We start from the raw sequence: 72,089 nt of genomic DNA, 5'->3' as shown, positions 1-72,089 counted from the left end.
TGCAACCTCACCAACTCTTGAATATACAACTTAGCATAGTCTTCAGCACTATAGGAAGTTTTAATCGGTAGGAAGTGAGTTGACTTAGTCATTCTATCAACAATTACCCAAATCGAGTCATGACGCTTCCAGGTATGAGGCAAACCCACTACAAAATCCATATTCACATCTTCCCACTTCCAAGTAGGGATTTCAATATCTTGAGCTAGTCCACCCGGCCTTTGATGTTCGGCCTTCACTTGTTGGCAATTTGTACATTCGGACACAAACCTTGCTATGTCCTTCTTCATGCCACTCCACCAATACAACTCCTTTAAGTCTCGGTACATTTTCGTTGAACCGGGATGAATGGAGTATGTAGAATTATGAGCCTCCATCATGATCAAACTCCTTAGGCCATCAATATTTGGAACACATATTCGACCTTGATAGTATAGAACCCCATCTCCCCCTTGGGAAAAGACCTCTATCTTCTTTTCCTTTACCAACTTCTTTAACTCAATAAACTTTGGGTCAAGATCTTGCTTTGTTTTAACATCCACCACCAAAGAGGATTCAAACCTATTTTGAACAACCATATCCCCATCATTAGTACTACCCAACTTCACCCCTAATCTAGCCAATCGGTGAACATCTTTCACCAACTCCCTCTTACTTTCATCCACATGGGCCACACTCCCCATAGACACTCTACTAAGTGCATCAGCAACCACATTAGCTTTACCTGGATGATAGTGCACACTCATGTCATAGTCCTTAAGGAGTTCTATCCACCTCCTTTGCCTTAGATTAAGGTCCTTTTGGGTGAACACATACTGAATACTCTTATGATCAGTATACACATCTACATGTACCCCATAGAGGTAATGCCTCCAAATCTTTAGAGCAAAAACAATGACCGCCAATTCAAGGTCATGGGTAGGGTAGTTACGCTTATGCACCTTTAATTGCCTAGAAGCATAGGCTATGACCTTGCCGTTTTGCATTAAGACACAACCTAAACCAATCTTTGAAGCATCAAAATAAACTACAAACCCCTCTAATCCTTCTGGGAGAGTCAAAATAGGAGCAGAGGTAAGTCGATCTTTTAAGGTCTGGAAACTCTTCTCACACTCATCTGTCCATATGAATTTGGATTTCTTTTGGGTCAATTTTGTCATAGGAGATGAGATGGAAGAAAAGCCTTTGATGAACTTTCTATAGTACCCAGCTAGACCTAAGAAGCTCCTAATGTCTGAAGGAGATAATGGTCTAGGCCAATTTTTGACTGCCTCTATTTTCTTAGGATCAACCTTGATCCCATCACCGGACACTATGTGACCAAGAAATGCTACCTCCTTTAACCAAAATTCACACTTACTAAATTTTGCAAATAATTGTCTATCCCTCAAAGTTTGAAGCACAACTCTTAAGTGATTTTTATGTTCTTCCTCACCTCGAGAGTAAATTAAAATATCATCAATGAAGACTACTATAAAGGTATCAAGGTAAGGTTTGAACACCCTATTCATCAAGTCCATAAATACCACCGGTGCATTCGTCAACCCAAAACTCATTACCACAAACTCATAGTGACCATACCTTGTTAGGAAGGCTGTTTTGGGAATGTCACACTGCCTTACCCGTAGTTGGTGGTAGCCGGACCAAAGGTCGATCTTGGAGAAGTGACTTGCCCCTTGTAATTGATCAAACAAGTCATCTATTCTAGGGAGTGGGTACTTGTTCTTAATGGTCATCTTATTTAATTGCCGGTAGTCTATGCACATTCGAAGTAACCCATCCTTCTTTCTTACAAATAGAACGGGAGCACCCCATGGTGAAATACTTGGTCTTATAAACCCCTTCTCTAACAAGTCCTTTAATTATTCCTTCAGCTCTTTCAATTCTGCTGGGGCCATGCGGTAAGGAAGAATAGAGATAGGTTGGGTATCGGGGAGGAGATCGATACCAAAATAAACCTCCCTTTCGGGAGGGACACCGGGAAGGTCTTCAGGAAAGACATCGGGGAATTCATTGACTATAGGAACTGACTCAAGAGAAGGACTTGTGGAGTTGACATCCCTAACCCTCACAATATAGTAAATACATCCCTTAGAAATCATTTTGCGAGCCTTAAGATAAGAAATAAACTGACCCTTCACCACTGAATCACGACCCTGCCATTCAATAATAGGCTCATTTGGAAATTGGAACTTGACTCAAAGATTCCTACAATCTATGGAAGCATAAGATGCATGTAACCAATCCATCCCAAGAATGACATCGAAATCTATCATGTCAAGCTCAATGAGATCACAAGGAATAACTTTATACAAGATAGACACAAGGCAACCCCTATAGACCTTTCTAGCAATAACTGACTTACCAACAAGGGTAGACACCAAATAAGGCTCTAATAACATTTCAGGTAAAACATCAAATCTATTAGCAAGGAATGGAGTAACAAAAGATAAATTTGCACCCGGATCTAATAGTGTATACACATCAAAAGAAAAGACCTTTAACATATTGGTAATGACATTGGGTGCATCCTCAACCTCTTGTCTCCCATGCAAGGCGTAAAAGCAGTTGGTGCGTTGGACACCTCCTTGGACTTGTTGACCATGAGCAATTTGGCCTTGAGTCCTACCACCACCATCTCTACAATCCTTAGCATGGTGGCCCAGCTTGCCACACTTAAAGCATGCATTGGAGCCAGCTAAGCATTCCCCTTTGTGAGTCCTTCCACACTTCTTGCAAGTGGGGAAAGTTTGAGTAGCAATATTCTCTCTTGGAATCATTAGTTTACCACTCTTGTCCTTGTTGAACTTTGGAGGAGGAGTATTGGTGGAACCTTGTCCCACAAATCATTGCCCACCTTGGCCTTTGTCATTGTTACCATGATCAGACCTTTGAGGGTTAAACCCTCCACCATCCATTCTAGCCTTTTTGAACCCCCTTGATCTCTCTCTAAGCTTTTCTTCTTCGATTTGTTCTGTGTAAGTCATTAACCGAGAGATGTCCATCTCCTTGACCAACATGGCTGTTTTTCACTCCTTGGACACCAAGTTTGAGACACCAGAAATAAACTTGCTCATCCTAGCTCTTGGGTCGGAGACCATGAAGGGAGCATACTTTGACAACTTAATGAATTTGAGAGCATACTCCCTCACGCTCATACTTCCTTGACGGAGGTTGATGAACTCTTGAATTTTGGCCTCCCTTAGCTCCAATGGGAAGAAGCGGTCTAAGAAGGCACCTTTGAACTCTTTCCATCCTATCGACCCTATTTCTTCATCCCTCTCAACAATCCATTATTCGTACCACACTCGAGCCACACCTTTGAGTTGATAGGCCACTAGCTCAGCCTTCTCATTTGGTGGCACACCCATGATAGCCACAATTCGGTACACCTCATTAATGAACTCCATAGGGTCCTCATCTAGTTTAAAACCATCAAACTCGGGCGGATTCATCCTTTGGAAATGCTGAATCCTAGAGGCTAGATTTTGCATTTAGGGAGGTGGAACACCTAAATTCCCTTGGTTAGCTACGACTTAGGCTAACAAAGTAATAACACTGTGAAACTCGGCATGGGTTACCTTGTCCTCATGATGTTGGGCATTAGGAATCGGAGGTGTTTGGTCCTCATCGTCAACCCTTGCTCTTCGAGGTGGTCTTCCACGAGTCATTATCTAGAGAACACAAAATGGGTCATTAGTTAAAGGAAAGCTTAGGACACTCTAAGGCACGACATGAATTTGAAAGAAGTGAAAATTTTCCTAAACGCCTCACAGTCTCTTATTCATAATTATGGCGCACTTCACAACCATGAACAAGAACCTATTCGACGCGGTATGTTGGACTTCCAAGGATCATTCAAAACCTCGGGCTCTGATACCAAGTTTGTCACGACCAAAGCCTAGGGCCTAGATGTGACATGGCGAATGAGGAACCCAAAAGTACCTCAATCAAGCCTCTTAGCATTCTTTTAGCCTTTCATAGGTAATGATGATAAATAAACAAGCGGAAATCATAATAGTAAATCTTCAACTTATATATGTCCAACAATACCTCTAACTATTAGATTTAACGGGGTTAAGACAAGTCCCTAGCTCACCCTCAATCATAATAAAAGAAATGCCATAGTAAAATATCTTAACATATCATAAGCTAGAAAGATAAAGGAGTATTGTTCCCGAAATATGGGAACTCACCAAAAGTAGTCTTCAATAGAATATCAACTAGCCACGTGGAGGAGAACGAGGAGGAGCACTGATCCCTACATGGTGATATCATATAAGCAAAAGAGTATGCGTTAGTACTCTGAATGTACTAAGTATGTAAGGATGCATGAACATTGATGAAACATTAAAAGTTTATATAATATGGAACATAATTTAATGTATGCATAATAAATCATATATATATCCTTTAAAACATTTTTGTGGGAAATTAACCATAATCGATATTTAAGACCATGCGAGCTATTTCATGGAATCCAACATAACCACCTACGTTGGCCGGAGAGACTACTTGCCAGGTAGAACTCCGTCAACTTCATTCATTTCTTTAACTTTAACTTTAAGGGCTTTCATGGATCCATTAGCCTAAGCCTACAAGGGCTCCTATGTTGGCACATAGTTAATGAGACAAGGGGTTGCTACTAGAATTCCCTTACCGAATCCCACCTCAATGTCTCATTCGGTGCTAAGTCAATCCCACAGAATAGTTTAATACTTCAAAATATTCATAGCATATAACTTGAGAATTCAAACATCATATTCGGTAGAATAGCTTATTAAAACATTTGATAATTCAAATATGCAAGAATTGTCCTTATTGCATAAAGAATCCATGATTCATATCATTTCATCATTCTTTCATTTCATAAGACTCCCTTTTGATCATAGATATTGCTTTTATAAACATTCATTTGGAGTCAAAGCTTTCAAGTCAAATTTTATTTAAAACATAGTAAAACTAGATGGGTTCAAATCACTTCAACTTGCAAATATGTATGTAAATAAATATATATAAATACTTTGAAATCCATTAATTAAAAATCATTCTTTAAACAACCTACCATGAATTTCAAGAATCTTTAAATAGATAAATAAAAGAATTACTTGTAAACCATCAATTCGTACATATGAAATTATGTTGCATCAAAATAGAGCAATAATCATTAGTTTAACCATGATTCATACAATTAAGTAAAATTAAGAATTAACATAAGAAAATATTACTTGAAATTAAGATATTTAATTGAAAGAGTTTTTGGACTACATGGGTGAAAGAACCCATGGATAAACACCCACATAACTTATAGTAAAGCTTAAAGAAAATAAACATAATTTATTATATAATCAAAATAATTTAGACATGAGAGCGGAAGGAATACTCTCATTGAAACCTTACATACCTGGAGACCGAAGATTTAGTTGGTACCGAAAGACTTAATGAACACTCTTGAGTCCTAGCTTATCTCCTCGCCGGAACGTTTTGTGTACTATCCGGAGTATATGAATCACCGGAATAGTATTTTTTCACTACTAAAAACTAAAACTATATTTAAGAATGTGTAAAGAAGTGTATAGAGAGAAGATTTGCTTGAGAAAGCTTGATGAATAAAATGAGGAAATAAGGTGGGTATTTATAGGTAGAAAAGAGGACCTAACAATACATAAAATAATTATAAAGAAAAATCTGAAAATTTAGTGGAATATATTGATGTCATGGATAATGTTAAATGGAGGACAATTTATGTCATGAGTGATGTCAAATGTATCTAGATCTTTCTATGGTAGGTGAAATGAGTTATCTTTGACAGAATACTCTTTTTGGGAGCTGCGTTTAAATAAGATAAATTCCTTATTAGGATTTGGTGTCTTCATAAGAATTGTAGATATAGAAGTCTAGTTTCAAATCTTTCAAGAATCAACCAATTTGGATAAACCTACAGTGAGATATGATTTTTCTTCTATAAATACTCATTTCAATCACAGCATCCTACTTTACAAAAATTAATTTATTTGACCTACTTAACCTCCGAAACTTAAAATATGGTCTTCATAAAAGTTGTAGGTAATGATCTTGTGGTTACTCAGAAATTTGAACCACTCAATTTGGATATTCCTATGAAAAGTTATGCCCAAAATACAGAGGTTGTATCATGTTTAGGCGAAAATTGAAACATCGTATACAACGTTTTTAGAAGATGTTACACCATCTGTCAGAAGGGACACGCAAAAATTCAGTACCAACACAACACGCATGATACAAAGTGAAAGAACAAAGGGAAAAATTCCTTAAAGTCCTCACAGCCTCTCGAAGATAAGTACAGACGTCTCCGTACCGATCCTAAAAACTCTACTTAGACTCGGCTTGTATACACGTGAGATCTATGAATCTAGGGATCTGATACTATTTTTTTGTCACGACCTAAATCCGGATGTGATGGCACTCATCTCAACACACCGAGATAAGTCAACCTAATACCCAATGGAAAGTAGATGCGGAAGAAAAGGAACTGAATTAAAATTTAACTTAAGCAAAAACACATAAAATAAACTCAAAATCCCCCAAGATTGGTTGTCATATGTACAAGCCACTAATACATTACCGAATATGAAAGAAAATACAATCACAATGTCTTTATCTCTAGAATAGGACTAAAACATAATAAAAGAGTAAGAGGTGTCCGCTAGATGGATGTAATAGCTACCTCAACACTCGAGATGATAGCCTCAAAATTGGTAGGAAGCACTAGGAGATCAAGAAGGTCCGGGCTCACAACCTACACAAATGTAGAAGCAAGGGGTGAGTACCAAACAACATGGTACTCAGCAAGTGGATAACTAAAACAATGCAAAGCTCGATAGATACAAGTAATCCTGTCATCCCAACCGAACCTCCTCAACTACAACCTACGTAAAACCAGCCCAACTCTACACTTGTACAGTAATAACAATAATAAAGTCCACGAATAATCATTAATAGTCTCATCAATGAATCATATCAAGTCAAGTTCAGCATATACAGAGCAATAAAGGGGTAAACACGAATTCACAAATATCAACAAAATGCGATGCAATGAAATGAGATGATGCATGTCTGTCCTATCGATACACATCCGCTGAATTACAGTCCGGAACCCATGGGGGACATTTCTGTCCATGTAACCTACCACAGAGTGTGTGGCCTGACCCCTCAATATATATTTCCTGTCATGGAGCATGTGGCCCGACCCCTTTATTTCCATAATACCTTCCACGGAGCGTGTGGCTCAACCCCTTTATTTCATAATATCTGCCATAGAGCGCGTGGCCTGACCCTTTTTGTTTCATATCATTTTCACTCTCAATACAATATGTCAGAACCAATGCAATCAATTCATGTTCATATAATTCACGATAATAACATGACAACAACAATAATTTTTCCTATCTCACATCAACAAGTCATTTCACTTATCCAAAATAAACCCATAATCACAACATATCAATCCCACCAATACTCACAAACGTTTTAGTTATTATTCATAGTGAAGATGTTTGTACAAAGAAAAAAGAGGCTGATGATTTCTCAATGCCCTCTTCGTTTATAGACTGTCTCCTTTTATAGACGAAGGAGAGGGATTTCAACTACGGCCTTCAAACTTACATTTACATATACTTAATAGTTACTTGACAATTACATTTTGTCTACTAGTAAAAGGAAAAAGAAGAAACGACTCTTCTTCCTCAATTTTTCAAAGTAGACAAACTAATTGTCAAACTAGTAGGACACCCTATACTATCACTATTTACAAAATGACAAAAGGGTCTTTATCCTACCAAATGCATCCTTATCTTTTTTGAATCCTTATCTTCTATCTTACAAAATGACAAAATTAGCTATCAGTCGCTTTCATCTCCTTATCTTCTACATATCTTTTCAAGAAGACAAAATGTTAGCTATCAGTAGCTATCATCCTTTTCTTTCTTCTTTTGCCTTATCTTCTCATCCTTCGTCCATTTGTCTCATTCCTATTCGGAGGATGTTGACATGTCATCTTCCATTATCTTCTTTTTTGGAGAGCAAAATTCGCACGTGCCTTTGGCTTGCTTCCTCATTTCGCACAATCGTTGCTGAGCCTGAGGGTTGAACTTAATAATACCTTTATTAATTAAATTTATCTTTGTTTTCATATATCTTTTAGCTGTCGGCGGAGTGTTCTTTGTCAGGGCAATCAAAATAGAGGAATGTATTTTTGTTCCTCCATAAGTTCTAAATCCTTTTTTGAAACTGTGTTCCATATTTTATAACATAATTCTTAATCCAATAGCACGTCTATAATGGACATCTTTGTTGGTGAATCTTTGAAATATCTTTTCTTGAAAATTATTTATAATATCAAAATCGTCGCCCTTTCCAATTTGCATAAAATGGTAGGCAGGATATCTTTCTTCTTTGTAGAAATCTGGTTCGGCAGAAATAAACTTAAGGACCAAAATATCTTTTACGGTAATCATTGGGTTATTGATATAACAATCTTTTCCTTCGTCTTGTACCCATGACGGTAATCTACTAATTTATGGAAAATTTGGAGAAGTAAGATAAATAGAATTTATCGCTCCAAAATCATACCAGTATCTAATTTCTTAGGGGGATAAATCTTGCAAGTAATTGATTCGAGGATATATCCCCGTAAAATCATGTCACGATCCAAAATGGGCCATGAGTGGCACCTACACTTAACCGACTAGGTGGAAGAACCAACGATACAAACTCCAACTAATAACAATAACATGGAAGCTCAAATAAATACGTTTTTCCCAAAATCTGAAAGTCATCACATGAAGGACATCTAAATTCTAAAACTAAGTCTCGAATTATCAAACACCATATAAATAAATAACATAACATATCTGAAAACTAAGGACACCATGTCATCACAAGAGATTCCATCGCCAGCTAGAAGGATAACTCACCCTGAAATCTTATGAACTGGATATTGACTAGAGCTGAGGTGGAGTCAAAGTCGGTGGAATACTCGCTGCACCCCACAAAATAAAACAAGAAAAGATACAAGTAGGGGTCAGTAAAGGACAACATGTACTGAGTAGGTATTATCGACCGACTCAAAATAGGAATCAATATGCAATAAGTAATAGCGGGAAATCAACCGTAGCACTTAATAGGTGGCAACCAGCAAGATCAAGATCAAGTGACAACACAATGAACAATTTAATAACCAATCAACAATATTAAGATCACACATGAGGACTCAAGCCTCCATATCACACTCTTTTGAAAATGAGTTATTGGAGATTGGGCAGTATTAAGTCATTTTAATTTATTTTTCTTTAATATTACAGTGTCGGAACATGACACCCGATCCAAATATACCTTATCGGAGTATAATACCCGATCTAAATATACCATGTCGAAATATGACATTTGATCTAAATATACCATGTCGGAACGTGACACCCGATCCAAATATACCGTGTCGGAATGTGACACCCGATCCAAATATATCATGTCAGAACGTGACACCCGATCCAAATATAATTAATTTATCATTCTTTATGATTACATTTCACTTCATTAACAATATTTCATCAAGCCTTCTTTATTCAAGGCACCATTTTTGATAGGGCAAGTTCAAGATTATGAATTTCATGGCCTCGGGATTTCAGACCAATCACAACAACATATCAATCATTCAAACCACAATAATTAAATGCATAGTAAACTTCACGGATTACTCAATGACTATCAATCACTATTAAGAGTCTATCTATGATATAAAATAAAACCATAACCTACCTCAACCGAAGAACCGAAGTAAAGCCAGCTAATCCACCAATGTCTTTCCTTTCTTCAATGCCTCAGACCAATTTCAATCTATCAAATATATAATATTTATAAGTATACTAATCCGTAAACACCAATATTATATATATATTTAACCTAGACCCAATAACTCATCCAATTTTATAATCACGTTCCTAATCTTGATGTCACTTAACATGTAAACTCTCATATTTTCTGAATTTTAAAACTAGGGTTAAACCTCAATTAAATTAAATAATCTTTAAACCTTGAGCCTTTTGTAATGCTTTCGAACGATTAAAATCTGTTCAAATACATAATCTTCATAAGAATACGAATTCAATGACACCCATATTGCTATATTTATTTTCCAATAAAAAATTGGGTCAAAAAATCATCTCGAGTCATTGAAGTCAAATCTGTAATTTTCTTTCTAATTATATTCGCTCATGATAAAATAAACTCACATGTTAAATTTCAGCTAAAACGGATCATTATTCGACCCCCAAATCAAGATTTTATGTGAAGAACCCTAGGATCATATTTTCTTATTTCAGCATTATTTCTCCACCAATATACCCTAAAAATATGTTCATAATCACATAAAAATTTAATGGAAAGGATGAAAATAATTACCTTAACGCTTTGGAATGAAAATTCCTATTTTTCTCTTCTCCTTTATTTTTCTTTTCCCCTTTGTTTTCTTTCTTCCTCCATATTTTTTTTCCTAGATTCTGCTTTTGTTCGTCGTCGCTGTTCTCCTCTTTTTTGTTTTTTTCTTTTTTTTCTCAAACTAATTATGTATAAAAATTTATAAACCCTATCATTTTCCTTTAATAATTGGTATAGAGTATTAATTAAATTAACACTTTAACCCACTAATTAAATAAATTATCGAAGTTTTCCCCTCAACTAAATAACAATAATTATCGAAAAGTCCAAAATACCTAATTAAAAATTTATGGGATAATTTTTTTATGAACTAAAAATTCCTAATACTCAAAAAGACCTAGTGGGTCGTTACAACAAATACTAATTTATCCACCGTTCGTCCCCGATTGGTCAAATGAAGAGCGAGGGTTCAAAAGGGTACCTGACTCGACGAACAGATGTGGATATCTTTTATGTATATCAGTATTAATCTCCCAAGTGGACTCCTCAACAGGGCGATTCCTCCACTGGACCTTCAAAGACGCAATCTCCATTGACCTCAACTTGCGGACCTCCCTATCAAGAATAGCTACAGGCTCCTTCTCGTAAGAGAAGTTCTCATCAAGTAAGACCAAATCTCAGCGAATAATATAGTTTTCATCACCATGATATTTCTTTACCATAGACACACGAAACACTGGGTGCACTCCAGACAACCCTGGAGGTAAAGTCAATTCATAGGCCACCTCTCCAACACGCTTAAGAACTTCAAACGGCCCAATATACCTCGGACTGAGCTTACCTGGCTTACCAAATCTCACCGCACCCTTCACGGGTGAAACCTTCAACAACACTTGCTCTTCCTCCATAAACTCCATGTCCTTGACCTTTTGATCTACATACTCCTCCTGTCTGCTCTGAGCTGCTAGAACCTTCTCCTGAATGAATTTCACCTTCTCTAATAATTCCCTCAAAAGATCAGTTCCCCAAGGTCTCACCTCAAACGCATCAAACCAGCCAATAGGAGACCTACATCTCCTCCCATACAATCCCTCAAATGGAGCCATATCAATACTCGAGTGATAACTATTATTATACAAAAACTCTGCTAAGGGTAGGAACTGATCCCAATGACCACCAAAATCTATCACGCATGCATGAAGCATATCCTCTAGCACTTGAATTGTCCTCTCAGACTGCCCATCGGTCTGAGGGTGAAATGTATTACTAAGGTCCAATCTAGTACCTAACTCAGCATGCAAGGTCCTCCAAAAGTTAAAAGTAAATTGCGTACCTCTATCTAATATGATAGAAATTGGAACTTCATGTAATCGAACAATCTCGTGGATATCGAGTTTGGCTAACTTCTTTGCATCATAAGTCACCTTGACTGAAATGAAGTGAGCAGACTTAGTTAGCCTATCAACAATTACCCATACCGAATCAAACTTACCCAATATCTTTGGAAGACCAACCACAAAATTCATTGCAATCATTTCCCACTTCCATTCCGGAATGGACATTCTTTGAAGTGTCCCTCCAGGCCTTTGTTGCTCATATTTTACCTGCTAACAATTTGGACAATGGACAACAAAATCAACAATGTCACGCTTCATTCTACTCCACCAGTAATGTTATCTCAAATCATGATACATCTTAGTTGCACCAGGATGTATAGAATACCTCAAATTGTGAGCCTCTGTAAGAATAGTCTGAATTAAATTATCAATATGGGGAACACATACCCGCCCCTTAATCCTCAAGATGCCTTCCTCATTGATCACGGCCTCTTTGGCCTCTCCCTACAAGACTATATCACGAATCTGGCTCAGCTTCTCATCCTCAAATTGCTTTTCTTTAATCTTGTCAAAAAAGAAGATCTTGCCTTCACACAGGCCAAGAATCCTCCTTTCTCGGTTACTTCCAGCCTCATAAAGTCATTAGCCAGAGTTTGAACCTCTCTAGCCAATGGACGTTTAGAAACCTGCAAATCAGCTAAACTTTTCATGCTCCCTGCTTTTTTGCTCAAGGCATCGACCACTACATTAACTTTTCTCAGGTGATAAAGAATAGTGATATCATAGTCCTTTAGCAATTTCATCCACCTCCTCTGCCTCAAATTCAAGTCTCTTTGAGTGAACACATGTTGTAAGCTGCGATGATCTGTATACATAACACACTTTACCCCATATAGATAATGTCTCTACTGCTTTAATACAAATACGACCGCAGCCAACTCCAAATTGTGAGTAGGGTAATTACGTTCATGCACCTTCAATTGGCTTGAAGCATAGGTAATTACATTCTTCGCCTGCATTAGCACTGCGCCTAAACCAGAATATGATGCATGACAATAAACAATAAAATTCTTACCTTCTACTGGCAAGGCAAGAATTGATGCAGTAGTCAATAAAGTCTTGAGTTTCAGAAACTCTCTTCACAATTGTCCGACCACACAAATGGAACTTTTTTCTTGGTCAGATTGGTTAGCTGGGAAGCAAATCCCTTGACGAACTGGCGGTAGTAGCTAGCCAAACCAATAATGTCACGACCCAAGCCTAGGTCCTAGACGTGACACGGCGAATGAGACCCCCGAAGGTGCCTCACCTAAGCCTCTTAGCAATCATTAAGCATTTCATTGGTAACGGTAAATAATAATAAGTAGAAATAAAAACATTTCCTTTCCATTTGTGTCCAAACATACCTCTACTAATAGACTTGGCGGGGGCTAAGACATATCCCTAGCTCACCCTCAATATAAGTGTCAAGAAATACCTTAATAAAAGTCTTACTATTCTACATAACACAAGCTTAGAGTAAAAAGAATGTCATTCCCGAAACATGGGAACTCACCATAAGAAATCTTCAACTAACTTGAGCTAGCCACGAGGAGGAGGTCGAGGAGTGACGTCAGTTCCTACATGGTGATATCATGTAGGCAAAAGTATGCGTTAGTACTTTGAATGTACTAAGTATGTGAGTATGCAATGCAATATATCATTATACAATAAGGTGAAATAATGGACCATATTAGAACCTTGTATTCATTCAAAATACCATTTGGAGTTATGAAGCTTAGTCAATAAAATATAGAAACCATCATGATTCATAAAAGAAACTTAAATATTTTAGAGGTAGTCATGAGTCATTATAAGAAACCATATACTTGCAAAATACCATGAATAGTAAATAAGTAATCCATAAACCTTTTGAAAGAAATCATTAGTTTTGTGAGAGCACATACTTTACCTTGTGATAGACATAATAGATATCATATGATATATCTTAAACATTGGAAGAGGGACTTTGTACCTTTGTGAGAGAGACCATCAACCGACATAAACCATGTGAGCCATAACATGGAGTCCCGATGTTAACCCTACACCGGAAGAAAAGGGAAGACTACTTGCCAAGGTAGACTCCGTCATGCCTAAGTGGATCCACTAGGCTATTATGTGAACCGGGTACTCACCTCTAGTTCTTAGACTTGGGTACTCACCACTAAGCCTTGATATTTTGGGTACTCGCCTCTTAGAGATTGGGTATTCGCCTCTATCTCCTTTATACCTACGGTGGCACGTAGTTCTGGGACGTGGGTATTCTCCTCTTGTCCAGCTCGGTGCTAGGTAAGCTCTCAGTAGAATAACATTTAAGTATCATAATAACATAAGCATTTATATAACTTTAGACATCAAATCATCATCGGTGGAATAGCTCATTAAATCTTTGGTTTATAATATCATCATGACTACCATGCTCTATTTACCGTTCTACTAATGAACCTTGGTTTATAAGAAAATTAGGTCTACAATCAGTGATGGCATTCCGGGTACCATGCTAATCGGACCTTCCATTTTGGGAAAATGTTCAAAAGCATTGACGGCTTATAGGGAGGTCAAACATGCCATATCATAACCTTAAACATTTCATTTGATTCAATGTGAGAATTGTCCTTTCACATTGAAACCTTAATTTGGCTAAGAAGCCCTTTTATCAATCAAACATTTCATAAAGACATTTCATTTGATTCAATGGGAGAATTGTTCTTTCACATTGAAACCTTAATTTGGCTAAGAAGCCCTTTTATCAATCAATCATTCAATCATTTCACAAGACTCCCTTAAATATAGGGATTTGCTTCATAAACTTTCATTTAGAGTCAAACTTTCAATCCAACTTCATTTCAACATAAGAGAATTAGGTGGGTTCATTTCATATAATTTTCAAATACATTTAAAGAATACTTGTATGCATGAGAGTGATATGAATGCATCTAATCAAACATCTTAAAATAACCCACCATATGCACTTTAAAACTACTTTCAAACCTTCATATAAGTACCTTGATAAACTATCCATTTCATGTAAATATGAATCAACATAAGTCAATATAGGTAATAAACTTCAAATATTCAAGAATCTATACATTTGAAATCGTAGTATGAAAATCCCTAAAAACTCATCACTTGAAATTAAGAGTCAACATATCCATTTAAATATAATAAGCTTCAAGTATACCATAATATATGCATTTTGAATCATCATGTAAAATACCATATGATTTCATCATTTAGAATTTATATACAAAGTTGAGAAAAACATTTGGGCTCCATGGGTGGAAGAACCCATGGATGAAAACCCACATACCTTAAGGAGTCAACTCTTGAATGAAAAACTTGAAAAGAAATGGAGGCTTGAATCCTTGATTTTTTTTTGAGGGCAAATCTTGTTGAAGATGAATTGAGAGAGAAGAGGGTGAAAGTTAGGGTTCTTTGGAGGTGAAAATGTGCAGAAATTGACCCCAAAAATGTTCCAAGTCCGTATATATTGTTTAGGGAATTGTCCAACTTGCCCTTCCTCAAAGAAAATCTGGAAAATGGGCCAAAAACCCTGCTGGCGCTCCGCGCCAGCACCCAAACTACTGAGGCTAGTTTCGGGCGCTATAGTGGCGCATCGCGCCAAGCCCCACTGCAGCAATAGTCTGTGGAAAAAGGATCATAACTTTTGATTGCGACCTCGGAATGAGGCAAACTCGGTGGCGTTGGAAAGAAGACTCAAAGACCTTTAATTTGATAGGTCATGATCCACCCAATTATTTATATTCAAAGAGATATGGTCATTGGAAGTTGACCCTTATACGAACTCATTCAGAAACTTAGCCGAAACGAATTCTTTGGACTTGGCTTGGTTGTAGGGATCCCTTATGACCCTAAATCACATATAATACCCTTGAATTACTTAGGAATATCCTAACTCATGAATTCCCTTTAAATTCATCAAGTACGATCCTATATGTACATGAAAAATGCTACGGGCCTTGGCGTAGAAATATTTAGGGTGTTACAAATAAGGATCCTTACCTCTAAGACATTAGTGGGTCTTGCCCAACTCTTCACTGCTTCAATCTTCTGGGGATCCACCATCACTCCATCCTTATAAACCACGTGCCATAAGAAAGATACTAAATCAAGCCAGAACTCGCACTTGGAGAATTTGGCATATAGCCTTTTCTCCCTTAACAATCCCAAAACAATCCTCAGATTCTCTTCATGTTCTTTTCTGATCTTTGAGTAGATCAATATATCATCAATAAAAACAATAACAAAGAGATCTAAATATGGCTTAAAGATTCTATTTATCAGACTCATGAAAGTAGCGGTTGCATGTGTAAGCCCAAAAGACATTACCAAGAATTCATAGTGTCCATACCTGGTTTGAAATGCAGTTTTCGATACATCTGCTACCCATATTTTTAGATGATGGTAACCGGACCTCAAATTAATTTTTGAGAAAATACAAGCACCCTCCAACTGATCGAATAAGTCATCAATGTGAGGAAGGGGATACCTATTTTTAATAGTCACCTTGTTCAGCTACTTGTAATCTATGAACATACGAAGGCTACCATCCTACTTCTTTACAAATAAAATTGGAGCAACCCAAGGAGAGGCACTCGGTCTAATAAAACCTTTACCCAACAACTCCTGAAGTTGGGCCTTCAACTCCCTCAACTCAGCTAGGGCCATTCTATAAGGTGGAATGGAAATAGGCCGAGTGCCGGGATCTAGGTCAAAATAAAAATCTATATCCCTATCAGGTGGCATACCAGGTAAGTCTGCGGGGAAAACATCCATAAACTCACGCACTATCGAAATAGACTTAATCGATGGCACTTTAGAACTATTATCCCTGAGATGTGCTAGGAAGGCTAAACAATACTCACTTACCAACCTCTTAGCACAAAGAAAAAAAACATAATCCGAACTGGAGCGGGAAGATAGTCACCCTTCCATACCAATTGATCCATCCCAGGCTTGGCTAATGTCACAGTCTTAGCATTGCAATCTAAGATAGAAAAATTTGGAGAGAGCCAAGTCATACCCAAGATTACATCAAAGTCAACCATCTCCAGAATAATCAAATATACATAAGTTCTGCTCTCCACAAAAGTCACAAGGCAAGACCTATACACTTTCTCAACTAGCACAGACTTACCAATAGTAGTAGAAACACGAATAGGCATGTTAAGTAAGTCACAATGTAAATTGAGTCCATCAGCAAATGCAGAAGATACATAAGAAAATGTTGATCCAGGATCAAATAATACGAAAGCCAAGCTATCGCAGATCAGAAGAATACATGTGATAATAGCATCGAATGTCTCTGCCTCTGACCTCTCGGGGAAAGCATAACAATGGGCTCTATAGCGAAGCTATCTAGCTTTACCCCCTCCACCTCTATCACAAAATCAACTACTTTTAAAGGTCTAACCTAATTTTATATGCACGTTCTTACTAAAATCTTTGATTGCCTTTACCCAAGTTTACTTGTTGGGTCTTTCTGTACCCATAATCTTTTCGTTCCTATATGATCCACTCTCTTAGAGCTTACAATGAAGTCACCAATCCTTATTTAGAATCTTTGGAATATACTCAACAACCTAAATGCATTAATCGTATCTAAGATCTACCACTAGAACACATTATACCTATCGAGAAGACCGTACCCCAAATGACCTGCACCTTCCTACCCATTGAATAACTACAAAACATTACCAAATTTGACCCATTTTGTCTTTATCCCAAGCGATATACATTCTTCGTAGGTCAGGTCACTAACAGAAGTAACACAATCCATAATCTAACTAAGTAAGCATCGATACCATTGTAGTAGTCATATCCTGACCCTCTTTGATATGCATTCAATCTATAAAAATGCAATAGAGATTCTGACCACAATCCTTTCAGAAAGTGGAAAAATCCGCTCTTTTAGACTGAAGCAAAGTTGTGTAGCATATTTGGATAAGGCACGAAACTTGGTCTCACATGCTACAATGATATCTTCCCTTGCTCTATATTTTGGAACTCATGTCCCTTCTTGCCCCTCTAGGTCCGGGGGATATACTTCTCTATGAAGAAGTCAGAAGACGTTGCCTAGCTACCTGATCTCTACCTCTTATGGGGTTTTTCCTGCGACCTCTACCATGATCTCTCATCACTAACCCCTTTAGCTACAACCCTAATAGCTGGCTCAGGCGATGCTATTGTTTGAGTTCAGAACATTTGCAAAAATAGAGTGAAGAAGGTCAGATACCAATTTTTATCACATAGATACCAATTGTATTTAAGCAATAGCACAAAAGAAAGAAAGAATGGAGATTTTCTAAAGTCCCGTAGCCTCTCAAAGAAAAGTAAAGGTGTCCCCGTATTGTTCCGCAAGACTCTACTAGACCTGTCCTTGTGTGATGAGATCACCGAACCTAAAGCTCTGATACCAACTTTGTCATGGCCCAAAATGGGCCATGAGTGGCACCCATACTTAACCGACTAGGTGGGAGAACCAACGATACAAACCCCAACTAATAACAATAACGTGGAAGCTCAAATAAATATGTTTTTCCCAAAATCTGAAAGTCATCACATGAAGGACATCTAAATTCTAAAACTAAGTCTCGAATTATCAAATACCAAATAAATAAATAACATAACGTATCCAAAAATTAAGGACACCATGTCATCACAAGAGATTCCATCACCAACTAGAAGGATAACTCACCCTGAAATCTTATGAACTGGATATTGACTAGAGCTGAGGTGGAGTCGAAGTCGGTGGAACACTCGCTGCACCCCACAAAATAAAACAAGAAAAGATACAAGTAGAGGTCAGTACAGGACAACATGTACTGAGTAGGTATCATCGACCGACTCAAAATAGGAATCAATATGCAATAAGTAATAGCAAGAAATCAACTATAGCACTTAACAGGTGGCAACTAGCAAGATCAAGATCAAGTGACAACAAAATGAACAATTTTATAACCAATCAACAATATTAAGATCACACATGAGGACTCAAGCCTCCATATCATACTCTTTTGAAAAATGAGTTATTGGAGATTGGGCAGTATTAAGTCATTTTAATTTATTTTCCTTTAATATTACCGTGTCGAAATGTGATACTCGATCCAAATATATCGTGTCGAAGTGTGACACCCGATCCAAATATGGCGTGTCGGAATGTGATATCCGATCCAAATATACTGTGTCGGAACGTGACACCCGATCCAACTATACCGTGTCAGAACTTGACACCTGATCCAAATATACCATGTCGGAATGTGACACCCGATACAAATATAATTAATTTATCATTCTTCATGATTACATTCCACTTCATTAACAATATTTCATCAAGCCTTCTTTATTCAAGACACCATTTTTGATAGGGCAAGTTCAAGATTATGAATTTCATGGCCTCGAGATTTCAGACCAATCACAACAACATATCAATCATCCAAACCACAATAATTAAATGCATAGTAAACTTCACGGATTACTCAATGACTATCAATCACTATTAAGAGTCTATCTATGATATAAAATAAAACCATAACCTACCTCAACCGAAAAACCAAAGTAAAGCAAGCTAATCCACCAATGTCTTTCCTTTCTTCAATGCCTCAGACCAATTTTAATCTATCAAATATATAATATTAATAAGTAAACTAATCCGTAAACACCAATATTATATATATGTTTAACCTAGACCCAATAACTCATCCAATTCTATAATCACGTTCCTAATCTTGATGCCACTTAACATGTAAACTCCCATATTTTCTGAATTTTAAAACTAGGGTTAAACCTCAATTAAATTAAATAATCACTTTAAAACTTGAGCCTTTCGTAATGCTTCCGAACGATCAAAATCTGTTCAAATACATAATCTTCATAAGAATACGAATTCAATGACACCCATATTGCTATATTTATTTTCGAATAAAAAATTGGGTCAAAAAATCATCCTGAGTCATTGAAGTCAAATCTGTAATTTTCTTTCCGATTATGTTCGCTCATGATAAAATAAACTCACATGTCAAATTTCAGCTAAAATGGATCATTATTCGACCTCCAAATCAAGATTTTATGTGAAGAACCCTAGGATCATATTTTCTTATTTCAGCATTATTTCTCCACCAATATACCCTAAAAATATGTTCATAATCACATAAAAATTTAATGGAAAGGATGAAAATAATTACCTTGACGCTTTGGAATGAAAATTCCTATTTTTCTCTTCTCCTTTATTTTGCTTTTCCCCTTTCTTTTCTTTCTTCCTCCGTATTTTTGTCCCAACTTCTGCTTTTGTTCGTCATCGCTGTTCTCCTCTTCTTTGTTTTTTTATTTTTTTTCTCAAACTAATTATGTATAAAAATTTATAAACTCTATCCTTTTCCTTTAATAATTGGTATAGAGTATTAATTAAATTAACACTTTAACCCACTAATTAAATAAATTATCGAAGTTTTCCCTCAACTAAATAACCATAATTATCGAAAAGTCCAAAATACCTAATTAAAAATTTACGGGATGATTGTTTTATGAACTAAAAATTCCTAATACTTAAAACGACCTAATGGGTCGTTACAAATCGATGTTCCTGTTAGGAGTAATTTTCAGAGAAAATAAATTTCTCATTATCTGTTCTTGCTCTTCAATGGCTTGAAGTAACTTATTGATTTTTTGTTCATATTCCATAATTCCTTTTGAAGGCAATTGGGGTCTAAAAGATATTTTTTCATACTTATCTTTTTCCTCCATATTTGTCGAGGTATTATCATCTTTTTGCGCTTTTATCAAGCTATTAACAATATCATAAGAATCGTTGTACTATCCAAGTTTGGACGTTATCTGGGCACATACGTTGATTAATTTGCCAGCAATCAGTTGTTCACAATCGAAATTAGCAATTTCGATAATATCCAAAACTGCTGTTTGAATATCTTTAAATCCTTTATCAATATCTTGAAGATGGTCTTTCATTCTTTCCATCTCTGCTGAGAAAATCTGCTGCAATATTTTTGTCAGTTTGAATTATTTCAATATCAAAAGAGTATTCAGACAAAAGCATTTGCTATCTGATAAATCATTTGTATTTCGGTTTTGACGAAAGATTATCATGAACAAAATCTTTTACTTGAGTATTATCAGTTCTAAGAGTAAATCGTTTTGATAGTAAGAAGTAATATAATTTTTTATAACTTTTTACTCGGCTAACAAATCTTTTTCATTAATATGATATCTAGTTTGTGTATCTGAAAAGGTTCTGGAATAATATCTACATAGACTTTCTCCTATCTTATTTTTATTAAGATCATAATCTATCTTTTTTAATACTCCGCTCCAGCACTGTTCCAAATCATCTGTTTATAAAAATAAATCATCACTATCTTTTGGTAATTGTAATTTTGGTAAGTTTTTACAAATAGATTTAATATCTTTTACTTTTTTATTAAGACTTCATTAAATTCAAAGCTCTTATCCTTTTTTAATAATTTCTAAAATGGCCTTCTTAGTTCAGCCAAATTCTGGATATAATCCGAAGCATAGTTAATTATTTCTAAAAAGTTTTGTACTTGCTTTTTATCGACTAATTTATCTGTGAAAATAGATATCTTTTCGACGATATGGCTTTATAATTTTATGTCATTTTCATCAATTATCATTCCTAAAAAATTTATCTCATTTTTAATAAGCTTGCTTTCTTTTTAGAAAGTGCTAATCCATTTTCTAAGCATAAGTTAGTAAATTTATTTAAGTGTATTAAGTGTTCTTTGAGACTATCGGATAAAACTAAAATATCATCAACGTAAATAAATATATAGTCATAATCTTTAAAGATATTATCCATTTTTCTTTGAAATATCTGTGGGCGTTTTTAATCCAAATGGCATGACTAACCATTCATATTGCCCTTGAGGGGTAGAAAATGCAGTATAATGAATACTATCTTTATTCATTTTTATCTGCCAAAATACGCTTTTACAATCAAATTTAGAAAATATCTTTTTGTTAATAGTTTTATTAATTAGACTTTCTTTATGAGGTAAGAAATATCCATTAAATATAGTATTATCATTTAATTTTTTATAATTAATAATCATTCTTGGTTTATTTCGTACTATCTCTGATTGGTTTCTAACCATGAAGGTTGGTGAATTGTGAGGGCAGTTACTAGGTCTTATTATTCTAAGACTTAATAATTCCTTAATTTGTTTTTGTAATTCTTCTTGGTCATCGGGGTTGTATCTCATTGGTTTTACTCTAATAACTTTATCTTTATCTTTCATTTCTAATTTTGCTTCTATCTTATTCTTTATCCCAAAATTCTAAAGAATTTTCTGAAAAATATTGTTCTAGCTTTTGTTTAATCATGTCTAAACTTTCTTCTAATTTATGAAAAGTTATTTGATATTCTAACAAGTTATTAGATTATTTATTTATTTATTGTTTGAGGGTTATCCCAATCCGTATCGTATTGAAGTAAAGGAGTACTTTTTGGAAAAACGGTTTATCTTGATATCCTATATCACCACGCTGGGCTGTGTGGGGTTTAAAGTGAATATGTAATCTTTTAGAGTAAGCAGTTTTAAATCATTTTACCACAATAATATGTTGGCAAGGTATTTTGAATTTTATTTGAAATAAAACTCTATCATATAAAACAGTATGAAATATTTCTAAAAAGTTGTTTCCTAATAGAACATCTTTTCCGGTATTATAAAAATAAAATGGAGGATATTTTATTAGAAAATATCCTAGTAGAATAATCGGTTGAGCAATGCCTTTAGACATTGTTACGATATTATTAGATATATCTTTTTCCTTAGTAATGGGTAATTTTTGATGGTATTCTTTGGGGAATACTTATGGTCTACAGCAATATATTTTCGATCTGTTATCTATATAGGCAACAAAATATTCTGCTTTGTAATCTTTATAAGTTATTCCTATAGGTATATAGATACTATATGGACTTATCATTTTGATATGAAAATTATATTATCGTCGTAAGTAATCTTGATACCATGATTAAGTATATCATATGGTTTTACACTATCTTGGAAGGTGGTTCCTAGCAGTATTTCTAACATATTATTATTTTCTTCTGGTTCAACCAATAGTCTTATAGGTATAGTGTTATCTTTGAATTTTAAAATGGTTTCTATCATGTTTGTTATTTCATATCTTTTTCCATTAAAATCAGTATAAAGATGATTATCTTTTAGTTTATATTATTGGAGATGGTTACATAGCCTAAGGCTAATGTAATTTCCACTAGCTCCTGTATATAATAGGATGTTGATGGGAATAAATTGTATACCATTAAAATATTCTTCTTTTATCTTATAATTTTTTATTTCATTATTTTTTGCTTCTAATATATGTTGTCTAACTCTTCGTGATTGTGTTCTTCTTATTATCACTGTAGGGTTTATGACTCGAGTTTTCTCAAAGGATAATCGAGATGTGGAATCTTGTTGATTGTACAATGGTTTAGATTGTAAATCTAAATCTAACGGCATATCTTTTATTTCTTGTATCTGTGTAATATTAGGCATTTGTATCTGACTAACTTCCTCAAATATATGGGGATAATCTATTATCTCTTTTATGGCAAAGCAATCAGAATGATGTGTATTAAAAATAGCATATGAGATTACATATGTTAACGAATAGGGTCTATTGTATTTATGAAAGAAATCTTTTCTTTTGAAATCTTGTATTAAGCTTAAAGTTTTATCAAAGTCTTTATCTAGAAGATGGTATGAAATTTTAGGATAAACATTAAATTAAATCTTTCCATATTGTAAATTTCCTCGTAGTATTCCTAAGCAGGCTTCTTTTCTGTTTATTATCATATTATCTATAATGGCAAAATCTATTGGGGTATCTAATCCTTCTCTAAATGTGGATTTTATTATTATCTCGATTCCTCCTATATGCATCCATCCTAGAGTATTTTAAATTTTTGTTTTTATTTTTTGTAATTTATCTTGAATATCTTTTTTGGATAATAAAGGAATCATTATTTTATTAGAAGTAATAGAAACTTCTAACACTCTTTCTTGGATATTTAATCCATAAAATAAATGATGTTGTCTTTTTCTTAATCCAAATCTATCAAGTATATTTACATCAATTCCTGAATAGCTAGTTAAAGAATTTTTTTTTTGTATTTATTTTAATTTTCTTTTATTAATAAAAATATCTTATTTATATTCTCCAATTTGTTCTATCAGTTTTTATTTCATTATTCATTTTGACTGTCTTCTTCTGACGAAGAATAATATTCCGTATCAGTTAATATAAATATTGTATCGTCTGATTCAACTTCTTCAAAATTATTTAGTTGTATAAATTCTTCTAAATTTATCATTTCTTCGATATCTTCATCGATTTCTATTTTCTTGTTATTATTAACAAATTTCTTTGAGCATCTATTGGCATAGTATCCTATCTCTTTGCAATAGTAACATTTGCATTCTTTTGGATTTTTTCTTTTATTATTCCTTTTGTAAAAAGGTTTTTGATATTGTGTATATCCTTTCTTTTTGTAATATCTAACCTTTCTCTTTTTAAAATATTTTTTTTAAAGAGTTTCTTTTTCTTATATTTTCTTTTAATCTTTTTGTAATAATAGGAACTTTCACATCCAATCATTATAGGCATTTTAGAATTATCACAACATAGACTTACTTTCTTTCTTAATCCTTTTGTTGCTTTAGCTAATATGGCATCTGCACACCATGTACTAAGCTTATCTTTTAAATGAGTTATTTTTTTTCCTAAAGTATCGGCTATTCTGGAATTATAAGTATCTATTAACTTTTTACCCCAAGGGTCTGATATCTTAGTGAAAAACATCGGTAAATACATTTTTGTATTTTTAACTCTGTTATAAACATAGTAATAATAATCTTGAAAGACACAAATATATTTATCTATTTCACACATATCACATAATTATAATCGTAATAAAGCAATTTCGTATATCTTAATCCTTGCAGGCTCTTTTAAAATATTACCTTCTCCGGCAAATTCTAATCTTATAGCTTTAGTAGCTCTTGTAATTAAATTAACAATATTATCATCGGTACCAAAAATATCATTTCTAGTGATATCATTGAAGTTTTGCCAAAATCTTAGCACACTATTTAATAGACTTCGTTCTATAAAATATTTAGTGGTGTCATAATCCATTTTATTTACTGTTACTGCTATCCTTAAAGAAGTTTCCCATTTATCTATAGTTTCCTCTGTATTATTAATACAATCTAAATCTAGATATATTCCAAACGGATTAATCGCTTCACTTTTCATAGATCCTGCTGATGTGTGACTATCTTTTGTTCTTAATGCAACATTTATACCTGCATAAGTCCTAGTGGGTCTATTAAAACTTGTTCGGCTGGTTTAAGCCTGAGTAGGGAGCTCAATAATATTAGGATTAAAATCTACTTCTTCTAGTTTGACTGTATTCATTTTTAAGTTTATCATATCACCTTCATTTTTTAACTGGGTTTTTTTATATTTATTATAAGATTATCTAGTTCAGAATTTTCCGAGTCGGAACTTACCATTTTAAATTATTTTCTTCGTATCCTTCAGGTATTTTTATTTTTGAAATATGGGATCCTATGATATCTAAGGTTTTATTTATAGGTTCTTTATCAATATTTATTTCTTTTTGATTTAGTATATCTTTTAAAGTTTGAATTTCTTTAACTATTAAATTTCCAAAGTAAATTATCATTTTTTGTATTTCGTACAAATCTTGTTCTATTTTTAGAGGATCTTCTTTATTAAGTAATTTATAATTGGATTTATTTTCCATTCTATCCTAAACAAGCTGGATGCTTTTTGAAATAATAGCTTTGAAGCAATTTTATATTATCTCGTTCTCCTATTATATCATCTTCATTAGTGTGTATTATATTTTGTACTCTTCTTACCTATTCAATTTTATCAGGGTCTAATCTTTTTAAATATTTTTTGTAAGATTCGTCTTTTATATTAGCAACTTTTAAGTTTTTCTGAAAGGTCCACTATAGATGGTTATCTAATCTTAGTTTTGTAAAAGAGGGTAATCTATTCATTATCCTATGCTAGAAGGATGAGTTTTAATTTCCAGTTGAATGAGTTTTATGTTATCAGTTAGTTCTTCTATGACTGTATCATAGTCATCTAATATTTGTTTTGTTCTAATAATAGAATCTTTCAAGTTTTCGTTGTTATCATTCAAAAGTAAACAATTGTAACAATATTTTGCATTTTTCTTTACCGTCATGGGTATCCTTTAAATATTTTCTAAACTCCCATAGATAGTTATTATCTATTTTCATATCTCAAAAAGAGAAATGCCTTTTCATTCTATATCTATGTTATTAAAATTTTTATCACATCTTAAAGAGTTAGTTATTTTATTAAATTTATCTTCACTGTTTTCTTGTCTAATATTAATATCTAATGAGGACATGGACATATTTTGGGTAATATCGACTTCTACGTCTTTAACATCTATCATGGCATTGATAGATTATTATTATTATTATTATTACTATTATTACTACTACTACTATTATTATTATTACTATAATAATAATAATAATTATTATTATTATTATTATTATTATTAGTAGTAGTAGTAGTAGTAGTAGTAGTAGTATTACTATTATTATTATTATTATTATTATTATTATTATTATTATTATTATTATTATTATTATTATTATTATTATTATCATCATCATATGCAATCCATCAATAAATTTTGAGTTTCAATGTTCATGACTACAATCATGCAATTCCATAACTCTATTAAGAAAAACATCTTTATATCATCTAAAATCATATAATTGTCTACAGCGTAAATTCTGTAAAGTAGTCCTGATAGTTTCATCTTCATCAGTCCAACGACCACAAAAATGTTCAACCATTATAGTAACTAAAGTATAAACTACATTAGACTGTGTTTGGGAAGTACTAACATCATCAGTTTCATAAGCTAATTGACCAGCTATAGAATGGATACTAGTGGTTTTCATAATCGTAGTACGTTGTTCTTGATTTAAAAAACTATCCGACCAGCCTTTTAATTTACCAGTAAAACCAGCAATAATCATAGAAGCAATTTCTTGTTTGATAAAATCTATTTGTTAATCTTTTAAAACTAATTTATCAATAATCTGATTAATAGTCTTAGTAAAAGGACGAGTGATAAAATTTAATTAAAAATCCTTATTTTTATAAGTACCAATTAATTTACTATTATTCCAATATTGTAAAGGAAAAGTAGCATTCATAAAAGGCACACCTAAAATAATAGGACAAGCAATTCTTTAACAATCATAAAACTTTGTGGTACACAAACACCATTATTACACAAAAATGTTTCAGATAATTTATAACATAATTTCATTTTACTACCATTAGCAGATCGTAAACAATGAGTAGTTTTATAAAAATATCTAGAAGGAATAATATCAACAGATTTTTCTTCTATTTTACTACTACTAGAACCTTCATCAAAAACAGTGTCAAAAATCTTGTTTCTTAAATCCTTATCTTTAATAATTTTTAAAATATCAAATATTTTATCATCATTTGTCACAGAAACAGTCAGATCTTGAAAATTGGAAAGCAAATTACACAAATTATTATTTTTTTCACAAGGCAAACCCTTTTGGTAGGGTACACATTCATTATCAGAAAAAAATCTATCAGAATCTGAATATAAATCTTCATTTTATAAAACCCGTACATGATTGTCAATAGAAGTAAAAGAAGATGAAGAATCATAACTAGGTTTAGCATTATCAGAAGAAGAATCATCCTATTCAAAATTTAAAAGAATTTTGCATAAAGAATCTTTCAATTTATCATCCAAATCCAATCGTTTAATCTTTTCCTGAGTTTTACACTCATTTTCATAATGACCAAATCTACCACATTTATGACACTTAATATGCTTCTTATAATCCTTTTTTCCAACTTTTCTTTTATACATTTTCCTATATTTTTTCGGAAATTCTTTAAGGTCTAATTTAGATAAATCTCGATGCTTAATTTTGTGAGGTTTTCTGTAAAATTTTGTAATAGAAGGATTTCTTTTTTCTTGATGTAATAGGCATATCAATAGCAAGTTGGTCACAAAATTCACCCAAATGTTGTTTTTCATTTAATCTATTTTTCTTAATGTTATAATTCATTTTAATACCATTACAAACATTTAAACCTTCTTGAGTACAAACACTAATAATCTTACCATAAGTAAGTTTTTCATAAGGAATCTTAGTTTCATTACCACGAAGAGTTTTTTTAATTCGTTCAGCAAAAATATAAGGTAATCCATCAATAAATTTGGACTTCCAATGTTCCTGACTACAATCATGCAATTTCATAACTCTACTCAAAAAAACATATTTATACCATCTAAAATCAGATAATTGTATACAACGTAAATTCTGTTAAGTAGTTCTAATCGTTTCAGCTTCATCAGTCCATCTACCACAAAAATATTCTACCATAGTAGTGACTAAAGTATAAACAACATTAGACCATAGTTGGCCTTCAGAAGTACTAACATCCGTAGTCTCATAAGCTAACTGACCAGCTAGAATATGCATAGTCATGGTATTCATAATCGTATCTCTGTGATCTTAATTTAAAAAATTGTCCCACCAGCTTTTTAATTGACCAGTAAAACCATCAATAATCATAGAAGCAATATCTTTATCAATATGTTTATTTACTTTGCAAATCGTGCTATACATTAACATTCTATGCACAGTAGTAAAAATCTGTTTGTCATTAAAACCATCAATATTCCTTTCATAAATTTCACGACTATTATAACTATTGTTAAAAACATGTTCACGTTCTTCATTTAAAACATCAACAGGAGTTGGTCTATTATAATAATACATACGTTAAATAGGCTTATCAGCTTATTTAGTATTAATTCTACTCACAGAAAAATCATGTCTTGCTTGTTGATTAATAAAATCTTTTTCTTTTGCAGATAAAATAGGTTGAGGCTGCAAATCTAAATTCGTAGCATGAGACGATAAATCTAGACTTTTCAATTTATCACTTAACATTTGTTCAATATCATCAGAAGAATCAGTTTTAAAATTCTATACTTCAGGAGGAAGTTGTAAAGTATTCTTAACAATTTTTTGTTAAACTTTTTCCTTACTCTTTTTTGTAAAAAAATCAATTTTCTCATGTAAAATCTTAATTTGTTTTAAAACATTATCAAGATGCTTATGTAAAGACATAACATGTTCACCCAAAATGCTTAAATAATAATTAGCATAATTTTGTTATTTTAAAATTAAATTAACATGCTCACAATTTAATAGAGTACCTTTATTTTCAAATAATTTGGCAAAAGCAGTAAAATTTATTGTTTTAGCATCTTTATAAATTTCAAAACATTGCATAGGAGGCAAAGAAAAAATCACTATATCACCAGAAGATAAACGATACTCATGTTTAATAACAGATAAATATTGGCCTACATATTTAATCATAAATCAAGGCACAAATGATAATATAACATTTTCTTTTGCTAAATCAGCATAAAAATCCTCTTGAAAATATTTCTTTTCTTTTGGGAAAATGATGAAAAAAAACATGTCCTGAAAGGTTCCCATTGGGGGCAAAACAGTTCAGCAGATATTTGTTTTCTTGTCGGTGAACCCGGACTAAAATTAATAGTTGTACTATCCATCTAAACCATTTGGAAAATTTATTTCAGAATCTGTAGGATCACTTAAATGATCTTCTCCCCTAGCAATTTTTTTATTATCAATAATAATATGATCAAATCTCTGGGAATAGTTTCTCTAATCTGAGAAGTAGATGCTCTAGAAAGCATGTCTAACAAATAATTAGCAGGAGAAATATATGAAGAAATAGATCTAGTTAATCTAGACGAAGAACTAGTAATTCTAGGAATATTAGCATTCTTAAATCGAAGTTTAACAGTTCTATCAGAAGTCTGTGAAATTTTAGAAATTTCTTCACAAGTAATATTTTAAGGGACAACAACCTCCTCAATAATCCATTCCTCAAGAAAATTAATTTCTTCCCATTTTATTAGTCTACGGGTGATAATTTTAGATTTAGAAAAATTATTTTCAAATAAAACAGTGTCATTATTTTGGTCAGCAATTCAACATTTAGGAGATAAAGTATATAAAGGTCTGTAAACAATTCTTGTATAAATACAAATAACTTAAGTACCAGGTAAATAATTATAACCATTAATTTTTACATTTAAAATTAAAGACTATAAAACATTCACATCACTTAATGTAATATTTAAATTCGGATAAGCATTAAAATATACGGCACCATAGGCTAAACTTGACTAAATTGTACCAATTTAAATTTCTACCATCTCTTAAAGCAGCAATAAAAGATTCAGGTAAACCTTTTAAAGTCAAAGGTTTAAAAGCAACTTGCACTAAATCAATGTGCAAATAATTAAAATTTTTATGTTTATAGTAATCAATATCATCCTTAGTAAATAAATGAAAAATATCACTTTCTTTTTCTATTGTAAAACTTAATTCGGTAGTTTTAAGAGTAGTTCTACCAGCATATTTCTCAAAAGTACCAAATTTGTAAATCGTCTGCACATCTACTTTTGGAATCGTCCAATTGTTAAATAAATGTTGATTTACGGGTTAATTAATCTGTTTCTTTAACATATTTTTAATTATTTTTGGTTTTTTAAACCAATCCATAATAAACAGTTAAAACAAAAAGTGTTAAATAATAATTTTACATAAATTATTAGAACATGTCATTGCTCTGATACCAAGTGTTGAGATAGGACCTTTTGGGGTTTTTGTACATGACATTGTTACACCAGACCTATGAGTCATCCGAAAGACTCTTTCGGTTGACAGTTCTGGTTTCCAGCCAATATACTTTAGAAACAATCCTTTAGGGGTTATTGGTATATTTTTACTCAGTCTGGAAATTTTACAGAGTTAAATATATTTTATGTAAACCACGAATTAATTGTCCAAAACCCAATCGGAAATATCCCTAGGCGATATCATCAGCCATACAGGACTTACCAATGAAATTATAAAGTTTTTAACCCGATTAATTCATCACTAACCATGTCAGGAATACCCCTTTTAGGGCTTACCAATGTCATGGTTTAAGCTTAGTTTACTATAAAATTCTTTTAAGTCAAACTTGACTAAAATCTTAACCCATTAAAGAAAAGTTTCTTAACCCATTAAAAGAAAAGCTCTAATTTTAGAGTCATAACCATAGTATATTCTAACAATGTATATTAGTTATTATTTAACACTTAAATACTTAGCCCATCATGGGTCTAAGTTATACAAAATTAAATAAACAAAAGAAAGAAGAAAAGTACCTGGACACCACTAGTCTCCTGGGTTGTTCTTCAAACTTCACTTCTTTATTTATTATATATCAGTATTATAAACTATGTTACAATAGTGAGGAGTAGAGAGAGAAAGTAGAGAGAAGGAAGAGGAACAAGGGTTGGAAAAACTTGGAAATGAATTTTGAATTCATTCCTTTTATAAACCAAAAGTGCACAATGAAAACCAAAAAGTCAAAAAGGCTACAGTGCTTAAACAGTGATTGCACAGTGCCAAATAGTAAAATTTGTACAGTAATGCCATTTTTTCAACATTTCAACAATAAAATTACTGTTGATACAGTAAAATCTATTGGGTTGGCCATCAAAATCTGTTGTTGGTCGGCCTGTCGCTTTCTGTGTAGTCTGATTAAATCTTCTTTTTTGCTTTGAATTGCAAAATTTCTTCCGCAGCCTTTTTTATCATTTCAGGAATCTCACTTGAGGCTATTGTAATGACCTTGAGGGTCATTTTTAAAAATTTATGTGAAATTATCATTTTACCCCTATTTTTTAGTGCCCCCATGTGTTATTTGATCAATTTGCACTATCGGTTCATACTTATACAGTTACGAATGAGTTTTGAGGGTCAAAAACATGTTTTGAAGGGTGGTGGTATAAGTTGACCATGTCAACATGCGTGAAAAGTAACATGTGTGAATAGTAACACGCGTGAATAGTAACTTTTTGGGCAGAAAATGCCCCTTTCTTCTCATTTCAATATTTTATTCACCATTTTCCTTAAATTCGAATTAGGGAAGAAACAAAGATTTTTAGGGTTTGAGACTAAAATTTAAGAGTTAAAATCATCAGATACTTAATGAAAAAGGAAGTTTTTAGGTCAAAAATCACTTACCTAACACTTTTCCTCAAAAATCTCTTCTCAAATTGCTTCCATGCCATGCGTATTTTGATGCATTCATCCTCATTCATCATATCATGAAACATGGGAAGTTGAGAAATATGGAAATTCTTTTTGAGAAAGAAAATGAAACATATTTAAACCTTTGTATCTTGAGTCCCTAACCGAGGCAGTTTTTCGGCAGGGTAGTGGATACATTGTGATCCCAACCTTTGTATCTTGAGTACCTGATCGAAGCAGTTTTCGCAGGGTAGTGGATGCATTGTGATCCTTTGACCATGAGAAGGTGGCAAGGATAATGAGATATTGTGATTGGGGTATATGGTCTGCGAGACCCCCATGGTTCCTCTTTGGTAGCACAGCTCGGCAAGTGTATACGACAGGCTGTGTGACAGTTTTGATTCCATCGTACCACCACATCATTGCATTATCATATTGCATTGCATTGATATTTGTGCTGCTTATATTATCTGATTAATTATGATTATGAGCTGTTATTATAGGTTTACTTTACTCACGCCACTATATATATATAAACTGGCGGCACCGATGCCAAAGTGAGACTTTTTTGTATACAGGTGGAAGCGTTTCTTAGTTTATTTCATAGGTTTGATTAATTCCTTATACTGAGTCAGCTAAAACCTATTGAGTACATATGAATTGTGCTCACTCCGATTTCTGTATCCCTTTTTGATGCAACTACTAGTCGAGGTACCTCATGTGGCAGTTGATATTCTAGTGGATTGTGTATTCTCAGATTTGTGGTGAGGTCCCGAAATTCGGATTATCACTAGTCTATCTTTATTTTTTAGTCTTTTGTATCATTCAGAGACTTATGTTGTATCTTTAGATTCGAACCTTGTATTAGATGCTCTTTATACTTATGACACCAGGTTTTGCAATAATTTTTTTTATTATTTTTCTTTTTATTTAAATTGTGGCATCACTTTCCCCTTTGGGAGTCTTGTATGATTTTTATTTTTAGGGTTACATATCAAATTGGGTTTTGAGATGTGTGTCATCATGACCTCAATTTTTGGGTTGTAACAGCTGTGTTGTGTATGCTCTAGGCATCATTAAAAATATTGTCTTCGTCAGAATTATCTGACATAGAATCATCATCGCTACTACCAAATTGGGTCTGAATGTCCCTTTTTACTTGTTTCATATATGCTGCAATAAGTTCTTCTTGGGTTAATAAACCACCCTTTTTAATCTGTAATTTTCTGGTAACCTTAGCAAAATGACTCTCTTCTTCTGGAATTTTAATTTTTTCAAATCGTCCGTATTTAATAATGGCTTCTCCAATTTGTTTTAATAAATCTTGTCCATAAATCTTGCCAGTTTGGTCTTTTGGATCAATTTAAACCAGAATTTTGTATGAAATAATCTGCAAAGGCAAGGTACACCATCGGAATCAGAAGTAACTTCAATAGTCCATTTGAAGATCCAAGGGATAGACAATTCCATGAAAAAATTTATCAAAGGGGTTCCTGGACATAATGTATCTTCTTTTTCTAATTCCAAAATCTTGGGAGTGGATTCAAGCCAAAGGGTAAATTGGTCTAAAAATAATAAAGGTAGAATTGTGTTAGAGGGTCCAAAAAAAGACCACCATTTTACAAACCAGGTAGGTATAGTAGTACTTCTGAAAATCTGGGGATAAATTTTGATGAACCATAAGTGTTTATGGTCATCATTCTCATAGTAAAGAGTTTTAGCAAATGCTTCCACATAATCTCAATAATTAAAATTAACACTTGTTTTTGTTATGGGATGTGAGTATTGGGAATCTTTAAGGGTACTTAAACCCCATTCTTCTGGTAAAATCAGTCTTTTGATAATAATCTTGGAGTAAGTAAAATAAGATTTATTAGGGCCTACAGTATTATTGTGGATAATTTCCACTGACCCTATATATGTTAAAATCATCTCAAAATGTAATCTAGTTTTATACGTTTGCATTGGAAATAATACGTTACTTAAATATCTTTTCATAACAACCCATGGATTGGTTTTCCATAGCAAATCTTTGGGTTCTATGTATAAAATCATTTCCTTTTTGGAGTTTGTATCAAAAATCTCTTTGTTTGGTTTGCCAATAATTGAGGCAAAGGAATCTTCTTCAGTAACATCCTCAACAAAGGTGGGTTGAATGGTAACATTGTTACCCCAGTAGTTCCAGCATTGCTAGCATTGATAAAATTCAGATAATTTTTATAATCTTCATAAGAGGGTCGAATATTAGCATTACCAGCTGTTGATAACGACGCTCCTAGAGTGGAAATTGCTCTGATTAATCTATTTGGGCTTGGAATTTGGCCCAAAGATTGAAATTTGTTTTGGTTACCTCAGGCTCTTCCTCTATTAGAGGATCCAGACCAATTTGGGTGCATCCTGAATATGAAAATAGTTAGTTTAGATATTCCCTGGTAAGAAAATGTCACGACCCGAATTCGGGTATGATGATACTCATCTCAGCCCACCGAGACAAGTCAGCCTAATACCCAATGGAAAATAGATGCAGAAGAAAAAGAAATAAATCCACATTTAACTTAACCAAAAATAAGTAAAACAAACTCAAACTCTCCCAAGATTGGTTGTCATGTGTACAAGCCACTAATACATTTCCAAAATATGAAACAAAATACAGTCATAATGTCTTTGTCTCTAGAATAGGACCAAAACATATTAAAAAAGTAAGAGGTGTCCGCTATATGGATGTAACAGCTACCTCAATACTCGGAATGATAGCCTCGGAAATGGTAGAAAATGCTAGAAGATCAAGCAGGTCCAGGCTCACAACCTACCCAAGTGTGGAAGCAAGGGGTGAGTACCAAATAACACGATACTCAGCAAGTGGATAACTAAAACTAAGTCAAACTTAATAGATACAAGTACTCCTGTCCTCCCAACCAAACATCCTTAACTACAACCTGCATAAAACCAGCCCAACTCTACACTTGTACAATAACAACAGTAATATAGTCCACGAATACTCATCAATAATCTCATCAATGAATCATATCAAGTTTAAGTCAACATATACATAGCAATATAGGGGTAAACACAAATTCAAAAATATCAGAAAGGTGCAATGCAATGAAATGAAATGATGTATGTCTGTCCTATCGGTACACATCCACTGAATTACAGTCCGGAACCCATATGGGACATTTCTGTCCATGTAACCTACTACGGAACATGTGTCCCATCCCCTCAACATATATATCTTGCCATGGAGCATGTGGCCTGACCCCTTTTATTTCATAATACTTGCCACGGAGCGTGTGGTCTGACCCCTTTTGTTTTATATCATTTTCAGTCTCAACACAATATGTGAGAACTAATGCAATCATTTCATATTCATATAATTTACGATAATAACATGACAACAATAATAATTTTTCCTATCTCGCATCAACATAATAATTTCGCATGTCCAAAATAAACCCATAATGACAACATATCAATTCCACCAATATATGTCATTAAATTATCATTTTATACCCCTCATCTCCATCTTTAAGGCCAATCAAACAGTCAATAACCCAATCTAATTCTCATTACTCCCCAGTACATATAACATGAAAATACAAGCATCTATAAGCTTAAACTGAGGTTTAGAAATTCACTTGCCTTAATTAATCAAGCAATCACTCCGAGACTTGAGCCTTTCCTTTTTGTTGGGCCTCCAAATCAATGTAATCTAGTCAAATAAATAATCACAATAAGATTATCGAAACTAACAACACCCATATTACCCTATGTCCATTCTAGACCCAAAAATTCACGCAAATCTATAAACACTTCCTAATCTTGATGCCACTTAACATGTCAACTCCCATATTTTCTGAATTTCAAGACTAGGGTTAGGTTTCAATTTCTCAAATTATAATAAATCTAATGATATTCATATAATACAATACACCTGAAATTTGATTTCATATGCTACCGTGTTAACTCCAATCATAATCTCATAATCATAAGGAGAATAAAACTGAAATAGAAGCAAAAGGAATGACCAGCAACTTTAACTATGGAAGAAGAAAAAAAAAGAAAAAAAAGAATAATAAAAAAAGGTATAAACTTTTAAGAACCTAGCAGTATAGAAAATTATAGGTCAACAATGTTTTATTTTTTTCCTATTCAATAATGTCTAATCATTATGCCATCATTACCTCTAAATTTCTTAGACAATTTGGTGCCAATTTGGCCTAATTCTTGACCATCGAAAACAATATTAATACTCAAGGTTTGCAAATCCCAATGTCCTTCCAAAACACACAATTTAATACTATAAAACAATTATCTTCTTCCCTTTCTTTCACAACCCTTCACTGATACATAATTAAAGGTATATACCTGAAGCAATTGATGGTCTTCGTGATTCCGTGCGGGTACGGATATCGCCTATTCTCCCTTTTCTTTCTTTTCTTAATTAATTAAGAATCAAAAGTGACCAACTCTATTAACTTATTTTTAATAGTTATGGAACAAGTGGTATAATATGTTAACTAAATTATCATTTTAGCACACAAATTAAATTAATTCTCTAAAATTATTCCTAAAATAATTAACCAAAGTTACCGAAAGGTCCAAAATTTTCAACTTAAATATATGAAAAGGATCTTATATGAAAGGAGGAGGACTCGTTCTCAAAATTACCTAACGGGTCATTACATTATCCACCACTAAAAACCATGTTCGTCCTCGAACATAAAGTAAAAGAAAGTACCTGAAGCTTTGAAAATCTGGGGATATCTAGCACGTATATCAGCCTCTGTCTTCCAAGTCACCTCTCCGATTGAATGGTGCTTCCATTATACTTTCACTGAAGCTATCTTCTTGGTTCTAAGCTTACAAACCTGCCTATCTAGAATAGCTATAGGCTCCTCCTCAAATGTTAAGTCTGGACCCAACGCCACTGAATCGAGTGACAACACATGAGACTCATCCGGAACATACTTTCGAAGCATGAAAACATGAAACACATTATGCACAACCGATAAGCTAGGTGGAAAGGCCAATATATAAATGTAACACCCTCTAAATTTTTTTGATTCATGGATCCTTTCTTTCATGAAGTCCAAATGAATTATCAAAGTTTTCTATTTATTTCAAGCATGAAACTTTATGAGTTTTTCATATCATGATTCTAAATACATAGATTATTAAATATTTGAAGTTTAATTACCTATTTTATATTAACTTATATTGGCTTTTAAATGCATTAAATTGTTGATTTATCAAAGGTCCTTATATGAAGGCATGAAAAGATTTTGATCATGTTCTTGTAATGACCCTCAAGGTCATTTTTAGAATTTTTGTAAAATGACCATTTTACCCCTCCCTTTAGATGCCCCGAGTCATTTCTAATTGTTATCGGGTGTTGATTTTTAGAAAATCCTATGAAAAGTTAAGTCCTTGGAAATTTTGAGTTTCATAAGCTTTAAGTGTTAAAAAGTGGTATTTGGGGTCAATCGGAGCTACAAATCTCGGAACGTAATTCCGTCGATTCCAGCAGCTCTGAAATGTCAAAATTGGGTTAGGAGACTTTACGGAATCAGTTTTGGAGCTGTAACGAAGATTTGAGGCCTTGAGTTGAGAATTTGAGGAATTTTAAGTCAAGGTTTGACTTTGGTCAACTTTTGGAGTTTCGATGCTCGGAATGGAATTCCGACAACTCCGTTGGATTCAGGAGATGGTTTTTGGTCTAGAAGAAGTGTTGGTTGAATTTTTAGAGGTCCCGAGTCTATTTTGGTATTTTAAAGGCCTAAATTAGTTTAGTTGCGACTTTTTGAGTTTTGGGCTAACGAAATCTCGAATTCAAATTCTGATGGTTCCATCAGCTCCGGAATGACCAAATTAGGCTAGTAGCATTGTTGGAATAACTATCGAGTCAATCGATACGAGTTTGGGGCTATTTGGCGCTTTTGACTTTGAAACTTAGCCTATAGTTGACTTTGGTCAACATTCTTAGAAAATGCGCTCGAATAAAAATTCTGACAGCGCGGTTAGTTCCGTAATGTTGATTTTAGTCTATAATGACCCTTCGTTCTCTTTTTGAGACTTCCGAACTAATATCGAGGCCCGCTGTGAAATATGACTTAAAATGACTCTTGGATGTGGGACCCACTTTTTATTATAATAACCTCGTATGAGAATTCTGAATGCGCCATTGAGTCCGAAATATCGAATTTAGTAGGGTAGCATATCTGGTTTATTTTTATCGGATTCCGAACGAATTCCGAGGGTCCATTCGGAGACTTTAAATAATGGAAAACCAGAAAAATCTGGTGCAATAGTGCAGATTTTGCACCAGATTTTCAGATTTTTCTCCTCAACTTTCAACCCTCATTTCTTGAGTTCTAGAGCTCCAAATTGGGTGATTCAAAAGGCAAAATTGTGAGGTTTTTCGTGGAGAAGGCATTGGAGAGATTGAAAACTGATTTGGAGCATTCTATTCAGGTAAATATCGTGATATTATTTGCAGCAGTGTCCATTTTCGGAATGGATTTTTGAAGAACTTTGACAAGTTATTTCTTGACCAATATAAATCCGATTTGGGTGATTCCAGAGGCTATCTTGCGTGGAAATTTAAGGAGAACATCGTGGAAGTTTCAGAATCTGTTTTTGGCACGTCGTTCGAGGTAATAAATTGATTTTTAGCTGCAGATTTAGTGATTTTCGGAATGAAATTTTATTGAATTTTGAAAGAGTGTATCTTGGTCAATATAACTTCGCTTTGAGTGATTCTTGAGGCTAGATTGTGGGGGTTTTCGCAAGGATCATCATAGTGCAATTTGTTTGGGTTGAAACAGTCTCGTATTTCCAGAATCTACTGATTTTGATGCTGCCATTTTTGGTCCTTTAGTCCGAATTTATGAGTTTTGGTTGTTTGATTGTCTTGCGTAATTTCCCACCCCGAATTGTATTATAAATCTGATTTTTGAGCTTGGGGTGACGTTTAGAACCTGTTTTGGGGGTCAAATCCGAAATTTCGTATGTGGGTCCCACAATTCCCATTTTCGACCCAAAAATTGGTTCATTTCCAAAAATTATGAAATTAGTGTCTAAACGACCGTATCGACGTTGTGGTTCTATTTTTGACAGTTTGGCAGCGTTCCGAGGTCGTCCGAAAGGGAAAAGCTCCAGCACAGTGATTTGACGCTCGCGTGTTTGTCCTACAGGTAGGCTACGGTTTACCTTTCTTTAGATTGAGCCGAAATGTGTGAAAGCATGTTGAAATAGTTGGAATTTGGGTTGGGTAGTTTGATTGTATATCTTAGGTGTTAGAAATCATGCTTTAGGCTTATTATCGGGTTTTCGGATATTTAGAAGCATGTGTATCTTGTCGTTATTTGTTAGTATTATAAGTAGAGTTGAATGAGCATGTTGTTGATACGGTGGGGTATGTTGGCCTTAGTATAGGATGTAAACTTGCTTTAGATGTCCCGGCGTCGCTCCGGTAGACTTAGATCCTTGTAGAATGGTGTAGCGGGCTAGTGCCTGACAGTTTGGCCTTAGCTAGGCGTTACTCTTGCTCTTAAAAATACCATCATCCATAACTCGATATAATTATGAATTTCGTGATGCGTCGGCAACACTAGATTTCGTGATCATTGACTTGGTCTCCGGTTTCAGTTTTGGCGGCATATGGGTTGACTCATCGGGATGGAGATTCTCGGTACTATTATTGTTTAGTTGGAAAGGAGAATATTCGGCACCATAGGATAAAATATCTGTGAGCATCCGGGTACCCAGTCTCGGCCTCTATTTTGAATTATTGGGGAGCATCCGGGTACCCGGCCTTCGCCGACTTGCTAGTATGACGAGCATCTTGGTATCCAGTCCTGGCCTCGATCATATCGATGTGTTATGGCGAGCATCTGGGTACCCAGTCCCGGCCTCCATACTGAATTATCGGGGAGCATCCGGGTACCCAGCCCCGGCCTTCGCCGACTTGCTAGTATGACGAGCATCTTGGTATCCAGTCCTGGCCTCGATCATATCGATGTGTTACGGCGAGCATCCGGGTACCCAGTCCCGGCCTCCATTCTGAATTATCGGGGAGCATCCGGGTACCCAGCCCCGGCCTCTGCCGACTTGCTAGTATGACGAGCATCTTGGTATCCAGTCCTGGCCTTGATCATATCGATGTGTTACGGCGAGCATCCGAGTACCCAGTCCCGGCCTCGACCGCACTTATGTATTATGGCAAGCATCTGGGTACCCAGTCCCGGCCTCGACCCCTAAGTCACCCCTAGATCGATTGACTCTTGGATATTCTGGGTTTTGGAAATGATACAGTACTTCGGTTCCTGACATCGCATATTCTTGGTTCCTAGCCTTGGTAGTTGTAGCTATTCTGTGTACTCAGCGAACTTATGGGGGTTCGTTCGGGTTTTTATTTAACTTGCGTACCAGTGTCCCGGCTGGGCTTATGGGGGCCCAGTTGGGTGTAGTTAGCTGTAGCTCTCGTAGATAGTACTCTTTTCACTTTAGATGCTTATGTTGATTCCTATTTAGGCTTATTCCTCTTTTTCATATTGTTTTCACCTTTTCTGCTCAGTCGGCCTATGATGCCTACTGGGTACCGGTTGTCTTGGTACTCATACTACACTCTGCATCTACTTTCGTAATGCAGGACCGAGCACCAGCTACTGTCACGAATAGATCGAGCTTGTTGCAGTCAGATTCGGAGACTAGGGTGATAACTTGACGTTTTTAGATCATTCTTGTCTCCTTCAGCATGGATGGCCCGTCTTTTGCCTTCTGATACTAGCCAGTTGTTTTATATTTTTTTGGTCCACTTTCGGGACTTGTACTCATATTTTATTTTGTAGCAGCTCTGTACTTGTGACTTCCAGGTTCTGGGAGGGATCTTTAGTTATTTAAAACATGTTTTGGTTTACTTCCGCTTATTCATTCTGTTTACTTTTATAATTCAATGCTCTTATATAGTTTTAGCCTTCAAACACATTACTTGAAGTTTCGGGTTGACGGGTTGTCTTACCTACTAGAGGGTTATAGTAGGTGCCATCATGACTTACAAAATTGGGTTGTGACAAGTTGGTATCAGAGCCCCAGGTTCGTTGGTCTCACTTGTACAGAGCTAACATCTAATAGAGTCTCGCGGATGGGTGCGGAGACGTCCGTAACTTATCTTCGAGAGGCTACAGGATGTCATTAGGAACGATCTCTATGTTGCTTCATTTCGTGCATTCTTGTGTCTTATTGGTTTCCTGAATTCTCATTTATTTCGTTCTTTCATCGGAATGGTTCATACACGCGATACTATTGGAGATGATGACCCACCAGTTCCGGGTAGGCCTTGAGGCCAGCCCCGTAGAGTAGGTAGGGGAGCAACACTAGCTTCCGACCCGGAGATAGAGCCGAAGCTAGTAGAGGAGCATCAGGACGCTCCTATTCCTACTCAGCCAGAGGGACCACCACCACCAGCACAGCCCCCAGCTGCACCAGTTATGACCCCAGCACTGCAGGCAGCGATTGTGCATCTCCTCACAGCTATAGGGGTTGTACCACAGGCCTCGACCCCAGTAACATGCATACCGGCACCGCGGGATCCGTCTACCTAGTCAGCACCCGAGGTTCAGTCACCTCCACTAGTTGTTGCACCCCCGCCAATAGTTTTGGAGGGTGTGATGTCATTACAAGATCAGAAGATGTTAGGGGTATTTAGAAGGCTGTCACCCCCGATATTTTCTAGAGCTATTGGCGAGGATGCCATAGCGTTCTTGACTACCTGTCAGGAGCAACTCCATTCCTTAGGTCTTGTGGAGTCCAGAGGCGCCGACTTCACTGCTCACCAGTTCAGAGGGGCAGCTAGACAGTGGTGGCGCTCTTATTTGCAGTCCAGGCTAGCTGGGTCACCACTATTGACATGGGCCCAGTTCTCAGAGGCTTTCCTGTCTCTATACATCCCTAGGAGTGGTAGGGACCAACTTTCGGATCACTTTACTCGGTTGGAGAAGGGTCACATGATAATTATGGAGTACGAGGCCATATTTTATCAGCTTTCCCAATATGTCACTATGATTCTACCCACTGAGGAGGAGCGGGTATGATGTTTTTCTGCGCGGATTGAGACCTTACCTGAGGGTGGGGACTGAGCACTTGGTTTCTGTGGGTTGCTCTTTTCTGGATATGGTGGATCATGCCCGCAAGATCGATATTATTCATCGTCAGGTCCAAGGGGGAAGCGATAAGAGACCCAGGCATCATGGTAGCTACAATGGGTCCCAATCTAGGGGCCATGATAATTATGACAGGCCCCGCCAGCTATTCTAGCAGGATAGGTACCAGTAGGGTCAGTCCAGCCGGCCGATTCAGGCCGCCCTGCCAGCAGTTGAGGGTAGTCAGCCCCGTTCGGGGGGTTCCACTGCAGGGCAGAGCTCGAGGGAATCAGGTCTGCTTTCTTCCTACCGCGGATGAGTTATCAAAGGTCGCTCAGCTTTAGGATGCTTCGATTGTGGCTCACTGGAGTACTGGGCTAGGGAATGTCCCAGCCGGGCTAGACCATTGGTAGTAGCACCACCTCTACAGGGAGGTATAGATCAAGGCCACGGCCGCGGCAATGGTCAGCAGGGTGTTCGAGGAGGTTCCCGGGGAGGCAGGTCAGGTGGTAGGGCGAATGTTCGTGGGGGAGGCCGATAGGGCTACTTCTATGCTGCTCCGGCGAGGGCAGAGGCTGAGGCATCAGATGATGTTATCACAGGTACTATCCTTATTAGTCAGCAGACTGCTTCTGCGTTATTTGATCCAGTTTCCATGTATTCCTATGTGTCTATATATTTTGCTCCACGTTTGGGTATTCCTTATGAGTCACTTGAGTTCCCTTTACATGTTTTGACCCCGGTAGGGGATTCTTTAGTAGTGGATCAGGTTTGTAGATCCTTTGTGGTGACTATTCAGGGGCATGAGACTCGGGCAGATCTTATTTTACTTGATATGCTGGACTTCGATGTTATTCTGGGCATGGATTGGCTATCCCCTCATCATGCGGTTTTGGACTGTTATGCCAAGACTGTTACATTAGCCATGCCTGGTATTCCCCCGATCTTGTGGCAGGGTGTTTATAGTCGCTCACCGACTGGGATCATATCCTTTATGCGGGCCCGACAGCTAGTTGTATCCGGGTGCTTAGCATACTTAGCTTATGTCCGTGATGTGTCCAGCAAGGCCCCTACTATTGATTCAGTTCCTGTGGTTAGGGAGTATACTGATGTCTTCCCTACTGACCTACCTGGTCTACCCCCAGAGAGAGATATTGTCTTTGCCATAGATTTGGAAGCCGGGCACTAAGCCTATTTCTATACCACCTTACCGTATGGTCCCCGCAGAGCTCAAGAAGCTCAGTGTGCAGCTTGAGGATCTTTTAGGTAAGAGATTTATTCGCCCGAGTGTGTCGCCGTAGGGTGCACCCGTCCTATTTGTTAAGAAGAAGGATGGGACTATACAGATGTGTGTTGATTATAGGCAGCTGAACAAGGTGACGATGAAAAACCGTTACCCCATGCCTCGTTTCAATGTTCTATTCGACTAGTTTCAGGGTGCGACCGTGTTTTCTAATATTGACTTGAGGTCTGGCTACCACCAGTTGCGGATTAGAGAAGCCGACATTCCTAAAACTGCTTTTCAGACTCGCTATGGCCACTACGAGTTCCTTGTGATATCTTTTGGGCTTACCAATTTCCCCACAGCTTTTATGGACCTTATGACTCGAGCGTTCAGGACTTATCTTGACTGCTTCATGATTGAATTCATCGATGATATATTGGTATACTCGTGGAGTAGGGAGGAGCACGCGCAGCACTTGAGGTTTGTCCTCCAGACCTTGAGAGACTAACAACTTTATGCTAAATTCTCAAAGGGCGAGTTTTGGTTAAATTTTGTGAAATTTCTAGGACACGTGGTATCCAGAGAGGGTATTAGGGTAAATTCGATGAATATTGAGGCTATTCGTGGTTGGGCTAGGCCCATATCTGTTATAGAGATTCGAAATTTTGTTGGATTGGCTGGGTATTATAGACGATTCATCTAGGGTTTCTCCACCATTGCAACATCATTGATCCATTTGACTCACTAGGATGTTCCCTTTGTTTGGTCCGAGGAGTGTGAGTCAAGTTTTCAGAAGCTTAAGGAGTGTTCAGTTCCAGAACATCAGTTTCATTTTGAGTTCTAGTTTTTCAAGTTGAGGTTGGGATTTGGGGCTTTGCGCGGGGTGTCCTTGTTTTGATTGTTTTCATCCTCATATGTTCAGGTAGAGTATGTAACTCCTTAGAGGTTGGTGTTGTATGGTTTGATAGGCAATTTTCGAATTGCGTTGAAGGTTTTCGAGATAGGTAAGGATTGGTAGAACGCCCTTAGTGGCTTGGAGAAAAGGATTTGAAAACAAAAGACAAATACTTGAAATTTTGAGTGAGTTGTATCTGCCATGGTCGTGTATTACTCAATTCGGTGGTTTTGGTTTATTTTGGTTGTCCTCAATTGAATCCAGTGTTTTGAGTCAAGTTCGGGCTAAACGAGTGAGAGTTGGAGCCCAAGAAAGGACTGAAGGAGTTTTTGGAGTTGGAAGTGAAATTGAGGATTTTCTTCTCAGCCTAAGTTCTGTGATGGCGTTGTTCAACTCGAGAGGGTGTCTAAAATTTAGGCAAAGCATGCAGGTCCAAAACCCTTGTCCTTTCGTGCCTCTAGAGAGTGATTGTACTTTTACTTTCGCGGACGAAAGTTCTTTTAGTAGTGGATATTGTAATGACCCTCAAGGTCATTTTTAGAATTTTTGTAAAATGACCATTTTACCCCTCCCTTTAGATGCCCCGAGTCATTTCTAATTGTTATCGGGTGTTGATTTTTAGAAAATCCTATGAAAAGTTAAGTCCTTGGAAATTTTGAGTTTCATAAGCTTTAAGTGTTAAAAAGTGGTATTTGAGGTCAATCGGAGCTACAAATCTCGGAACGGAATTCCGTCGATTCCAGCAGCTCTGAAATGTCAAAATTGGGTTAGGAGACTTTACGGAATCAGTTTTGGAGCTGTAACGAAGATTTGAGGCCTTGAGTTAAGAATTTGAGGAACTTTAAGTCAAGGTTTGACTTTGGTCAACTTTTGGAGTTTCGATGCTCGGAATGGAATTACGACAACTCCGTTGGATTCAGGAGATGGTTTTTGGTCTAGAAGAAGTGTTGGTTGAATTTTTAGAGGTCCCGAGTCCATTTTGGTATTTTAAAGGCCTAAATTAGTTTAGTTGCGACTTTTTGAGTTTTGGGCTAACGAAATCTCGAATTCAAATTCTGATGGTTCCATCAGCTCCGGAATGACCAAATTAGGCTAGTAGCATTGTTGGAATAACTATCGAGTCAATCGATACGAGTTTGGGGCTATTTGGCGCTTTTGACTTTGAAACTTAGCCTATAGTTGACTTTGGTCAACATTCTTAGAAAATGCGCTCGAATAAAAATTCTGACAGCGCGGTTAGTTCCGTAATATTGATTTTAGTCTATAAAGACCCTTCGTTCTCTTTTTGAGACTTCCGGACTAATATCGAGGCCCGCTGTGAAATATGACTTAAAATGACTCTTGGATGTGGGACCCACTTTTTATTATAATAACCTCGTATGAGAATTCTGAATGCGCCATTGAGTCCGAAATATCGAATTTAGTAGGGTAGCATATCTGGTTTATTTTTATCGGATTCCGAACGAATTCCGAGGGTCCATTCGGAGACTTTAAATAATGGAAAACCAGAAAAATCTGGTGCAATAGTGCAGATTTTGCACCAGATTTTCAGATTTTTCTCCTCAACTTTGAACCCTCATTTCTTGAGTTCTAGAGCTCCAAATTGGGTGATTCAAAAGGCAAAATTGTGAGGTTTTTCGTGGAGAAGGCATTGGAGAGATTAAAAACTGATTTGGAGCATTCTATTCAGGTAAATATCGTGATATTATTTGCAGCAGTGTCCATTTTCGGAATGGATTTTTGAAGAACTTTGACAAGTTATTTCTTGACCAATATAAATCCGATTTGGGTGATTCCAGAGGCTATCTTGCGTGGAAATTTAAGGAGAACATCGTGGAAGTTTCAGAATCTGTTTTTGGCACGTCGTTCGAGGTAATAAATTGATTTTTAGCTGCAGATTTAGTGATTTTCGGAATGAAATTTTATTGAATTTTGAAAGAGTGTATCTTGGTCAAAATAACTTCGTTTTGAGTGATTCTTGAGGCTAGATTGTGGGGTTTTTCGCAAGGATCATCATAGTGCAATTTGTTTGGGTTGAAAGAGTCTCGTATTTCCAGAATCTACTGATTTTGATGCTGCCATTTTTGGTCCTTTAGTCCGAATTTATGAGTTTTGGTTGTTTGATTGTCTTGCGTAATTTCTCACCCCGAATTGTATTATAAATCTGATTTTTGAGCTTGGGGTGACGTTTAGAACCTGTTTTGGGGGTCAAATCCAGAATTTCGTATGTGGGTCCCACAATTCCCGTTTTCGACCCAAAAATTGGTTCATTTCCAAAAATTATGAAATTAGTGTCTAAACGACCGTATCGACGTTGTGGTTCTATTTTTGACAGTTTGGCAGCGTTCCGAGGTCGTCCGAAAGGGAAAAGCTCCAGCACAGTGATTTGAAGCCCGCGTGTTTGGCCTACAGGTAGGCTACGGTTTACCTTTCTTTAGATTGAGCCGAAATGTGTGAAAGCATGTTGAAATAGTTGGAATTTGGGTTGGGTAGTTTGATTGTATATCTTAGGTGTTAGAAATCATGCTTTAGGCTTATTATCGGGTTTTCGGAAATTTAGAAGCATGTGTATCTTGTCGTTATTTGTTAGTATTATAAGTAGAGTTGAATGAGCATGTTGTTGATACGGTGGGGTATGTTGGCCTTAGTATAGGATGTAAACTTGCTTTAGATGTCCCGGCGTCGCTCCGGTAGACTTAGATCCTTGTAGAATGGTGTAGCGGGCTAGTGCCTGACAGTTTGGCCTTAGCTAGGCGTTACTCTTGCTCTTAAAAATACCATCATCCATAACTCGATATAATTATGAATTTCGTGATGCGTCGGCAACACTAGATTTCGTGATCATTGACTTGGTCTCCGGTTTCAGTTTTGGCGACATATGGGTTGACTCATCGGGATGGAGATTCTCGGTACTATTATTGTTTAGTTGGAAAGGAGAATATTCGGCACCATAGGATAAAATATCTGTGAGCATCCGGGTACCCAGTCCCAACCTCCATTCTGAATTATCGGGGAGCATCCGGGTACCCAGCCCCGGCCTTCGCCGACTTGCTAGTATGACGAGCATCTTGGTATCCAGTTGTCACGACCCAAGCCTAGGGCCTAGACGTGACATGGCGAATGAGGAACCCGAAAGTACCTCAAACAAGCCTCTTAGCATTCTTTTAGCCTTTCATAGGTAATAATGATAAATAGACAAGCGGAAATCATAATAATAAATCTTCAACTTACATATGTCCAACAATACCTCTAACTATTAGATTTAATGGGGCTAAGACAAGTTCCTAGCTCACCCTCAATCATAATAGAAGAAATGCCATAATAAAATATCTTAACATATCATAAGCTAGAAAGACAAAGGAGTATTGTTCCCGGAACATGGGAACTCACCAAAAGTAGTCCTCAATGGAATATCAACTAGCCACGTGGAGGAGAACGAGGAGGAGCAGCGATCCCTACATGGTGATATCATGTAGGCAAAAGAGTATGCGTTAGTACTTTGAATGTACTAAGTATGTAAGGATGCATGAACATTGAGAAAATATTATAACATTTATGTAATATGGAACATAATGTAATACATGCATAATAAATCATATGGATATCCTTTAAAACATTCATTTTGTGGGAAATTAACCATAACCGACATTTAAGACCATGCGAGCTATTACATGGAATCCAACATAACCCCCTACGTTGGCCGGGGAGACTACTTGCCAGGTAGAACTCCGTTAACTTCATTCATTTCTTTAACTTTAACTTTAAGGGCTATTTATGTATCCATTAGCCTAAGCCTACAAGGGCTCCTATGTTGGCACATAGTTAATGAGACAAGGGGTTGCTACTAGGATTCCCTTACCGAATCCCACCTCAATGCCTCATTCGGTGCTAAGTCAATCCCACGGAATAGTTTAATACTTCAAAATATTCATAGCATATAACTTGAGAATTCAAATATCATATTCGGTAGAATAGCTCATTAAAACATTTGATAATTCAAATATGCAAGAATTGTCCTTATTGCATAAAGAATCCATGATTCATATCATTTCATCATTCTTTCATTTCATAAGACTCCCTTTTTGATCATAGATATTACTTTCATAAACATTTATTTGGAGTCAAAGCTTTCAAGTCAAACTTAATTAAAAACATAGTAAAAATAGGTGGGTTCAAATCACTTCAACTTGAAAATATGTATGTAAATAAATATACATAAATACTTTGAAATCCATTAATTAAAAATCACGCTTTAAACAACCCACCATGAATTTCAAGAGCCTTTAAATAGATAAATAGAGGAATTACTTGTAAACCATCAATTCATATATATGAAATTATGTTGCATCAAAATAGAGCAATAATCATTAGTTTAACCATGATTCATACTATTAAGTAAAAATAAGAATTACCATAAGAAAATATTACTTGAAATCAAGATATTTAATTGAAAGAGTTTTTGGACTACATGGGTGGAAGAACCCATGGATAAACACCCACATAACTTAGAGTAAAGCTTAAAGAAAATAAACATAATTTATTATATAATCAAAATAATTTAGACATGAGAGTGGAAGGAATACTCTCATTGAAACCTTACATACCTGGAAACCGAAGCTTTAGTTGGTACCGGAAGACTTAATGACCACTCTTGAGTCCTAGCTTCTCTCCTTGCCGGAACATTTTGTGTACTACCTAGAATATTTGAATTACCGGAATAGTATTTCTTCACTACTAAGAACTAAAACTATATTTAAGAATGTGTAAAGAAGTGTATAGAGAGAAGATTTGCTTGAGAAAGCTTGATGAATAAAATGAGGAAATAAGGTGGGTATTTATAGGTGGGAAAGAGGACCTAACAATAAATAAAATAATTATAAATAAAAATCTGAAAATTTAGTGGAATATATTGATGTCATGGATGATGTTAAATGGAGGACAATTTATGTCATGAGTGATGTCAAATGTATCTAGATCTTTCTATGGTAGGTGAAATGAATTATCTTTGACAGAATACTCTTTTTGGGAGCTACGTTTGAATAAGATAAATTCCTTATTAGGATTTGGTGTCTTCATAAGAATTGTAGATATGGAAGTCTAGTTTCATATCGTTCAAGAATCAACCAATTTGGATAAACCTACAGTGAGATATGATTTTTCTTCTATAAACACTCATTTCCGTCACAACATCATACCTTACAAAGATTAATTTATTTGACCTACTTAACCTCCGAATCTTAAAATATGGTCTTCATAAAAGTTGTAGGTAATGATCTTGTGGTTACTAAGAAATTTGAATCACTCAATTTGGATATTCCTATGAAAAGTTATGACCAAAATACAGAGGTTGTATCATGTTTAGGCAAAAATTGAAACATCGTATACAACGTTTTTAGGGGATATTACATTATCTCCTCCTTGGGAACATTCGTCCTCGAATGAGAAAAGACTTAGCTTGAGTAGAGTAGAGTATTAACAAACAACCTATCATTAATGCAACAGTGTAATTTAAAATATCGTTAAAAAAATATTTCATAATTTTGCAAGCATATGACAAGAAAAGTTGAAATGTAAGGATTTCAAGTAATTGAGCAAGAACAACTTAATACCTTAGGTTTGGGTAGAGGGGAAAAGATGAGGGTATCTCTTAATCATATCCGCTTCCGCTTCCCATGTTGCACTTTCTATTTGTTGATTCCTCCAAAGGACTTTAACAGATGCAATTTCTTTGTTCCTCAATCTCTTAACTTGTCGGTCCAAAATTTCCACAGGAACTTCTTCATAGGTCAAGTTTTCTTCAATATTCACTACTGCCATAGGTACAATGGAACTAGAATCACCCACATGTTTTTTCAACATAGAAACGTGAAACACCGGATGAACCATGGCCATTTCCAATGGTAATTCCAACTCATATGCAACCTTACCAACACGTCTCACGATTCTATAAGGCCCTACATATCTAGGGCTCAATTTCCCTTTCTTACCAAATCGAACCACACCTTTCATGGGTGAAACCTTCAGATACACCCAATCATCCACATTAAACTCAAGATCCCTTCTTCTAGTGTCAGAATAGGACTTTTGACGACTTTGAGCCGTCTTCAACCTTTCTCTAATGATCTTCACCTTCTCTAAAGCATCAAGTACCAAATCGGGGCCCAACAAGGTCATCTCACCTACTTCGTACCAACCTACCGGTGATCTACATCGTCTCCCATACAAAGCCTCAAACGGTGCCATCTCAATACTTGAGTGGTAACTATTATTATAGGAAAACTCGATGAGAGGTAGATGATCATCCCAATTCCCTTTAAACTCCAACACACAAGCCCTTAACATATCCTCTAGTGTTTGAATTGTCCTTTCGGCTTGCCCATCCGTTTGAGGATGGAATGCTGTGCTCAACTTTACCTTAGTACCGAGGCCTTTTTGAAATGATCTCCAGAAGTGAGAAGTGAATTGGGTACCACGATCCGAAATAATGGATAATGGCACACCATGCAACCTCACCAACTCCCGAATATACAACTTGGCATAGTCTTCGGCACTATAGGAAGTTTTAACCGGTAAGAAGTGAGCTGACTTAGTCATTCTATCAATAATTACCCAAATCGAGTCATGACGTTTCCGAGTATGAGGCAAACCCACTACAAAATCCATATTCATATTTTCCCATTTCCAAGTTGGGATTTCAATGTCTTGGGCTAGGCCACCCGGTCTTTGATGTTCGGCCTTCACTTGTTGACAATTTGTACATTCGGACACAAACCTTGCTATGTCCTTCTTCATGCCACCCCACCAATACAACTCCTTTAAGTCTCGGTACATTTTTGTTGAACCGGGATGAATGGAGTATCTAGAATTATGAGCCTCCATCAAGATCAAACTCCTTAGGCCATCAACATCTGGAACACATATCCGACCTTGGTAGTATAGAACCCCATCTTCCCCTTGGGAAAAGACTTCTATCTTCTTTTCCTTTACCAACTTCTTTAACTCGATAAACTTTGGGTCAAGATCTTGCTTTGATTTAACATCCACCACCAAAGAGGATTCAGAACTATTTTGAACAACCATACCCCCATCATTAGTACTACATAACTCCACCCCTAATCTAGCCAATCGGTGAACATCTTTCACCAACTCCCTCTTACTTTCATCCACATGGGCCATACTCCCCATAGACACTCTACTAAGTACATCAGCAACCACATTAGCTTTACCCGGATGATAGTGCACACTCATGTCATAGTCCTTAAGGAGTTCTAGCCACCTCCTTTGCCTTAGGTTAAGGTCCTTTTGGGTGAACACATACTGAAGACTCTTATGATCAGTATACACATCCACATGCACCCCATAGAGGTAATGCCTCCAAATCTTTAGAGCAAAAACAATGGCCGCCAATTCAAGGTCATGGGTAGGGTAGTTACGCTCATGCACCTTTAATTGCCTAGAAGCATAGGCTATGACCTTGCCATTTTGCATTAAGACACAATCTAAACCAATCTTTGAAGCATCACAATAAACTACAAACCCCTCTAATCCTTTTGGGAGAGTTAAAATAGGAGCAGAAGTAAGTCGATCTTTTAAGGTCTGGAAACTCTTCTCACACTCATCTGTCCATATGAATTTGGATTTCTTTTGGGTCAATTTTGTCATAGGAGATGAGATGGAAGAAAAGCCTTTGACGAACCTTCTATAGTACCCGGCTAGACCTAAGAAGCTCCTAATGTCTGAAGGAGATAATGGTCTAGGCCAATTTTTGACTGCCTCTATTTTCTTAGGATCAACCTTGATTCCATCACCGGACACTACGTGACCAAGAAATGCTACCTCCTTTAACCAAAATTCACACTTACTAAATTTTGCAAATAATTGTCTATCCCTCAGTGTTTGAAGCACAACTCTCAAGTGATTTTTATGTTCTTCCTCACCCCGAGAGTAAATTAAAATATCATCAATGAAGACTATTACAAAGGTATCAAGGTAAGGTTTGAACACCCTATTCATCAAGTCCATAAACACCGTCGGTGCATTCGTCAACCCAAAACTCATCACCACAAACTCATAGTGACCATACCTTGTTCGGAAGGCTGTTTTGGGAATGTCACACTCCCTTACCCGTAGTTGGTGATAGCCGGACCGAAGGTCGATCTTGGAGAAGTGACTTGCCCCTTGCAATTGATCAAACAAGTCATCTATTCTAGGGAGTGGGTACTTGTTCTTAATGGTCATCTTATTTAATTGCCGGTAGTCTATGCACATTCGAAGTGACCCATCCTTTTTTCTTACAAATAGAACGGGAGCACCCCATGGCGAAATACTTGGTCTTATGAACCCCTTCTCTAACAAGTCCTTTAATTGTTCCTTCAGCTCTTTCAATTCTGCTGGGGCCATGCGGTAAGGAGGAATAGATATAGGTTGGGTATCGGGGAGGATATCAATACCAAAATCAACTTCCCTTTCGGGAGGGATACCGGGAAGGTCATCAGGAAAGACATCGGGGAATTCATTGACTATAGGAACTGACTCAAGAGAAGGACTTTTGGAGTTGACATCCCTAACCCTCACAATATGGTAAATACATCCCTTAGAAATCATTTTGCGAGCCTTAAGATAAGAAATAAACTGACCCTTAACCACCAAATCACGACCCTGCCATTCAATAATAGGCTCATTTGGAAATTGGAACTTGACTCGACGATTCCTACAATCTATGGAAGCATAAGATGCATGTAACCAATCCATCCCAAGAATGACATCGAAATCTACCATATCTAGCTCAATGAGATCACAAGGAATAACTTTATGCAAGATAGACACAAGGCAATCCCTATAGACCTTTCTAGCAATAACTGACTCACCAACGGGGGTAGACACCAAATAGGGCTCTAATAACATTTCAGGTAAAACATCAAATCTATTAGCAAGGAATGGAGTAACAAAAGATAAATTTGCACCCGGATCTAATAGTGCATACACATCAAAAGAAAAGACCTTTAACATACCGGTAATGACATTGGGTGCATCCTCAACCTCTTGTCTCCCATGCAAGGCGTAAAAGCGGTTAGTGCGTTGGACACCTCCTTGGACTTGTTGACCATGAGCAATTTGGCCTTGAGTCCTACCACCACCATCTCTACAATCCTTAGCATGGTGGCCCAGCTTGCCACACTTAAAGCATGCATTGGAGCCGGCTAAGCATTCCCCTTTGTGAGTCCTTCCACACTTCTTGCAAGTGGGGAAAGTTTGAGTAGCAACATTCTCTCTTGGAATCATTGGTTTACCACTCTTGTCCTTGTTGAACTTTGGAGGAGGAGTATTGGTGGAACCTTGTCCCACAAATCGTTGCCCACCTTGACCTTTGCCATTGTTACCATAATCGGACCTTTGAGGGTTAAACCCTCCACCATCCACTCTAGCCTTTTTGAACCCCCTTGATCTCTCTCTAAGCTTCTCTTCTTCAATTTGTTCTGCGTAAGTCATTAACCGAGAGATATCCATCTCCTTGATCAACATGGCAGTTTTGCACTCCTTGGACACCAAGCTTGAGACACCAGAAATAAACTTGCTCATCCTAGCTCTTGGGTCGGAGACCATAAAAGGAGCATACTTTGACAACTTAGTGAATTTGAGAGCATACTCCCTCACGCTCATACTCCCTTGACGGAGGTTGATGAACTCTTGGATTTTGGCCTCCCTTAGCTCTAATGGGAAGAAGCGGTCTAGGAAGGCACCTTTGAACTCTTCCCATCCTATCGACCCTATTTCTTCATCCCTCTCAACAATCCATTGTTCGTACCATACTCGAGCCACACCTTTGAGTTGATAGGCCACTAGCTCGGCCTTCTCATTTGGTGGCACACCCATGATAGCCACAATCCGGTACACCTCATTAATGAACTCCATAGGGTCCTCATCTAGTTTAGAACCATCGAACTCGGGTGGACTCATCCTTTGGAAATCCCGAATCCTAGAGGCTGGATTTTGGGGAGAAGGAACACCTAGATTCCCTTGGTTAGCTACGACTTGAGCTAACAAAGTAATAACACTGCGAAACTCGGCATGGGTTACCCCGTCCTCATGATGTTGGGCATTAGGAATCGGAGGAGTTTGGTCCTCATCGTCAACCTTTGCTCTTCGAGGTGGTCTTCCGCGAGTCATTATCTAGAGAACACAAAATGGGTCATTAGTTAAAGGAAAGCTTAGGACACTCTAAGGCACGACATGAATTTGAAAAAAGTGAAAATTTTCCTAAACGTCTCATAGTCTCTTATTCATAATTGTGGCGCGCTTCACAACCATGAAGAAGAACCTATTCGACGCGGTATGTTGGACTTCCAAGGATCATTCAAAACCTCGGGCTCTGATACCAAGTTTGTCACGACCCAAGCCTAGGGCCTAGACGTGACATGGCGAATGAGGAACCCGAAAGTACCTCAAACAAGCCTCTTAGCATTCTTTTAGCCTTTCATAGGTAATAATGATAAATAGACAAGCGGAAATCATAATAATAAATCTTCAACTTACATATGTCCAACAATACCTCTAACTATTAGATTTAATGGGGCTAAGACAAGTTCCTAGCTCACCCTCAATCATAATAGAAGAAATGCCATAATAAAATATCTTAACATATCATAAGCTAGAAAGACAAAGGAGTATTGTTCCCGGAACATGGGAACTCACCAAAAGTAGTCCTCAATGGAATATCAACTAGCCACGTGGAGGAGAACGAGGAGGAGCAGCGATCCCTACATGGTGATATCATGTAGGCAAAAGAGTATGCGTTAGTACTTTGAATGTACTAAGTATGTAAGGATGCATGAACATTGAGAAAATATTATAACATTTATGTAATATGGAACATAATGTAATACATGCATAATAAATCATATGGATATCCTTTAAAACATTCATTTTGTGGGAAATTAACCATAACCGACATTTAAGACCATGCGAGCTATTACATGGAATCCAACATAACCCCCTACGTTGGCCGGGGAGACTACTTGCCAGGTAGAACTCCGTTAACTTCATTCATTTCTTTAACTTTAACTTTAAGGGCTATTTATGTATCCATTAGCCTAAGCCTACAAGGGCTCCTATGTTGGCACATAGTTAATGAGACAAGGGGTTGCTACTAGGATTCCCTTACCGAATCCCACCTCAATGCCTCATTCGGTGCTAAGTCAATCCCACGGAATAGTTTAATACTTCAAAATATTCATAGCATATAACTTGAGAATTCAAATATCATATTCGGTAGAATAGCTCATTAAAACATTTGATAATTCAAATATGCAAGAATTGTCCTTATTGCATAAAGAATCCATGATTCATATCATTTCATCATTCTTTCATTTCATAAGACTCCCTTTTTGATCATAGATATTACTTTCATAAACATTTATTTGGAGTCAAAGCTTTCAAGTCAAACTTAATTAAAAACATAGTAAAAATAGGTGGGTTCAAATCACTTCAACTTGAAAATATGTATGTAAATAAATATACATAAATACTTTGAAATCCATTAATTAAAAATCACGCTTTAAACAACCCACCATGAATTTCAAGAGCCTTTAAATAGATAAATAGAGGAATTACTTGTAAACCATCAATTCATATATATGAAATTATGTTGCATCAAAATAGAGCAATAATCATTAGTTTAACCATGATTCATACTATTAAGTAAAAATAAGAATTACCATAAGAAAATATTACTTGAAATCAAGATATTTAATTGAAAGAGTTTTTGGACTACATGGGTGGAAGAACCCATGGATAAACACCCACATAACTTAGAGTAAAGCTTAAAGAAAATAAACATAATTTATTATATAATCAAAATAATTTAGACATGAGAGTGGAAGGAATACTCTCATTGAAACCTTACATACCTGGAAACCGAAGCTTTAGTTGGTACCGGAAGACTTAATGACCACTCTTGAGTCCTAGCTTCTCTCCTTGCCGGAACATTTTGTGTACTATCCAGAATATATGAATTACCGGAATTGTATTTCTTCACTACTAAGAACTAAAACTATATTTGAGAATGTGTAAAGAAGTGTATAGAGAGAAGATTTGCTTGAGAAAGCTTGATGAATAAAATGAGAAAATAAGGTGGGTATTTATAGGTGGGAAAGAGGACCTAACAATAAATAAAATAATTATAAATAAAAATCTAAAAATTTAGTGGAATATATTGATGTCATGGATGATGTTAAATGGAGGACAATTTATGTCATGAGTGATGTCAAATGTATCTAGATCTTTCTATGGTAGGTGAAATGAGTTATCTTTGACAGAATACTCTTTTTGGGAGCTACGTTTGAATAAGATAAATTCCTTATTAGGATTTGGTGTCTTCATAAGAATTGTAGATATGGAAGTCTAGTTTCATATCGTTCAAGAATCAACCAATTTGGATAAACCTACAGTGAGATATGATTTTTCTTCTATAAACACTCATTTCCGTCACAACATCATACCTTACAAAGATTAATTTATTTGACCTACTTAACCTCCGAATCTTAAAATATGGTCTTCATAAAGGTTGTAGGTAATGATCTTGTGGTTACTCAGAAATTTGAATAACTCAATTTGGATATTCCTATGAAAAGTTATGACCAAAATACAGAGGTTGTATCATGTTTAGGCAAAAATTGAAACATCGTATACAACGTTTTTAGGGGATATTACACCAGTCCTGGCCTCGATCATATCGATGTGTTACGGCGAGCATCCGGGTACCCAGTCCCGGCCTCCATACTGAATTATCGGGGAGCATCCGGGTACCCAGCCCCGGCCTTCGCCGACTTGCTAGTATGACGAGCATCTTGGTATCCAGTCCCGGCCTCGATCATATCGATGTGTTACGGCGAGCATCCGGGTACCCAGTACCGGCCTCCATTCTGAATTATCGGGGAGCATCCGGGTACCCAGCCCCGGCCTCCACCGACTTGCTAGTATGACGAGCATCTTGGTATCCAGTCCTGGCCTCGATCATATCGATGTGTTACGGCGAGCATCCGGGTACCCAGTCCCGGCCTCGACCGCACTTATGTATTATGGCAAGCATCTGGGTCCCAGTTCCGGCCTCGACCCCTAAGTCACCCCTAGATCTATTGACTCTTGGATATTCTGGGTTTTGGAAATGATACAGTACTTCGGTTCCTGACATCGCATATTCTTGGTTCCTAGCCTTGGTAGTTGTAGCTATTCTGTGTACTCGGCGAACTTATGGGGGTTCGTTCGGGTTTTTATTTAACTTGATTCCTATTTAGGCTTATTCCTCTTTTTCATATTGTTTTCACCTTTTCTGCTCAGTCGGCCTATGATGCCTACTGGGTACCGGTTGTCTTGGTACTCATACTACACTCTGCATCTACTTTCGTGATGCAGGACCGAGCACCAGCTACTGTCACGAATAGATTGAGCTTGTTGCAGTCAGATTCGGAGACTAGGGTGATAACTTGACGTTTTTAGATCATTCTTGTCTCCTTCAGCATGGATGGCCCGTCTTTTGCCTTCTGAGACTAGCCAGTTGTTTTATATTTTTTTGGTCCACTTTCGGGACTTGTACTCATATTTTATTTTGTATCAGCTCTGTACTTGTGACTTCCAAGTTCTGGGACGGATCTTTAGTTATTTAAAACATGTTTTGGTTTACTTCCGCTTATTCATTCTGTTTACTTTTATAATTCAATGCTCTTATATAGTTTTAGCCTTCAAACACATTACTTGAAGTTTCGGGTTGACGGGTTGGCTTACCTACTAGAGGGTTATAGTAGGTGCCATCATGACTTACAAAATTGGGTCGTGACAGTTCTAAAGTATTTTGATCATGTTCTAAAAGTATTTTGATCATTTTCTCTTATTCCTAAAGTATTTTGATCATGTTCTAAAGTATTTTGATCATGTTCTAAAAGTATTTTGATCATGTTCTCTCATGCCTAAAGTATTTTGATCATGTTCTATCATGCCTAAAGTAATTTGGGCATAACTTTTTATAGAGTAGTCCAAATTAGGTTATTCAAATTTTTGAGTAACCACAACGACATTACCTACAACTTTCATGTCTCAAGATTTGGAGGGTAGGTAGTTCAAATAAATTAATTCTTTCAAGATAGGGTGTTGTGACGGAATAGAGTGTTTGTAGAAGAAAAATCATATCTCACGGTAGGATACTTCAAATTGGATGATTCTTGAACTAACTGAAACTAGACTTCTAGATCTATAATTCTTATGAAGACACCAAATCCTAATAAGGAATTTATCATGTTCAAACGTAGCTTTAAAAATGGATATTCCGTTAAATGAGATCTCATCTCACCTACCATAGAAAGATCTAGAACCATTTGACATCATCCATGACATCAAAATCCTCTATTGAATTTTCAAGATCATCCTTTGTAATTAATTTTATTTATTATTAAGTCCCTCCTTTACACCTATAAATACCCACCTTATTTCTTCATTTTATTCATCAAGCTTTCTTAAGCAACTCTTCTCTTTATATACTTCTTTAATCAATCTCAAATATAGTTTTAGTTTTAGTAGTATAAAAATACTACTATGGTAATTTTTATACTCTGGTAGTACACAAAACACTCCGGCGAGAAAAAAAGGCTAGGGGTCCAAGAGTGTTCCAATTCAGAGTAAAGCTTCGGATTTGAGGTATCTAAGGCTTTCATAGCATTGGATTCAGTTCGTCCATGTGCCTAATATTTAAATTCATTATAATTGAGTTATAGTTGATTTTTATCCAAATTTTGAATTCTAAATGAATTAATTATTCTTCTATTGAGTTAGATATATTTATGCATTAATATTATTATTATTGTTATCTCTCATATTATTGGAATTATTGTTCATGGCTACTTTTTCATAAATCCTAATTGATTTGATGTTCATAAATATTTTTACACATATTTTGAGTAAAGATGTTGGTTTTTTAAATATTTTCATTGATAAAAAGAGTGATATGAATTAATATTATATATGTATTTCATTGAGTTTTGAAAGAGAAAAAGAGTTGAGTTTAAATGAATTTGAGTAAATGATGTTTTGAGCAAGCTGTTTTGATGAGATGTAAATGATGTTTTTTTGAAGTATAGTGATTGATGAAGAGGTAATGAGATGAGTTTGATGATTTAAATTAAAGTCCAATGAGAGTAGATGATGAGATTAATATGAACACATATTTTGGGAGTAGTATTGAGCACCGAGTTGGGTAAGAGTTTGATTGACTCAAACCCCAGAACTATGTAGCCAGCATAGGATAGAGGCTATGCCTCTTAAGTCCCAAAAAGAGGACTTTGATGAGTGGATCCAAGATGGTGATGTCCTTTACCCTAGCAAGGTATTGGATGGATGTGGCAACGGCATCGCTTCGTTGTATCATCGCTAGCTCATAAGTGATGGTTGTCGGTTAGAGAAACTCCCAACTGAGTAAGCATTGCTTATTACTATTATTATTATTATTATTATTATTATTATTAAACTTGCATTACATATAAATGTTGAGATGATGTTGAGTTCTGAGCTGAGTTTTTTTTAGAGGAATTTCTTGATATCTGTCCATACATTCCTGCCATTTTACATACTTGTACATTGAACGAACTGACGTCATTCGAACTGCATCATTTTATGATGCAGATACATGTGTTAGAGATCCTCAACAGGCGCATCATTGAAGATCATTATTTTTCAGCTATTTGGTGAGTCCTTTTTGTATACGGAGGAACTCTTTATCCTTTAATTATTGTTGAGTATTATATTTCTTTTAAGGTAGATATGGACATGTCATTAGCGCCATCTAAGAGTATTAGAGGCTTCATAGACAGAGTTTAATGATATAATCGGAGTAGTTCTCCTTAGAAACTACTTCTTCTAAGAATTATCTATTTTTCCTTTGATGTTGATGATGACAAGCCCACAATAGTATTCTTAAGTCTTCCGCTGATGAACAAATGAGTACCAAGTGGTTCTTTCGGAAGCCAGAGATGGTTTCTGAGTGCCGGCCACGCCTAGGTTACCCTCTCAGGGCGTGACAAACTTGGTATCAGAGCACAGAGTTCAAGAGTCCTATGGTATCTATGAAATTGTGTCTAGTAGAGTCTTGCTTATGGGTGTGTAGTGCACCACACTTATAATCAGGAGGCTATAGGACATTAGGAATTATTTCACTTCTTTCATAATCTGAGTTCGTGCGATAGAGTTTAACTCTATAAAAAAAACTTCCTTTCTAATTTGTGCGTTTACACATTTTATACATGTCTCCTAAATGCTCAACCAGTCAGAGGAACGCTGCCAGCACTGAGGTTCCACAAACATAGATGTGTCCATGGAGAACTAGGGTCCGACCTGCAAGGTCTACTGAGGTACCCTAAATACCTACTGTTCAGACCACTCCTACTTCAGAACAATATTTTTGAGGAGAGATTGCTATGCTCACCCAATTGGTGGCTGCTTGAAATAGTAGCCAGAGTTCACCAACTCTTAGCTCTAGTTATCAAGAGTCATCTGCTGCTATAAGGATTAGAGATTTTTTGAGAATGAATCTGCTGATCTTCACAGGTTCCAAGGTTGATGAAGACCCCCGAAATTTCATTGATGAGATATGAAAGATACTAAAAACGATGCATGCTATAGAGATCGAGGGGGTTGAGTTAGTGTCTTATCAGCTCAAAGATGTGTCAAATGTCTGGTATAACCAGTGGGAAGAAAGTAGAGGTGAGAATGCAGAGCCTACTCTTTGGGATGAGTTTGAAAAATCATTCCTTGATAACTTCTTTCCCCAAGAGCTACGTGAAGCAAAAATTGAGGAGTTTGTGAACCTCAAGCAGGACAGTATGACTATAAAAGAGTATAGTTTGAAGTTTATTCAGTTGTCCAAATATGCCCCTGAAATGATTCCTCATATGAGGTCTAAGATGAGGAAGTTTGTCTTTGGTCTGGGCAAACATGTAAAGAAAGAATGTAAGGTAGTGCTAATGATTTCTAACATAGATTTTTCTAGATTGATAGTGTATGCTCAACAGGTTGAGTAGGATAAGAAAAGGGACCGAGAGGAACACCTAAGCAAAAAGGCTAAGTCTACTAGGCATGAGAACGAGCAGAAACAAGGGAAGGGTAACAAGTCATTCTTTCAGAAGAGGTCTTCTAATTATGTACCTTCCTCAACAAATGCTTTTACACCTAATACCAGGTATGATCAGAGGTCGTTGAGTCACCAAAACTTCCGAGCTCAAGGTTCTCAGTCCCAATTAAGTGTGGCTTAAGGTTCTAAAGGAAAACCACCATGTGCTAGATGTGGGAGGCTCCATTTGGGAGAGTGTCGTGTGGGTACCAATGCTTGCTATGGATGTGGAAAGATGGGTCACTTCCAGAATGAGTGTCCTTCAAAGAGACAAGGATATGGGAGTAGTAGAGCTCAATTTTCTTCTACAGCTCCACAGAATAGAGGTAATCATAGAGGTGCAGCTTCAAGTGCAGGCGGGGGAACCAACCGTCTGTATGCTATGGGTAGTCGCCAAGACCAAGAAAATGCACCCGATGTTGTTACTGGTATGCACTGAGTCCTTTTTTTTAATGTGTATGCATTACTTGATCCGGGTGCTATGTTATCTTTTGTGACTCCTTACTTGGCTGGTAAATTTGAGATCCTTCCTGAGTGTCTTCTTGAGCCTTTCACTGTATCTACTCCTGTTGGTAAGTCCATCTTAGCTGAGAGGGTATATAGAAATTATACTGTGTCAATCTATCACAAAGATACCATGGCTGACTTAGTTGAGTTGGACATGGTGGATTTTGATGTGATTCTTGGCATGGACTGGCTTTATGCTTGTTATGCTTCAGTTGATTATAGGACCCGAATTGTCAAGTTTCAAATTCCAAATGAGCCTATCTTAGAGTGGAAGGGGAGTTCTGTAGTGCCTAGGGGTAAATTTATTTCCTATCTTCAGGCCAGAAAATTAATCTCCAATAAATGTATATATCATATAGTCCGAGTAAAAAATATTAATGACCAGGCTCCATCTCTTGAGTCAGTTTCCACTGTGAATGAGTTTCTTGAAGTCTTTCCTGAGGATCTACCCGGAATCCCTCCTAATAGAGAGATAGACTTTGGTATTAATGTCCTTCTTGATACATAACCTATCTCTATTCCTTTTTATAGGATGGCTCCCGCTGAGTTGAAAGAACAACTGAAAGACCTCCTAGATAAGGGGTTTATTAGGCCAAGTGTCTCACCTTGGGGCATTCCTATCCTATTCTTGCAAAAGAAAGATGGGTCCCTTAGAATGTGCATTGATTACCGACAACTAAACAAGATCACCATAAAGAACAAGTATTCTCTCCCCAGAATAGATGATTTATTTGACCAACTTCAGGGTGCCACATACTTCTCTAAGATAGACCTCAGATCAGGCTATCACTAGTTGAAAGTGAGAGAATGTGACATCCCAAAGACGGCTTTCTGAACCCGCTATGGTCATTTTGAGTTTCTTGTTATGTTCTTTGGATTGACAAATGCTCCAGCAGCTTTTATGGACCTCGTGAATTGGGTATTTAAGCCATACCTGGATACGTTTGTAATTGTCTCCATCGATGATATTTTGGTCTACTATAGAAGTAAGAGTGAGCATGTTAATCACCTTAGGATTGTCCTACAAACTCTTAAGGAAAGGGAGTTGTATGCTAAGTTTTCGAAGTGTGAGTTTTGGATTGAGTCTGTAGCATTCCTAGGCCATATTATATCTAGTGATGGAATTCAAGTTGATACTCAAAAGATTGAGGCAATTAAGAACTGGCTCAGACCCATCTCTCCAACTGACATAAGGAGTTTCTTAGGTTTGGATGGTTACTACAGGAAGTTTGTTGAGGGATTTTCATTCATATCCTCACCATTGACTAAGCTGACTTAGAAGAAGGCTAAGTTTCAATGGTCTGATGCTTGTGAGAAAAGTTTTCAAGAGTTGAAAGCTAGATTGACTACTGCTCCAGTACTATCCCTACTCGAAGGAATGGATGGTTTTGTAATCTATTTTGATGCTTCCAGATTTGGGTTGGGATGTGTATTGATGCAGAAAGGTAATGTCATTGCCTATGCCTCCAGACAGCTTAAGACTCATGAGAGGAACTACCCCACTCATGACCTTGAGTTGGCAGCTGTGGTATTTGCTCTTAAGATCTGGTGTCACTATCTTTATAGTGTACATGTGGATGTGTTCACAGACCATAAGAGCGTACAGTATGTATTCAGCCAAAAGGAGCTGAATTTGAGGCAGAGAAGATGGATAGAGTTGCTCAAGGATTATGACATGAGCATTCTCTACCACCCAGGTAAAGCAAACGTAGTTGTTGATGCTCTTAGCAAGTTATCTATGGGGAGTACAACCCATGTGGAAGAGGAAAAGAAGGAGTTGGCAAAGGAAGTACATAGGCTTGCGCATTTGGGAGTTCAACTTATTGACTCTAGTGAGGGTGGTACAATAGTCCGAAATGGAGCTGAATCATCTCTAGTTGAAGAGGTGAAAGGAAAACAAGATCAGGATCCCATTCTTCTTCAACTGAAGGATGAGAATCACAAGAAGAAGGTAATGGCTTTTACCAAAGGGGGAGATGGAGTGTTGAGATATCAAGAGAGATTATGTGTTCCAAGTATTGATGGTATTCAAGAGAGAATCATGGAAGAAGCCCATAATTCCAGGTATTTCATCCACCCATGTTTAACAAAGATGTACCATGACTTGAGAGAAGTATACTGGTGGAGTGGAATGAAGAGAGATATAGTAGAGCTTGTGTCCAAGTGCCCGAACTGCCAACAAGTTAAAGTTGAGCACCAAAGGCCTTGTGGAGTGGCTCAGAATATAGAGATCCCAGAATAGAAGTGGGAAATGATCAATATGGACTTCATTACTGGTTTACCACAAACCCGCAAACAACATGACTCTATTTGGGTGATTGTGGATAGGATGACCAAATCAGCTCATTTCTTGCCAGTTAAGACTACAAACACTGCAGAGGATTATGCCAAACTTTATCTTAGAGAGATTGTTAGACTGCATGGAGTTCCTTTGTCTATCATCTCTGATAGGGGAGCTCAATTTACGGCTTAGTTTTGGAAGTCATTTCAGAAAGGTTTGGGTTCAAGAGTGAACCTTAGTACTGCTTTTCATCCGCAAACAAATGGCCAGGCAGAGCGTACGATACAGACTTTGGAGGATATGTTAAGAGCATGTGTCATTGACTTCGAAGGTAATTGGGATGATCATTTACCTCTTATTGAGTTTGCATATAATAATAGTTTCCATTCGAGTATTCAAATGGCTCCTTATGAAGCTCTGTATAGAAGGAGATATAGATCACCAATTGGTTGGTTTGAAGTTGGTGAAGCTGAGTTGATTGGATTGGACTTGGTTCACCAAGCTATGGAGAAGGTGAAAATCATCCAATAAAGGTTGAGGACTGCTCAGAGCTGCCAGAAATCCTACACTGATGTTAGGAGGAGAGATTTGGAGTTCGAAGTGTACGATTGGGTATACTTAAAAGTTTCACCCATGAAGGGTGTGATGAGATTTGGAAAGAAAGGAAAGCTTAGTCCTCACTACATTGGTCCTTTTCAGATTATGAGGAGGGTAGGTAACGTAGCCTATGAATTGGAGTTGCCCCTAGAATTAGCTGCTATTCATCCCGTGTTTCACATCTCTATGCTTAAGAAATATTTGGGAGATCCTTCATTTGCTGTCCCGACTGAGACCATTGGTGTGAAATAGAATTTGAGTTATGAAGAGATTCCAGTTCAGATTCTTGATCGTCAGGTTCGCAAATTAAGAATTAAGGAAGTGGCATCTATCAAAGTCCTATGACAAAATCAATTTGTTGAAGAGGCTACATGGGAAGCTGAAGAAGATATGAAGGCTAAATATCCTCATCTATTTGTGCCTTCCGATAATGATGTTCAAGGTAATATTTCTTACTCCTACCTTTGAGTTGATGTATATTCTTTAATTTTAGTCATGGAGTTTTCGAGAAATTGATGTCTTGATGATACTCATTCTTGATGTCTCCTATTTTCATATTCATTCGAGGACGAATGATTCCAAGGGGGAGAAATTGTAACACCCTCTAAATATTTTTGATTCATGGATCCTTTCTTTCATTCAGTCCAAATGAATTATCAAAATTTTCTATTTAATTCAAGCATGAAACTTTATGAGTTTTTCATATCATGATTCTAAATACATAGATTATTAAATATTTGAAGTTTAATTACCTATCTTATATTAACTTATATTGGCTTTTAAATGCATTAAATTGTTGATTTATCAAAGGTCCTTATATAAAGGCATGAAAGGATTTTGATCATGTTCTAAAATATTTTGATCATGTTCTAAAAGTATTTTGATCATGTTCTCTTATGCCTAAAGTATTTTGATCATGTTCTAAAGTATTTTGATCATGTTCTAAAAGTATTTTGATCATGTTCTCTCATGCCTAAAGTATTTTGATCATGTTCTATCATGCCTAAAGTAATTTGGGCATAACTTTTTATAGAGTAGTCCAAATTAGGTTATTCAAATTTTTGAGTAACCACAACGACATTACCTACAACTTTCATGTCTCAAGATTTGGAGGGTAGGTAGTTCAAATAAATTAATTCTTTCAAGATAGGGTGTTGTGACGGAATAGAGTGTTTGTAGAAGAAAAATCATATCTCACGGTAGGATACTTCAAATTGGATGATTCTTGAACTAACTGAAACTAGACTTCTAGATCTATAATTCTTATGAAGACACCAAATCCTAATAAGGAATTTATCATGTTCAAACGTAGCTTTAAAAATGGATATTCCGTTAAATGAGATCTCATCTCACCTACCATAGAAAGATCTAGAACCATTTGACATCATCCATGACATCAAAATCCTCTATTGAATTTTCAAGATCATCCTTTGTAATTAATTTTATTTATTATTAAGTCCCTCCTTTACACCTATAAATACCCACCTTATTTCTTCATTTTATTCATCAAGCTTTCTTAAGCAACTCTTCTCTTTATATACTTCTTTAATCAATCTCAAATATAGTTTTAGTTTTAGTAGTATAAAAATACTACTATGGTAATTTTTATACTCTGGTAGTACACAAAACACTCCGGCGAGAAAAAAAGGCTAGGGGTCCAAGAGTGTTCCAATTCAGAGTAAAGCTTCGGATTTGAGGTATCTAAGGCTTTCATAGCATTGGATTCAGTTCGTCCATGTGCCTAATATTTAAATTCATTATAATTGAGTTATAGTTGATTTTTATCCAAATTTTGAATTCTAAATGAATTAATTATTCTTCTATTGAGTTAGATATATTTATGCATTAATATTATTATTATTGTTATCTCTCATATTATTGGAATTATTGTTCATGGCTACTTTTTCATAAATCCTAATTGATTTGATGTTCATAAATATTTTTACACATATTTTGAGTAAAGATGTTGGTTTTTTAAATATTTTCATTGATAAAAAGAGTGATATGAATTAATATTATATATGTATTTCATTGAGTTTTGAAAGAGAAAAAGAGTTGAGTTTAAATGAATTTGAGTAAATGATGTTTTGAGCAAGCTGTTTTGATGAGATGTAAATAATGTTTTTTTGAAGTATAATGATTGATGAAGAGGTAATGAGATGAGTTTGATGATTTAAATTAAAGTCCAATGAGAGTAGATGATGAGATTAATATGAACACATATTTTGGGAGTAGTATTGAGCACCGAGTTGGGTAAGAGTTTGATTGACCCAAACCCCAGAACTATGTAGCCAGCATAGGATAGAGGCTATGCCTCTTAAGTCCCAAAAAGAGGACTTTGATGAGTGGATCCAAGATGGTGATGTCCTTTACCCTAGCAAGGTATTGGATGGATGTGGCAACGACATCGCTTCGTTGTATCATCGCTAGCTCATAAGTGATGGTTGTCGGTTAGAGAAACTCCCAACTGAGTAAGCATTGCTTATTACTATTATTATTATTATTATTATTATTTTTAAACTTGCATTACATATAAATATTGAGATGATGTTGAGTTCTGAGCTGAGTTTTTTTTAGAGGAATTTCTTGATATCTGTCCATACCTTCCTGCCATTTTACATAGTCGTACATTCCACGTACTGACGTCATTCGACCTGCATCATTTTATGATGCAGATACAGGTGTTAGAGATCCTCAACAGGCGCATCATTGAAGATTATTATTTTTCAGCTATTTGGTGAGTCCTTCTTGTATTTGGAGGAACTCTTTATCCTTTAATTATTGTTGAGTATTATATTTCTTTTAAGGTAGCCATGGACATGTCATTGGCATCATCTAAGAGTATTAGAGGCTTCATAGACAGAGTTTGATGATGTAATCGGAGTAGTTCTCCTTAGAAACTACTTCTTCTAAGAATTATCTATTTTTCCTTTGATGTTGATGATGACAAGCCCACATTAGTATTCTTAAATCTTCCGCTAATGAACAAATGAGTAATGAGACCAAGTGGTTTTCTCGGAAGCCAGAGATGGTTTTTGAGTGCCGGCCATGCCTAGGGTACCCTCTCGGGGTGTGATAATAAACCACCTCTCCAACTCACGCCAAAATCTCAAATAGGCGAATAAATTGAGGGCTGAGCTTGCCCTTCCTCTCGAACCGCATCACGCCCTTCACGAGCGACACTCGAAGCCAAACGTGATCACCCACCATGAACTCCAATGGTCGAACTCTCTAATCTGCATAACTCTTCTGCTACTCTGGGCTGTCAAGAGTCTACCCTGAATCCTACGAACCTGTTCCATAGCATCTCTAAGCAAGTCTGTGTCTAAGGAGTCCATCTCAACTAAGTCAAACCATCCAATAGGGGATCAACACCGCCTACCATACAAAGCCTCAAATATGGCCATCTGGATACTGGAGTGATAACTGTTGTTGTAGGCAAACTCCGCTAGGGGCAAGTGTTGATCCCATCTAACACCAAAATTGATAACACAAGCTCAGAGCATGTCCTCCAACACTTGGATCATCCGCTCGGACTGACCATTGGTCTGTGGGTGAAAAGCAGTACTCATATCAAGTCTAGTGCCCAAACCATGTTGTAATGCCTGCCAAAAGTGTGAAGTGAATACTGAAACTCGATCCAAAATGATGGATAATGGGATACCATGAAGCCGAACGATTTGACTAATATACAATTAGGCTAGCTTATCTGTTGTGTACCTTACCTTAACTGGAATAAAATGGGAAGACTTGGTCAGTTTATCAACCACCACCCATATAGAGTCGTAGCCACCCACAGTGGGAGGTAAACCCACAACGAAGTCCATAGTGATCATTTCCCACTTCCAAGTGGGAATAGGCATCCTCTGACTCACACCCCTAGGCCGCTGGTGCTCATACTTTACCTGCTGGCAAGTCAAACACTTGGACACGAACTCTGGGATGTCCTTCTTCATTCCACACCACTAATAGTGCTGGGCCAGATCATGATACATCTTGGCTGCTCCCAGATGGATGGAATACCTTGAACAATGAGCCTCTTCCAAAATAAGCCTAATCAGTTCATCCACCTTAGGCACACAAATTTTGCCACCAATCCTCAATACGCCCTTTGAATCAAGTACCGCCTTCTTAGCTTCACCTTTTAATACCTTGTATCGAATGATACATATCTTCTCATCCTCAAACTGTCTCTCCCGAATCTGTTCAAACAAGGAAGAACATGCCTCCACCAAGGCAAGAACACCACCATTCTCTGAAATCTGCAATCGGACAAGGCTATTAGCTAGCCTCTGAACATCTCTAGCTAATGGTCACTCCTCAACTCAGATCGTGGCAAGACTCCCCATACTAGAGGACTTCCTACTCAAGGCATCCTCTACCACATTGGCTTTTCCTGGGTGATATAAAATAGTTACGTCATAGTCCTTCAGCAACTCAAGCCATCTACATTGCCTCAAGTTCAGATCCCTCTGACTGAATATATACTGAAGACTCCTATGATCGGTGAAGACCTCGCAATGCACACCATATAGGTAATGACGCCATAACTTAAGCACAAAGATCACGGCTGCTAACTCCAAATCATGAGTAGGATAGTTTTTCTCATGGTCCTTTAATTGTCTCGAAGCATAGGCAACCACTTTCCCCTTTTGCATTAACACTCCGCCTAAACTAACACCGGAAGCATCACAGTATACAGTAGCGTCAAAATAGGAGCCAAAGTCAATAAAGTCTTGAGCCTTTGGAAGCTCGCCTCACACTCATCGGACCAATGAAAATCCACATCCTTTTGAGTCAATCTAGTCAGTGGAGCTGTAATAGTGGAGAAGCCCAGCACAAACCATCTGTAATAACCGGCTAACCCCACAAAACTATGAATCTCAGTAGGAGAAGTAGGCCTTGTCCAACCTCTAACTTCCTCAATCTTAGCTGGATCCACTCTAATCTCCTCTTTGGACACCACGTGTCCTAAAAATATAATAGAATCAAGCCAAAATTCATACTTGGAGAACTTTGCATACAACGTTTCTTCCCTCAACTTCTGAAGTACCAACCTTAAATATCGGACATGATCTGCCTCAGTCTTGGAATACACTAAGATGTCATCAATGAATACTATCATAAAAGAATCTAAGTACGGGCGAAATACTCTATTAATCAACTCCATAAATGCTGCAGGGGCATTCGTCAACCCAAATGACATCACCAAAAACTCATAGTGACCATAACGAGTCCGAAAACTGTCTTAGGGATATCTGACGCCTTAATCTTCAACTGATGATAACCGGACCTCAAGTTTATTTTGGAAAATAATGCCGCTCCCTGTAGCTGATCAAATAAATCATCAATACAGGGAAGAGGATACTTATTTTTAACAGTTACCTTGTTCAACTGCCTATAATCGATACACATCCTCACAGTCTCATCTTTCTTCTTTACAAACAAAACTGGTGCACCCCAAGGAGATACACTAGGGCGAATAAACCCCTTACTCAACAAGTCTTACAACTGATCCTTCAACTTCTTCAATTCAACTGGATCCATGCGATATGGAGGAATAGAAATAGGTTTAGTGCCACGCTCTAAGTTAATATCAAAATCAATTTCCCTATCTCGAGGAACACCAGAAAGATCAGTAGGAAATACATCAGAAAACTCCTAAACCACTGGAACAGTCTCTATAGGAAGTGACTCGATACTGGTATCCCGAATGAAGGCCAAATAAGACATACACCCTCTATCAATCTACCTCTGAGCACGAATATATGAGATAACCTTACTGGGATAGGAGCCACTAGTACCCTTCCACTCAATTCTCGGGGCACCAGTGTAATGACCCTCAAGGTCATTTTTAGAATTTTTGTAAAATGACCATTTTACCCCTCCCTTTAGATGCCCCGAGTCATTTCTAATTGTTATCGGGTGTTGATTTTTAGAAAATCCTATGAAAAGTTAAGTCCTTGGAAATTTTGAGTTTCATAAGCTTTAAGTGTTAAAAAGTGGTATTTGGGGTCAATCGGAGCTACAAATCTCGGAACGGAATTCCGTCGATTCCAGCAGCTCTGAAATGTCAAAATTGGGTTAGGAGACTTTACGGAATTAGTTTTAGAGCTGTAACGAAGATTTGAGGCCTTGAGTTGAGAATTTGAGGAACTTTAAGTCAAGGTTTGACTTTGGTCAACTTTTGGAGTTTCGATGCTCGGAATGGAATTCCGACAACTCCGTTGGATTCAGGAGATGGTTTTTGGTCTAGAAGAAGTGTTGGTTGAATTTTTAGAGGTCCCGAGTCCATTTTGGTATTTTAAAGGCCTAAATTAGTTTAGTTAAGACTTTTTGAGTTTTGGGCTAACGAAATCTCGAATTCAAATTCTGATGGTTCCATCAGCTCCGAATGACCAAATTAGGCTAGTAGCATTGTTGGTATAACTATCGAGTCAATCGATACGAGTTTGGGGCTATTTGGCGCTTTTGACTTTGAAACTTAGCCTATAGTTGACTTTGGTCAACATTCTTAGAAAATGCGCTCGAATAAAAATTCTGACAGCGCGGTTAGTTCCGTAATGTTGATTTTAGTCTATAACGACCCTTCATTCTCTTTTTGAGACTTCCGGACTAATATCGAGGCCCGCTGTGAAATATGATTTAAAATGACTCTTGGATGTGGGACCCACTTTTTATTATAATAACCTCGTATGAGAATTCTGAATGCGCCATTGAGTCCGAAATATCGAATTTAGTAGGGTAGCATATCTGGTTTATTTTTATCGGATTCCGAACGAATTCCGAAGGTCCATTCGGAGACTTTAAATAATGGAAAACCAGAAAAATCTGGTGCAATAGTGCAGATTTTCAGATTTTTCTCCTCAACTTTGAACCCTCATTTCTTGAGTTCTAGAGCTCCAAATTGGGTGATTCAAAAGGCAAAATTGTGAGGTTTTTCGTGGAGAACGCATTGGAGAGATTGAAAACTGATTTGGAGCATTCGATTCAGGTAAAAATCGTGATATTATTTGCAGCAGTGTCCATTTTCGGAATGGATTTTTGAAGAACTTTGACAAGTTATTTCTTGACCAATATAAATCCGATTTGGGTGATTCCAGAGGCTATCTTGCGTGGAAATTTAAGGAGAACATCGTGGAAGTTTCAGAATCTGTTTTTGGCACGTCGTTCAAGGTAATAAATTGATTTTTAGTTGCAGATTTAGTGATTTTCGGAATGAAAT

The sequence above is a fragment of the Solanum dulcamara genome, chromosome 9 (genome assembly GCF_947179165.1).
Source record: "Solanum dulcamara chromosome 9, daSolDulc1.2, whole genome shotgun sequence".
Classification (NCBI taxonomy): Eukaryota; Viridiplantae; Streptophyta; class Magnoliopsida; order Solanales; family Solanaceae; genus Solanum; species Solanum dulcamara.
This window is presented reverse-complemented; position numbering follows the sequence as displayed.